Genomic DNA, 72,089 nt, shown 5'->3' on the forward strand with positions numbered 1-72,089 from the left:
CTTCTAGAAACTTCACTAGAATCTATCTATTAGGTCTTTACCTAATCCTCACCTTGAATTTAATGATCCAAATCATCAATCTTATCTTCAAATTGGTTTACATCTCCCAAGAAATCAATTGAGCCGGCTAGGTCTCACGATTTCCTCAAATTCATTCTTAAACATGTTACTCAATAATCTCTATATTCTAACCCTCTGTCATCACTGAATTACTCATTCATTGTAAATCTTCTATTTTGGCATCAACTATCTTGCTCAGTTGATACTAATGCTTGACTAACACTAGATTTGTGTGGCACTAACTATGGCTTAGTTTAGACTACCATCACTCGACATTCCTTACCTTTTACTCTATTTTTCATGTTTTTCTTAACTTTCTTATCATAAACAACCACTTTTCTATATCAAATTCTATCTAATTAAATGTTCATTCTAGCTTCCTTTTCATAACTCAACCTTTCCTCTAGGTGCTATTGTTATGATAAATTCTTCAAATCCTCTTCATCAATAAAATAGATATGACATTTATATTAGGTAGCAATATTTCTTATCAATAGATTTGACATCAATGACAAAACAACTATTGTTCCAATTATAAGTTTTTAAAAATCATTAGTAACAATGAAATTATAAGGAAACTTCTTATAATTATTCTTCCTATGTATACTATCAAAGTTTTTGCAATTCAAGAAGTAAGAGCTATGCCTAATAATGTTTTAACACTTAACAATTTAGTTGGTCAGATGACTTCACTTGAATTGATAAATTATGATAATTATATGCTTACATTTGTAAATTATTTTGATTCTTCACTAACTATTGGATGTTCAAAGAAAGAGAAAAGAAAAGTGAGGAAGAAAGTTATTTTGAACTTGAAGATGCTCTCAACGAAGTTAAAGCATTGGTTGGAAAAAGGTTGTCAAGAGGCAAAGGTAAATTGCCCATGGTTTTTTTCAAGTGAAATGGAGTTGGTAATTTGTTGTTGAGTGTCCTAACAGAAGTAAGAGTGAAAAAATGACAAGAAAGATTACAAGTATAGAAAGAACAAGGACTAGAAATATAAAGGGAATAAATCATGCTCCATTTCCAAAGAAGAGTACATAAAGTCTAGTACTAATGAAAAAAATAAGTAGTTGAGATGATATATGTTGATATCAAGGAAGATTCCAATAGAGAAAGAAATGAAAGTGAAACTTACCTTATTTTACATATTAGCAAGAATGATTTATGGATTATAGATAGTGGATCCTCGCATCACATGATTGGTGACTCCCATAAGTTTGACAAATTTGAGGAAATTCATGATGGTAGAACTATTATGTTAGGTAATGATGATGTTCCATGTCCAATGAAAGGTAGAGGATCACTAATATTAAATGAAAAGATCAATTATGATGATGTATAATTTTTACAAGGACTAAAGTATAATCTTTTGAATGTTTCTTAGTTGAACAATTCAAGTCATGAGTTGGAGTTTCATAATAGAAATGTCAAGATCTATGATGATGACAAAAATATGATTGGAACTAGGATGCAAACAAAAGGTAACTTATTTAATCTTGATCCTACCATTGAGACATTCTTATTTTATTAAGTTAGGATGTACGGTTGTGGCATAAAAGTTTGTGCCATGTAAATTTTGAAAATATGGTGAAGGTTAGTATAAAGAAAAGAGATAGAGGCTTGCCAAATATTAAAAATCTAAGAATGTTGTGTAAAGAATGTCATCTCAGTAAGATGGAAAAATCAAGTTTTTAAAGAATGAGACATACTTATAATGATATTTTAGAACTAGTCCATACTAATATATGTGGGCCATTTGGTATGCAAAGTTATTACAATGATAGATATTTCATCTTGTTTGTTGATCGCTATTCTAGAATGATGATTGTTATGTTCATGAAGTTGAAATCACATGCTTTTGATATGATAAAATGGTATAAAGATAGAGTTGAGAAAGAAATTGCTAAATAATTGAAATGTTTGAGGTATGATAGAGGTGGTGAGTTTATGTCTATTGGATTACTAACTTTTGTACTAAAAATGGTACTAAGAGATTATTATTTGCATCAAAGACACCACAACAGAATAGAATTGTTGAGAGAAGAAATAGATCAATGATAGATTTCATGAGGAAATTACTGATTGAAAAAGATGTTTCACAAATATTCTAGAAAGAAGCTATTAGCATTATTTTTTATACTCTCAACTGAGTTCAGTTGAAGAAAGGAATAACTAAGACACCCTATGAACTCTAGTATGGTCATACACCTAATGTAAGTTATTTCAAAATATTTGGAAGTAGGTGTTATATTCATAAGGATTCAAGGAATGGTAAATTTGATTCAGAAGGAGATGAAGGTATATTCCTTGGCTATTCATCTAAGAGAAAAGCTTATAAATGTTTGAACAAAGTAATTAACAAAATGATTGAAACCACAAATGTAAGGATAGATTAGTTTGCAAATAAGAATGATTGGAAAAGAAAGAAGAAACTGAAATATCACAACAAGTTTGTGTATGAGTATGAAGAGGTTCCAAACACATAACGTGAGTTACAAACTAATTTACCCTTTATCCAAACTCTAGACAGTACAACTCAAGTAGGAAGTTGAACCCTTACTGAGTGAAGAAAATATTGAGAATTATATATTAGAACCTATATTAGCCAAATGTGTGAGAAATAATCATTCACACAAACAAATAATTGGAGATAGACATGTTGGAATATTGACAATAAGTAATTCAAGAGACAATACCTATTGGAAACTACAATTGGAACAATTGTTATGTTGTCATTAATGCCAAACCTTATTGCTGAGATAGATGCTACCCAAGTAGAGTGTTATATCAAGATGATTGATGAAGAAGATTTGAGAAGATGAGATAACAAGAAGACCTAGTGGAAACGTTGAGTTATGTAGAGCTAAAATGGGCACTTGACCAGTTGGACTTTAACAAGATAATGTGTTGTTTAATCATACAACTAAGTGGAGAAGATAGTTATATTGGAGCCTAGAAGAGATGATCAATGAAGGAAAAAATACATAGGCTAAACCAAGCTTCTAATAAGAAGAATAAGGAACTTATAGTTGAAGTAAATTTGTGCTAGTGTTGAATGAGTAAACACTAGAAGTTGAGAAAATATAGTGTCAATCAAGAACTAGTAAAGATAGAGTATTAGAAAAGTTAAAGTAAGTGAAGTTAGTGTAAGTTGAGCAAGATAGTTAGTGATGACCAAGTTATCTAGTGATGATCGAAGCTGAGGAACACAATTTTAGCTAAGTGTCAACATTTTTTATTTTGAGAAGAAATTAAGATTCCTAGATGACACAGTTTGAATTCTTGAAATGTGTAAAGTGTGATGAAGAAAAGAATTGATGAGCTAGAGCATTTAATGCAAGAGAAATCATGTTTAAGCATTTCTAGTCATGGATTCAAAGAGAAGTTCTTAGAAATTTCTATAAGGAGGAAGAGGAAATGAAACGATGGAAGGATTCAATGAATCTAACCTAAATCTATAATCAATGGTGGTTTTTAAGTGGAAAAAGATCAAAACTACCTATGTAAGGAGGTGATGGGGACACAACCCAAGAACAGAATGGACACAACAGAAAAGGGAAATTGTATTAACTGAAAAATAAGCTAGTGCATTCAGTACAGAGACAATAAAATTCAAAACATGCCCTAAGGGCTTACAACAGCATAAATGTGGAGATAATTTCTCCTTTCAGTACCTCCTCTCAAACTCCACTCCGAACTGCCTTTTACAATGCTAGAAATCTCCTTAAATAGACCCCAGAGGGTTAAGGACTAGGAGTACATTATAGAAAGTGCTAGTATACATCCACCGACCAAGTAGAAGGTTCCAGAAGCTGTGTTACAAGTCGGTGCAAATCTAGAAGAATCCAGAAATGGTAACCAAACTTTCGGGAGGCATAACTTTTGAACCATAGCTCCGATTGACGAACCGTTTACATTTCTGGAAAGCTCTCGAAGTGCTCTATAGCCCTATGGACCAGCTATGATCGTCCCCCATTTTTTGGCCCTTTTTGAGGTCATTTAATGCCCCTAACCTGACTTTGAAGCATTCTTAGGAGGTCTCCAAAACCCAAAAAAATTGCAATAACTTTCAAACCAGGGGGCCTTTTGACCTAATTCTTTTTTTGGAATGCTCTAAATTACAATTACATTCATCTAGCCAATTCTCACCTTCTAGTTCACCAAAATGATGGCCCAATTACATGCTCCTATTTTTTTAGGATTTTCTAGCACACTGATAGTGGAACTATGAGAGTTGGAACCTTTATTTGACCCAAATGGGTGCCCAAAAATGAAAACACATGAAACAAAAACTAAGTCTAAGTACATTTTTTTTTGGGTGACACAGGATTGCCCTTATACCTCTGGATGCTCTTGCATCAGGAGGCATAAGTATTAACCTAGAGAGGGTTAGTAGTTGCTAATATTTTTTACTAGTGAGCTTGAATAGAAGGTCAAAAAGAAGAAGAAGAGCTAAGGTGAAGAGCGATTTCTTGAAGGATTTACAAGAAAATTAGAGATAGTGATGGAGACATGAATGTAGCTTATTCAATGAGTTAGTAGATGACTTAAATTGTGAATTGTATTTTCAAATTGAGTTTATTTATTAGATCAAAGTACTGTTACTTTCTAACAATTCTATTAGTTGAAATCCTTTAATCAAGGTTGATCTAAAAGTCATTTGTAAATCCTTTAATCAAGGTGACATTCTAATGGAATTTTCTTAAGTCCTCTAACAAGGCTACTCCTAAAAAAATGATTAACTCCTTTAATAGGGTCACACCTAATAGTGTGTATTGTAACCTTTAACATGGTTGGCTCCTAAAAAAGCTCAGTTTAGAAGAGTCAAAAATTGGTGACATGTTATTGGTGGTTTTTTGCAAATTGGATTTCTACATTAAATGTTGGTGTCTTACTTGTGTGGATGTTATCTAATATTTTTTATTGTTCAATAATTTACATTCTACAAATTATTTGTTATTGGATAGTGGACTCCATGTTTATGTTACTAATAAGTTGCTATAGAGACCAACCTACTTATTGATTATATCTAAGTTGTTTATGAGTTCAAAGTTGAATTGGTATATTTGGACCTAAGGATATTTGATTCACTAACCTCTCTTATTTATTCTAAATCATTCTAAAAGTACCTATTTGATAGCTTATTTTGAACCTAGAATAGTTAAGGATGCATTCAAAAATGGTGATTGGATAAATGCTATGAATGAAGGAATTGATCAAAGTGAGAAGAACAACACACAGCTATTAGTACCAAGACCTATAGATAAGAATGTGTTATGAATAAAATGTATTTTTAGAAATAAGGTGAACAAAAAATGGAGAGGTGGTAAGAAACAAGGCAAGACTAGTTTGCAAAGGATATGCACAAGAAGAAGGAATGGATTATGGTGAGACTTTGGTACTTGTGGAAAGATTGGAAGGTGTAAGAATACTATTGGCTTATGCTACCTACAAGAAGTTCAAATTTTATCAAATGGATGTCAAATATGAATTTCTAAATGAAATACTTGAGGAAGAAGTCTATATAGAACAACTAGAATTATTAATTGAACTTGATCAGGTAAACATGATTTACAAATTAAACAAGGGATTGTATAGAATAAAACAAGCACTGAGAGCATGGTATGAAATATTTTATTCTTATTTGATTAAGATTGGATTTTCTAGAAAAAGTGATATTAGTAATCTATATTTGAGATGTGAATTTGAATGTATGGTGATGATTGCTAAAATATTTGTGGATGATATTAACTTTGGAGGAAATGACATGTTTTGTAAGACATTTGTCGATCAAATGAGTAAATAATTTGAGATGTCTATATATGGTGAGATCAAAAAAATTATTGGATTACAAGTTCATCAAAAAAAGAAATGTATATATGTGACTAAATCTAAGTATATAAAGGAAATCTTGAAGACATTTCAAATGTATGAGTCTAAATCAATCAATAAACCTAGCATGACTATAGTAAAATTATCAAAGAAATATACTACTAAAAAAGTGAATAAAATACAATATAGATCCATGATTAGTTAATTTTAGTATAATGTGCATAGTAGACCAAATATTGCACATGTTGTTGATGTTGTTGCAAGGTTTTCCTCTAATCCAAAGGAAACACACATGACAGTTGTGAAGAGGTATTCATATTTCTAAAAGGAATTGAAGATTTTGGCCTTTGGTATAAGAAAGATGATGGTTTGAATCTTAAAGTCTATGTAGATGCTGATTGGGGTGGTAATGTTGATGATATTAAAAGTAAAAGTGGTGGAGATTTGTTTTTAGGAGAAAGTTTGATTACATAGATAAGTAAGAAAAAAAACTTCTCTTTTACAATCTACAGTTGAAGTTGAGTATGTTGTTTATACAATTAATTGACAAATATTATATTGATTAAGAAATTGTTTGAAGGTATGCAAGAAGAGATAACTAAGCATGTTATTATTTATTGTGATAACAATAGTGCAATAAATATATCAAAGAATTTAGTGATGCATACAAAGACAAAGCATATATCAATCAAGTATCATTACTTGAGGGAAAATGTACAAGAGAAGAAAGTTAGGCTTGAATATGTGAAGTCCAAAGAGAAAATTACAAGCATATTTACTAAGAAATCACCTAAAGATTATGTTGATTATCTAAGAGGTAAATTTGGGGTCCTTCCACTATCTAAAATTCACTAGGTGAAGATACATGTTGCATCAATTCATGGATGAACAAAAATATCTTTGTGGATTTAATGCAAGAGTTCAGTCTTTAGCAATTTTCTAAATTTATGAGAATGACTATAGTGAAACTAAAGTATGTTGTACATGCAAGGTAAGAGGACAACTACAAGGCTTTATAAGTTTCACATAACTACTCAAAGAGGAAAATAACAAGAAAATGAAGAGTAAATGACTAAGAGGAAGTGAATCAATGAGAACTAATAAGGAAGGATGAATATGATACTATTGAGCATAAGAGATAATATCCTAAGGGGGAGAAATGTTGAAGATTGATGCTACTAAAGATACCAACCAAGTACACCTATTGAGAAAATATAATGCAAATAATCATAATGAGGTCAGAGAGCTAAAAAAGTTGTATTTTTGTCGATGTATAGATTTGATTATCTTATGCAATGTTTTGTAACATAAAATCATTTGTTATGTGTTTACATTAATGCCAAATGGAGATATTGTTAGTCCTAGAAAATGATGTAACTAAGAATACTATGAATGTATATACATCAGTTATATTGTCATTAATGTCAACTCTTAGTTTATTAGACATATTGATAATTTAGTAGAGTGCTATATCCTTTGATTCATGCAAAGAATTTGATTGATGAAAAGGATTTGAATAAATTATGTTGATGACAAAGTTGATAAGTATGTTATTCAATAGTTACTTGAATGAGTTGGATAGTGATATTGTAATGTTGGTTTGACTATTTTACAATCATGTAATATTGAAATGTAATGAGGTATACTATCTACACTATGTGACAACAGAAAAGAAGGAATATAGTGTTCACCGAGTGACCACAATTATCACCAAGTAGTTGCCAAAGAAAAATAAAAGTTGAGTGTTAGCCAAGTAAGTTTAGTATTGACCAAATGTTATATTACTCATTTCACATGTTATGTTCACCAAGTAACATCAAGTAGAACAAGTTTATAAAGATAGAATCTAAGGTTAACTTTTGGTGAAAATAAAGAGATTTTCAAAAATTCAAAGGCGTGAGTCAAAGATTATTACAAGATCTATGAATGGAAAATAATAATGAAGAGATGACAATGGAGATTAAAGAAAGAGAAGGATGAGAAAAAAGTTCTATGAAAGTTCTATTTTCTAAGTGACTAAAGGAATTGTATCTATGATCAATGATGTTAGAATTTTTAGAATAACTTACAGGGGGTTGAATCAGTTATCCAAGGTCCAAATGTACTAATTGAAAAAATAAACACTTACAAAAATTCAGATCTTATCACTCATTAGATCATTCTCTATAGTAACATTAACTAGTAGTCCACTGTCCTAAATATAGCATACTTATAGAATGTAAACATTAATAGTAAATAACCACATATAACATCCACACAAGTTTGGCACTAGGATTTAATGTGGAAACCCAATTTGGGAAAAACTATCAATAACATGTCACCAATTTGTTCACTCTTCTAAAGTGAGCTCTGTTAGGAGCCAACCCTATTACAGGTTACAAAACACACTATTAAATGTGACCTTGTTAAAGGATTTAATCACCCTATTAGGAGTGGCCTTGTTAAAGGACTTTAGAACACTCCATTACAATGTCACCTCGATTAAAAGATTTACATATGACTATTAGGCCAACCTTGATTAAATGATTTTAAATACTAATACAATGGTTAGAAAGTAACATAAGGTTTTGATTTGACAAATACAACTCACTTTGCAATTACAAATCTTAGTTTAGCTCAAATAATAATTTATTGTCTAGCCTTCATTGTCATCTTAGTCACTGATTCACTTGGAAACCCTTCAAGAAATCACTCTTCACCTCTTCTCAAATCTTCTCAGCCTTCTTCTTAAGTTTTTTGATCAATAACATTAGCAATAGCTCCAACCTTCAACCACCTTAAAACTTATCACTTGTACCTGTAGACACCTAAATTTGATTACATCAATAGGTAATCGTATTTAGTCATCTCCTAGGATATTATTGATTAAGTATTTACTATTTAATTAATTAATCATCATCTCCTAGTTAATTAATTAATTTAATTAACTATAGTCCAATTGATAAAATCAAATGATGACCCAAAAATCAATTTATCAATTAAATCCCTATTCCTCTATTAAATTGAAGAAATCATCAAATCTATTCAATTTAATTGCATACCCCTTTTTATTAAATAAATCATTTAATAAAATATCTAAAAGCCTAAATGCCTTCCTAAACCATATCCTAACCCCTAATCCAACCCATTCACCCATACTAACCTCACTTAGCTACCTAACTAACCCATCCCATCAAAGCTAAACCACTTACCCCTAACCCTCTTTCTAAGCTAATCCTAATCAACTTTAAGCAAGGGTTAAGACTTGCTAACCCAAGCCAAAGTCAACAAACTCAACCACACCTCTTACATCCTCAAAATATCTCTTACATATCCCTTAATGACTCTTACATCCCTCTTACATACTCAACCTCCCTCATTACTCCTTTGACCAACCCTTATCCTATCCTCTCACAGTCATCCTCCTTGTAACAAGTGTCACCTCCCTACTGACTCTAAACAAGCACAATCCATGTGCTCCCTTTTGAGTGCATCTTGACCCTACCTCACCATCTTACCATCCTTGCATCCTGACCATCCATCTCTCTACCCCTTGGCCTATAAATGAAACCCTCTCCCTTCAAAAATATCATCCACCTTTCATGCAATGTTATAATGCTATTTTGAGAGTCTAAAAACTATCAAAATACCATCATAATGTTGAAATCTCTTCATACCTCCATTGTTTGAAATCCTCATCCATACACACATTTGGTGAAATCCCCCATCCTTTGGAAGCATGAGCATACATCCCCTCCTATCAGAGACAAATCCATTTCATCATGTGTTATACCATTAGGAGCCTATCATTCTTTGTTTCCTTCCTTTTGTGGTGATATCCATCGATCCTATCTTAAGTGTTAGCTTGTTTAGTATTGTTAATGCTTTCATTTAATAGTTAGTATTCATGTCGCACTACTAAATTAGGTGATACATTTTTGCATACCTGGTGGGACCCCATATTTGGGTCAATCTAATTAGTTTTTGAGTTTTTTGTCATGAACTAACCAAAATAACCTTGTTTGCATGTCAATTTTTGTAGGAAGTTTCCTAACATTGCTGTAGGTACACAAGTCAATCTTTGGAGAATGCACTCTTGGCCATCTGAACATTTTTCAATTTTAAGCACTTCAAAAAACCTTTTATTCACGACCCCACAACCCCAAGAATGCAGTCTTGTGATCGCGAGATTGAACCTATAAACCTATAGGAAGATGAACCTATAATCGTGAGTTCACAATTTACCACCACCCATCTTTTACACGTGTTCCAAACTAGCTCTTCATCCCCAACATAGTTTTTCCCATGGGAATGCTAGAATTTTCCTATAGGATCACTACTTCTACCCACGAGAATGCACCTTTCTGTTACTCAAACCTTTAAAACCAACTTTACATGTTGACTAGTCAAACCTACTAAAAAACTTGTCTACGAGAATGCTATTAAAACCTCTTGTGGGATCGCTTTATCATGGGATCACTCTGTAACTTTTAACTTATGGCCTATTTTCCTACAGTTTTTCACCAGTCCTGTGTAGTATTCCCACTACTATTGATCACGTTCCCATGCCTATGGGATCGCTGCCTAAACCCACAAGTTTGCAGAGTTGATTGCTTTGCTAAAATTTCTAACATTTCATTGAGTAGGTTTTCATGTTGACTCATTTTCTACAAGTTTCATCATCATAATATTATTTTAAACAGCTTAAAATTGAACAAATCTTTCTTTTTGTCTTTGATGGAATGAATGATTAAGGTTTAAAATTAACCATTGCGATGAACATTTTGTTTTAAGTGTTAATGAAAATTATGTGCAAACACTTCAAATTTGGGGCTTAAAATAAACTTCATTAAATCTTGAATGCCCTAAGGTCAAAATATTCTTATTCCCTCCTCTTTGAATCTATTGCACTCGATTTCCCTTTTGTTGACTCTTCTTTTCTTTTTGTTGACGATGCTGTGAAGTTGGAATGAATCTTTGTATGTTAAACATGTGTTTTCAAATCATAAAATAGAGCATTAAAGTGTCCAAATAGTAATGAATCCAATGAATTGCATGTTTTGAGATTGTGCATTTTAGCACATCTTTGACTTCTCTCTTTTCATGCAAAGTAAGACCTTAAAATACATGATGCATGTACTAAAGTTGTTAGCAAGACCATCCGCAACAACTTAGGAGTGCTTCTAGCAAGTTCATCCACCTCTGGGAAGCTCTTCCCCTTTGGTGAGAAGCTCAAACCGGTAAAAAGTCTAGCCGGTATGTAAATGAGGGGAAAGGTAAACTTTCTCACTCCATCATTCAAGTTTGAGCAATGTGTTTTTGGGGGTAGCCTGAGGTGGGAAAACTTTTCCACAATTTCGGCATGTCCAGAATAGATTCTTAAGTGGATCACATACGTAAAAATTGTTTGAAGGACTCCACAGACCCATTTACAACCCTTTTTAGTCCAAAGTATCTCACTTTTTCCATGGTATGTTCATTCATGGTGCAAGGGAAACAACATCCCTTAAGATTACTCACCATTGTACTCCCTTGGTAGAGGCATAAGGCCACTTGGCTTTCATCTCTAAGGGTTGTTATTCCCACAGAAGGGAAACTTCTATTTGCCATGCCTTGAAGATTCTTTAATGTGTATCATTTGTTGATTGACTCTTGTATCGACTCACCTCTTCAATGAGAGGGACATATTGCACTAGAATCGAGAGACACCAAGTTTTGGGCCATTGAATAGCATATTGCAATCAAAAATTTAACCTTAGGGATAAAGTGTGTGTTTGAATTATCTTATTTGTGCTCAAGACCCGTGAAAAACATTTGTAAAACATACACAATTTTGTGGTTACTATCAAAAGTTATTTTGCTAAAGAGATCATATGTTTGCCTTTCTCAAAGTTTCTTTGTCCTTTGAGAAACTATTTGTTCACAAAAACCCTCATATCAAAGAAATTTCACATTTTTTATCTCAAAAAGTAGTTGTTAGCAAGTCCATTCACAACAACTATTTGTCTTGTTGGTCCAAATTTTCTCTTTGCCAAAAAAGTTATACTTATTCCCTCAAAAACAAAAAAAATCACTAAAGAAAGTCCCAGTTAAAAATCCTTTTTCCTTAGTCCAAAGTCTTGCTCTTTCAAAATATCCTTATTACCCATCCTACTTGACCAAAAATATCACATTTTTTCTTTAAAAGATGCCATCTTCCGATATGAAAACTGGTTGTTAGCAAGTCCATTCACAACAACATTTTGTCTTCTTGGTTTATCCTCACCTATACTTGTTATCTAAAAACCCACAAAATACCCAACAAAATCTAGTTGCAAACAATCCTTTGCTCAACCAAAAATTGCTCTTTCCAAGTTATCCTTTTTATCTATTCTACTTGACCGAAAATATCACATTTTGCCCTTGACCAAAATTTTGTTAGCAAGTTCATTCGCAACAAAAACCTAAAGTCAAGCTTGACCCACTTCACTCAAACTTTTCCATTGTTGAAGAAACCTTAGCTATTTCTCAATCGATTTGTCTTTCCAACCCAAGGTCTAAAAGGTATACTTAGCATAGTCACTACCTCTAAAAACCCCATGGTTGTGATCAAAATCCCTTGGAAATATCTCATGTCAAGCCATCCCAAGACTAAGTTCAAAAAGGCTAAACTTCCATAAATACCCATTTACAAGGAAATAGAAGCAGAACAAAAGAAATACACCCCCAACCTGAGGATTACCAAACTAGATCAAATTGAGAAAGACGATGCAGAGGGAGCATTACAAACTAAGTGGGACTACAAAATCCAAAACCTAACTCTCTGACACGGTGTTAATCAAAGCCTTATCAACAATTCTAGTGTTACTCATTCTGATTAGGTCCTTCTTCTTTCCACACACACTTGTGCACTTATAGGTTTAGTCTCTCATTTAGAAACCTCACTACCACACACAAATATTTCAAAATAGGATCACCTCCTCCCATCTTAGGTTTTCAAAAAAAAGAATCCTCCACATGCATTACTAAAAATTAACATCTCCCATCATTTCCTCACTTATTTAGAAGTATTTAGCATCATCCATCCCACCATCATAGTTATCCTTAAAACTCAGTATTTTCTAGAAATAGGGTGTCATTTATGTCCCACATCACCTTGAGCCAAAGGTTAGGTACACGCATTTCATATCACCATCACATTCCCACACTTATATTTTAGAGAAACACAACCTCCTTCACTTGGTACCATATCATCTAGACTCCTAAAAGTATCATATATATACCTAGCATCATCCCTCTTTGCATTTTCATCCATAGGAAAATCATCCTTTCATGTCACCCACCACATGTTTTGGAAGGAACACACGGAAAAAGAAGGACACGGATCATAGTCATAGTAGCAACATATCTCAAGCTCAGTCATACCCTGTAGTTTCCATGATGCCATTAGATCCACCACTGCAAATCCTAAAAGAGCCAGGTTCCTCCATAGATATTAAGGCTTTCATGAACCAACCTAGACATGCTAGCATTGTAAATGCCATCATAGATCGAAACAAGGAAACCATCATGGAAAATTTCTTAAGGGATAATGTTGGTATCTTTGAATTTGGGTGTCCACCACCTATCGACCTAACAGATCCTACACACCCTTTGTTTGGATGGAAACCACCTCAGATGGAACTAGCAGACCCCAATATACCCTCAACATAGGTGTATGTTCCCATTCCACAAAACACCCATCCCATTCTCACTCAACCCTTAGTGCATACTACATCCCAACCAACCCCAAATGTACCATCTGCATCTACTTCCACCACTCATTTTCCTACTCCACCAAATCCTTCATTTGCATTTGGTAGCACTATCTTTAAGCTTCCACCCCATATCACATCTAGTCCATCTACTACTCACATGCCACCACTAGGGTCAATTACCTCATCTTCCATCCCACCCAACATCACTATCAACCCCTTTGTAGCTAGCCAAAGCTCTTCAGCCTCATTTCCTTTGGGACATTAGAATGTTGATATGACACAAGGGCCTACCATTAGCCTTCCCCCTAGCACTGCAGCTATGTTTGTACCTCAGGCACTTTCATCCACCACTTCACTTAGCTATTCACTACCACCCCTTACCAACTACTTTTGTATGCCACCCCTAGGCAATAGCCAAAACCCATTGCCACTACAATTCCCCATGATGAATGCTCTACCACAGATTAATTTCGTTACACCTATTCATAATCAATCATACTCTCAAGCAAAAGCACAACCCACATATATTGGGCATGGTATGTGTTCCCAAAGCATGGCTCAGGCATTACCAACATTACCATCCTTTTAGTTGTAGTCTTCATGCCAATAGAATGCTCAGGTATCCACGCAGAACTATCTCATAGGGCAACAACCTAATACTTATCCTCCCCACCAACAAACTTCTCAACAAATACAACAGTATGCACAAAACACATTCCAGTAACCCATAGCATCCATCCCACTAGTTGTGCAACCTATTTTTCCACAAACACCATATGGGAATCAAGGTTTTCCATATCAACCTTCAAATTTTGGCATGTATCCTACACTGGGGGCACCTAGATTTGGGGCATTCGCTCCCCCACTTGTAAACTCTGAATGGGAAGAGATGAAAAATGCTCTTAAGGCCCTTAAGGATGGGATAGACTCCAAAAATTTTAAGTTTGAAAATAACTACCCATACCCATTTGACAAAACCATCACAATGACACCATTTCCTAAACATTTTGAGATCCCCAAGTTTGAAAATTTTAGGCAAAAAAGTTATTCAGTCACACATGTTAAGGAATTCTATATGCATTGTCAAGAGGTAGCCTATAATGATGTGGTCCTCATGCGGCTCTTTCCAAAAAGCCTAGGAGGACTAGCCCTAGAATGGTTCTATTGTATCCCTCAGGGAACTATTAAAACTTTTGCTGATCTTTCTAAAGCCTTTGTAGCTCAATACACCCACCTTTTTGAAATTGAACTCTTTGTAGTGGACTTAGTCCATACTAAGCAGAAATAAGGAGAAAACCTTGCAGAATACTTATAGCATTGGAAAATACTCATAAATAGGATCTCATGTACCATCCTAGAGCGTCACCTTGTCAAAATGTTCATAACCAATGCACACCCTAGCCTTGCCCATCACATGGTTATGAACTATCTACAAACATACAAAGACATTAAGGAAAAGGGGATGGGACTTGAACAAGGCCTCATTGAGGATGGTGTTATCAGACTTTACAAGGAAAACACCCAAGACTGAGGTCCTAGCAATGACAAAACTTGATATTGGAATAAAAATAAAAGTACGTTGATAGATGGCACCACCAACACCCGATAAGTTAATATTGTTGGGGTTGCACCCAATATTCTCACCATATTTTGTCAACAACAACCCCATGTATATCAACAACCACCTTTGCAGACCAATCAGCAAGTACCTGCTCATCATAATAAAACCAATGCCATCACACTTTCAGCAGGTGCTAAACCCTATGTTCAAAGACAACCATGCGCATACACCTCATTGGAGGAACCCCTTGATGTAATATCTAACAAGATAGCCAAGGATAACCTTGTTTGATATCCACAAACACAACCTTTAGAGCCCAATTAGTCTAGAGCATCCTAGTACAAGGATAATGAGTTTTGTAAATTCCATCATGTCAAAGGGCACACTACCCTTAAATGCATGCAACTCAAAGATTATGCTTCATCTAATGTAGGATTAATGATGTATCAAAATTCTTTCCCTCCTCATAATACAAACCTAGGAAAAGCACTTGCAAATGCCCCTATCAACAAAGTGAACAATAATCAAGGAAAACAAGGAGATAACTAAGGCAAGTCTCAGAACTATACTTCAGCATACTTGGATTATGGGAGCCTTATCGGTTGCATATCACAAGTTGAGCCATCTATCAATGTTATAAATGTCAAAGGCCCAAATACCTAGTGTGCAATTACTACTCACCAAACTCGACTTAATATAGCTGGCCCACCTATGTCTACACCATCAAGACAACCTCCATCTAGAGAATCTCCATTAGGATCATCCTCGTTAGGACCATAGTATAACATCTTGGAACACCTTGGAAACATATTGGCTCAAATTTCCATTCTGGATCTCTTGCAAACAAGCCCACTTTATCAAGAGATCCTTGACAGTACTCTACATGAGTCACATGTCTCCTCTAACATAAATGCCACCAAGCACTGCAACTTGGTTGGCCATCTTTCCACATCATGTGCTTTATCCGTCAAAACCACTGATATCCTAGTAGTTGAACCCAACTATATCCTTCCACTTCGCATAGTTGTCATGGTTTCCAACTTTATAGTCAAATGAGTCATGATAGATAATGGATTGGATTTGAATCTATGTACTTTAAATTTCATCAAAAATGTAGGATACAATAACATTGATATCATTAATGAGGTGATCACCATCAAGGCATATGAAAATTTGGAGCGCACCACTGAAGGAACCATCTTGCTCCCTCTTAGAGTTGGCCTAGCCACTCAAGAAACACTTTGTCACGTAGTTGATCTTAACCTTCCATACAACATTCTCCTTGATCGCCCATGGATTCATGCCGTGAAGGTCATTCCATCCACATATCATCAGTGGATCGAATTTTTGCATAATGGCACTGAGATAACCATCCATGCAGATCCCAAACCCTTTTCTTATTGCAATGTGGTTGAAGCTTCATATACCAACCATTGTCCTGGGATTGAAGTTGGCCACACCATGGCTAGTTCCTCTGGAACCTACCACAATCCAAACACCATTTTAGCCTCCACTCTTTCCACAGTTATGGTCAACTATCAAGGTTGTGGAGAATATAGTCTCATGGATGCTTTTGTTGTTGGAGCTCTACCAATTGATTCACATACTCGAGGGCACCCAACCTATTAGATACTAAGACCAGATGCTACCCCTCAAATCAAACAGCTTGGATCTACCATATTTCTCACCAAAGGTATCCTTGATGGAGAGGAAAATGCTCTTGACATTAATACATGGTTGTACAAAGAACTACCTCCAAAAAGTGAAGCACTTCTTGATCACTTTAAACAAAAATATCCCTGGTCACATCACCTGGCCATTGAGCAATAGGATTATCAAGGAGGTGGTTTGGGCTATCTGAAATTAGGTATGAGACAACCTATAGAGGCATGCCAGGGACAAAAAACCAAAGGCTTAAGCTATGGACTCCCCATAATTAGGGCCACTACGAAGTAAGGACATGCCTTCACAAACATCCAAAATAGCCTTGTTGAGGTCGAAGACATTCCTGAGGAAGTAGAAAAGAAAGCCTACGACAATATATTCCTTGAAAAAATTATCCTAGGAGGCTGTGTTCTCTACCAACTATCCTTGAATCTCATAGACCTACCCCTCGCTCACCCTAAACTCATAGATTGGGACCAACCAAGTATGATTCATGTTAACGAATTCTCTATCGAGCACGCTCTCCTTAAATTCATGGGGGAAAAAACACCACATAAATGGCTATCACCACCACTAACATATGTATACAAGCTAGATCTAGTAGGTTACTTCAGGGAGGAAATCTCTAGTCACAAAATTGAAACAATAAAAGAAACAAAAAAGAAAAAACACAAAAGAAAAACATCCTTTGGTGAAAACTCCTCTAGAGTACCATTGGATGACTCAAAAAATGAAATACAAATAAAGGACATATCTAATGGTGAAAACCTCTTCAAGGTGCCTAAAGATGGAGATTTCATCCTTCCCCCACAAGAGAATAGGCCTCCTATATCTTCAGTTTTGACAAAGGAAACTTGGCCAATAAATATCAGTTTGATTGTGACACCACATATCACATACATCATAGCCTCTCTACCACCTCAGTAGGTAGATCTTCCCATTGAAGTCCTCTACAAAAATGTGGGTTGCTTCGCATGATCCTATCAAGACATGCCAGCGTTGGACCCCAAGCTAGTAGTGCACCATTTGGTCGTGGATCTGGGGGCCAAGCCAATCAAGTAGAAACTCTGTAAGATGCACCCCAAGGTTGTGGTATTAGTTAAAGTAGACCTAGAAATGTTTCTAGAGGCCAAAATCATTTGCCTAATAGATTATTCTAAATGGATTTCTAACATGGTACCTATTACCAAGCCTTCTAGTGATATCAGAATCTACATCAACTTTAGAGATCTCAACAAAGCTTGTCAAAAGGATGACTTCCTATTACCAAATATTGGCATGATTTTTGATCTCACCATAGGTCATGAGCTCTTGTCACTAATGGATGGTTTCTCTAGATACAATAAAATTCATATAGTAGAGGAAGACCAACATAAAATAGCATTCACTACACCTTGGGGCACATTCTACTACAACATGATGCCATTTGGGCTAAAGAACACTTGGGCAACATATTAGCATGCCATGACAGTCATCTTCCATGACCTAATCCATAAAACTCTTGAGGATTATGTAGATGATATATTAGTCAAGTCCCTTAATGCTCTTGATCACTTATCTCATCTCGAGGAAGTGTTTGATCAATTGGCTAAATATTGTCTCATGCTTAATCCTAAGAAATGTGTCTTCGGTGTCACCCCAAGAAAGCTCTTGGGATTCATTGTATCATGATGAGATATTGAGATTGATCCTAAAAAGGTCAAATCCATCATGGATATGGCTCCTCCTAAAACAATCAAGAACCTACATTCTCTTCAAGGAAAACTTTAATCAGTCAGCTGGTTCATCTCCTAGCTCGCTGATAAATGCTAATCATTTACACATCTACTCAAGAAGGATCAGAACTTCAGATGAGACCCTGCTTGCCAACATAACTTTGAGCTCATCAATCAATACTTAGCTAATCCACCTTTTTTGGTTCCTCCAGTTGTAAGGTGTCCACTCATCTTATACATCACAACTACCCCTAAAGCATTAGGTTCTCTTCTGGTGCAACTTGATGATATAGGAAAGGAAAGAGCTATTTATTACATTAGCCATACCTTAGTGGGATATGAGCTCAATTATAAATTGATGGAAAAGACTTGCTTAGCCATGGTATTTGCCACCCAAAATTTATGTCACTACATGTTGAGTCACACTGTGCAGCTAATCTCAAAGATTGATCCATTGAAATATATGTTATCTCACACAGTACTCATAGGATGCCTGGAAAAATGGGTTATGCTTCTCAATGAGTTTGACATCCAATATATTGGCAGAAAATCCATCAAAGGCTAGGCTATTGCAGATCACTTGGCAAATGCACCCTTGGTTGCAGATCACCCCCTCATTATGGAGTTCCTAGATGAACACCTTTATTTGGTAGAAGAATAATCATCCTGGAAGCTATACTTTGATGGCTCCTACACATCTCATGGCTCCGGCATGGGCATACTCTTGGTCACACCTCAAGGAGATTACATTCCTAAATCCTTCAAGCTATAGTTTCAATGTACCAATAACATCTCAAAGTATGAAGCACTTGTTGTAGGGCTCAAGATAGCCATCGAATGGAAAATCATAGAGCTACAGGTCTATGGTGATTCCCAACTTATCATCAAACAAGCTTTGAATGAATATCAGACCAAGAATGACAAGCTACTACCTTACAAGGAGTTGGTTGATCAATTAAAGGAACACTTTAGTCGACTCTAGTTCATACAGATACCTAGACTACAAAATAAAATAGTAGATGCCATGGCTACTATTGGTTCTCTCTTGGAAATACCGCAGGAAGCTACACAATATGAATTCTTGGTTGAGTACCTACACGAACCCACATATGAGAATGATTAGTCAACATAGTTATGCATCTTGGTTGGTCCCCAATCCCCATGGTACCACAAAATTCACACTTACCTACTAAATGGTATCATATCTCCTCATCTCACATGAACCCAATGCTAGAACCTTATTCGTAGAGCTTCCTATTATACTATCATCGCCCAAACCCTATATCATCATGGTTATCATGATACTCTGTCTTGATGTTTAGACCAAAATGAGGCTACAATGGCTCTCAAAGAGGTACATGCTAGACTTTGTGGTGCTCACACGAGCGGGATAGTGTTAGCTAATCAAATTCTTTGGGCTGAGTATTATTGGCCTACTCTAGAGCATGATGCATGTGAGTTTGTGAAATGATGTTTACCATGTCAACAACATGCTAATCTAATCTAGGCCCTAGCTTAGGATCTACAACCTATAGCACTGCCATGGTCTTTTTCCTACTACGGGTTCGATCTTGTTGGTCTTATTGCACCACTTTCTTTAGAAGGACACAAATGGATCATCACCACCACTTATTATTTCACTAAGTGGGTCGAAGTAGTTCCCCTTGTCACTACCATGGGATTTCAGTTGTCTAAATTTAGCCTATATCATATCATATGTCACTTTGGTATCCCAACTACCATTTTCACTAACCATGGAGGTAATTTTGAAAACCTAAATATGGAGGAATTGTTCACTTCCCTTCACATCCATCACCACTTTTCTAGCCTATACTTCCCACAAGGTAATGTTCAAGTGGAGGAAACTAAAAAAACCCTGTATATGAGGATTAGTAATCCAAAGAACACTAAATATCAAATCAAAAGTATTCACAAAACTAAATAAATGTAACTTCAAGATAGACTAAGATGAGCTCTCAATTAAGAATATGAGCCAGTAATGGGCTCTCTCAATGAGAAGCTCTCTTGTTGAGTAGCTTTGTCTAATTAGATAGGATGTATGTTTGATTCTCCAAAGGCTTCAATGGTTTTCTTGATGGATTTTGGTTTGGGTGAATGGATTTGATGTAAAATAGCTTCTCAAAAATGGCATTACTTTGTTACTATGGGTGATTGTGTTAAAATGGCTTGGGAGAGGATTCCTTAAATAGGAAAAGGGCTTGAGGGATCAAGGGCTAGGATGCAAGGATGGAAGAAAGCTTATGGAAGGTTTAGATAGAATGAGAGGAGAGCACATGGATTGTGCTTCCTTACAGCCAATCAAGGAGTGACACATGTCACAGGGTCATTGGTTAGAGCAAGAGGGGTTGAGTGGTCAACAAAGGAGGCTCAAAGCTCATAAAGACCCTCATAATGGCTTGTAAGAGCAATAAATGAGCTTGTAAGAGTCATTTATGGCTTTGTGGACTTCATAAAAATTTATGGTTGGGATATTTGTGAGAGAGTTGAGATATTTTGACTTGGGTTGGATTAAGAAAGTCTTAAGCTTGACTTAGAAATGTGCAAATGATTAAGGCTTGGATTAGGCTTGTTAGAGATGGGCAAGTGGATGGCATTTAATGAGGGTGGGTGAAGGAGGAGATATTTTTTGGCTTTGGCTTGGGTTAGCAAGTCTTAACCCATGTTTAGGGAATGTGACAAGGTTAGTGGGGGGATTAGGATTAGGGTCAAAGATAAGGATTGACATCTTCTAGAAGAGTCTAGGCTTTGGATGAGGATGAAGACTTTCTAGAAGAGTCTAGAACTTTCTAGGATGAGGATAAATAAAGTTTTTAGGAAATAAATAAAGTTTTATTTATTTCAAGGGTTTGAGTTGAGGAGATATTTATTAAAATATTTTTAATAAACATGAGGATTAATATTTAATCTTAATTAAATATTTTGAGTTGGGATTAGGGCTAGGAAATGATGGGATTACCCTTTAATCAAAATTAAAGAAGGATTAGAAGATTTTGGAAGAGGTTAGTGGTCTTAAGGAAATTCGCCAAGTTTTGGGCAAAAAATAAATTAATTATTTATTTTGAGATTTTTGGTCAATTCATTAATTAAATAATTAATAAATAAGGAAATAATGTTTAAATAAGATTTAAACATTTTTGGGAGGGATTCCTTATTTAAATATTTTTAGTTACGATAAAGGGATTTAATGGCATACAAAATTAAATAATTAATTAATTAATGATGATGATGTCATCAGAGACTTTTTTCAGAAAATAAAAATATTTTATTTCCTAAAGGATTTTTAGGTGTCTACATTTTGCCCCTCTTTGATGTGATTTCGCAACTGGCATGGCATCAAAGATAAGAAAATAAGATGCCTAAGGCTAGAGCAGAAGAGGAGAGAATGGACTGTGAGATGCCCCCTCAAGAAGGCAATGGGGAGAGAAAGCGAGGTTCGATGGCTTCTTGAAAAGTACAAGAATCTTGACGGGTGGGAGGACGAAGAGTGGCTTAAGAGAAGGGGTTTAGTTAGCTCAAACTCTAACTATGGGAGAATGATAAAGGGGAAAATCAGCGGCACAAGAGTAAATAAGCTTAAGACTTTCAAGATTGGGGGGAGGATGAAGGAGTAGAGCACTATAAAAAGGAACCCAGGATAGGGAGATGGATGATGGGATGATAAAGTTGATGCAACAGGATTTCAAAGAGCTAGATTGGTGAGAGATGGGTTTCAGAGATCCCTAGGACTAGAAGTGTGGATCTCGATAGATGAGGCTTGGTGGATTGATTTGATTGGTGGATCCTAAGACTAGGATTGTGGATCCCTAAAGCTAAGAGTGATGATTGATTCAAAGAGATACTGATACATAAGCTAGGGTAGGAGAGACAGATGCTAGATATGGATGGGGAATAATGGAGATGAAGGGATTCCATTGAAACTTTTTGAGCATGGGGGTATTTCAAAGAGAAGTACCACCATGTAGTTGAGCACTAGATTTGCTATAGGACTGTTGGTTAATTGCCAAGGTTACCAAGAACATCAAGGCCATGTCACCAACTATCCAGAGGACTGATGGACTGACTTGAAACAAACACACAAGGATTGCCCTAGCATCACACATGAAACTCGAAGGAAACAGCGTGGAACCGACACTAGGTAACCCACAAGCAAAAAAGAAACAAATGAAAGACTTGATTAAAATCGTACAATTAGAGTGCTCCATTCGTAGCATACCATGATATGGAAGATTGTGGCAACCTCGAGGAGGGAACAAAAAGATTGCTTGGAAAAGATATTTCAAAACCCAAAAGGGAAGATTCCAAATCAAAAGAAAGCAAAAATCCAAAAGAGAACTGTTTGCCAACGAGATGGGTAGGACAAGGTACTAACAGACCAAGATCAAACATGAGGAAAGCTATATCCTGCAAGGATCTATCAAAGAGCACCTAAGCTGGTGGATTTGGATGAGTGATGCATCTAGCAAGCTGAACTAAGAAGGATAACACTTTGGTGACAGGAGATCGAGCTAAAGGATGCATTGGAATAGCTAACCAACATTTGTGTGATGTGTGTAAGATGCTGATCAAGGATGAACTAACATGAAATCTAGATAGATAAAATGGTACTAAGCTAAAGAGGATGTACAAGCTGATGGACCAAGATATGGTACAAATGTACAAGTTGTTTTGGACAAGATTGGATATACAAGCTATGATACAAGGTATGATACAAGCGTTGGATACAAGATTATTTACAAGCTGTACAAGAGCTCTGGATGATAAGATAGCAGGATGGCTCAAGTTGGTACAAGATGCAGAAACTAAGGATGAGGTGATAGTGGAAGATATGGATTTGGCAGAATGCATCCAATGATGATGATAGATGTGCGACCAAGGATGGGGACAATGTGAAGGTTGGTGGTAGCTGAGCTGATAGATGGTGCTAGAGTGAATGGCTAATGAGAGGATGACATTGGATTTGCATGAGGATAGCCTAGAGAGAGATACCAATGACAAGGGAGGATGGACAAGACAAGATCTCCAAGGAATACAGTGCCCCCAGTTAGAAGATGACATGCGAAAGGAGGTCTTACGATGGATGTGATAGGATTGTAGCTAGGATGGAAAAGTTGAAGGCGCTAGGGAGATGGATGATAGCTGGGATGATGGGGTGAGGTTGCAAAAGATAAGTGGATAGTGATAGATAAAAGCTGGAGGGTGAAAGATAGGTGGATAAATTGGAAGATGGAGTTGGATGGAAAGATGTGACCAAAAGCATGAGGATGATAGGCTAAGCTAGGGATGGCTAGATTACGCATGACGCTTGTTTGCCAAGTTTTTATCATGTTACTTGTCCAAGGTGCTTGAATTGCTGATTTTTCACCTGTGGACGCTTTATTTTTCTTTATTTTTTTGACTTTTTTGACTTTAGACTTAGTTGGAATGATTTTTGCTTTCTTCAGCTATTTTTGGCTTTTTTGGGATTTTTCACTGGCTATTGGAATGTTCAATTTTGTTGCTAGCTGTTGGTACAGCAGATGTGTGATTTATGCAATAGATCAGATTAGATGAGATTGATGGTAGGAGATGGAGGGATGAAAAGGCTAGAAAGGAGCATGAGATGGGGATGCTTGCAGGATCGACATTGGCACATGTTGGGACGGGTGTGAAAAGAGAATATGGGGGATAGATGGTAGATGCGAGCTTGATGGAGGATTTGTGGAAGTGCGCTTGGGGATATAGGCACCCAAGATGGAGTTAGGAGATGGGGGACATGAGATGGGGGACACAAATCACTGGATGGGGGATTAGCAATGGTGGATGCCATTATGCATTGGGTTTCAACTTTTTTCTTTGGGATCCACATGGTTTTGGATTTTCTTTTCATAGGCTTTTGCATTGTTTTGCATTCTTTGATTGGATTTTTCCTTTTTGGAATATGTCATTTAGAATAGATGTATGATTGCCTACGATGTGGATTTTTAGCTTTATGTATTTTGAAGTTGGCATTCACATTGTTGTGGTAAGCTTTGGGAAGATGGTTAGGAGAAGCTTTATGAGATGGAGAGGATATGGAAGAGTGTGTAGGGGGGTGATGATGGATGATGTGCCCTGATATGTGCCTTTTTTGAGCTTATGTAGGAATGGAGGGAATAGGATTTTTAAGATGGCTGATAGGAGGATGGAGGATGGTAGATTTTGGGACATGGGGACCCAAAATGGATTTAGCAGATGAAGGGGGGATATGGTAGGTTGTTTTGGGTTGCAAAGATGGTGGAGGGGGGATGACATAAGATTTCTTGAAGGAGTGATGGGAGGCTAGCATGGTGGACCTGGAGATAGGCTTGGTTTGGGGATGGCGTGTACCAACACTTTTAGATGGTGAGCCTTTGGATACATATCCAAGACCATGAAATCCTGGATTCTTTTGTGCAATAATAGGCTTTCTGATTCCTTGCTCTTGTGGTCCTAAACCTTGACCTTGATAATGCCATTGATTGAGCATTTGAACGAGCTAAGGAAACTTTTTGCTTGTAGAAAATGGTAGAAGTGCTTTATTAGATGTACTTCAACGGGGAGATACTGTTCTTAATTCTTCTGCTGAGAGGGGGCCACCATGGATGAATGTAAGTGAACCAAGAGGGTAGATTATAGATGGTGGAATAGCTTGGATAGGTGGTAAGATGGAAGCATGGAGCGGAGGAGATGGTAGGATAGGATCTTGATTTAGCTTATGGGATGAAAAGATATCCTACAGTAGAGGAGGTATGGCTTGAGGTTTTGGAGATGGAGGGGATGGTGACTACACTATGGATGGAAGACATGGTACGATGGTATCTTTGTTTATGCTTTGGGGGATGTCAACATGCTTGCGAGAAGTGGAAGGATTTTAAGCAATTTGATGGATGGTATGGGGATGATAGCTATGGGAGATGGAGGTGATATTATAGATATGGAAGCTTCATCACTGACTACTTCACATGGTTGGATTAGATGACATGGCTTATTGATTGTTCAAGGCAGCTTTTCTTGTATTTCCTCTAGGAGATTCCTGGGAGACTAGTGTGTCGCAAGTGGAGGTGGTGGATTGACAGGAATAGCTGGTGTGATGGAGGTGGAAGATTGGAAGCTTGGTTAATTAGGTGATGGAGGAGAAGCTGGGATATGAGATGGCATGACTAGATAGTTTGGAGGAATGCCTGGATTTTGGGGGATGTTTGGCAGAAGGCATCTAAGGCTCTCAAGATACCCGTCATAGTCAACAAGATTTTCATCATCATTGGAATAGGATGTAGCGGGAGAAAGGACAATGTGACCAAACTCATCATGATGGGGTTGGGTTTCCTTTTTTTGATGATGAGTTGGATGGGGATGGGGTCTTGCACATAGATGAACACAGAAGCTCATGGTTGGATTTGGATTAAGCGTAGATTTTGGATTAGCTGATGAAAGATTTCCTAGGGAGAGTCAAAGCTGCATGACAGACCTAAGGAGGATTGGCTAGAGATTTTTGGCTTTCTTGTGGATGGAAGACTTCAAGGGAATGCTGTCAAAAAGTGAGAGTTTTGCTTTCCTATGTTCAGGATTGGTGGCTTTTGGTGTCAACTTGAGGATAGACAAATGATCCTATGGGCATGGCATGAGATTGACCACTTGTGGATCCCAACCTTTAGCTTAAGGTGATGAGGAATGACAAGTGATAAGGCTAGATTACCCTAGAAAAAGCTTTGTCAAAGGGATAACCTTGGTGAGATTGAGGGATTTGGATAGATTGATTGGATAGCAAACTCTGGCAAAGTAACAACAATTCCTTAAAGGCTTGGGTGATTTTGGATTGGGTTGCTAGCCATTTTATGAGGATTAGTAATGCAAAGAACACTAAATATCAAATCAAAAGTATTCACAAAACTAAATAAACATAACTTCAAGATAGACTAAGATGAGCTCTCAATTGAGAATATGAGCCATTAATGGGCTCTCTCAATGAGAAGCTCTCTTGTTAAGTAGCTTTGTCTAATTAGATAGGATGTATGTTTGATTCTCCAAAGGCTTCAATGGTGTTCTTGATGGATTTTGGCTTGGGTGAATGGATTTGATGTAAAATGGCTTCTCAAAAATGGCATTACTTTGTTATTATGGGTGACTGTGTTAAAATGGCTTGGGAGAATATTCTTTAAATAGGCAAAGGGCTTGAGGGATCAAGGGCTAGGATGAAAGGATGGGAGAAAGCTTATTGAAGGTTTAGATTTAATGAGAGGAGAGCACATGGATTGTGCTTCTTTACAGCCAATCAGGGAGTGACACATGTCACAGGGTCATTGGTTAGAGCAAGAGGGGTTGAGGGGTCGACAAAGGAGACTCAAAGCTCGTAAAGACCCTCATAATGGCTTGTAAGAGCAATGAATGGCCTTGTAAGAGTCATTTATGGCTTTGTGGACTTCATAAAGTTTTATGATTAGGATATTTGTGAGAGAGTTGAGATATTTTGACTTGGGTTGGATTAAGAAAGTCTTAAGCTTGACTTAGGAATGTGCAAATGATTAAGGCTTGGATTAAGCTTGGGTTAAGATTAGATTAGGCTTGTTAGAGATGGGCAAGTGGATGGCATTTAATGAGGGTGGGTGAAGGAGGAGATATTTTTTGGCTTTGGCTTGGGTTAGCAAGTCTTAACCCATGTTTAGGGAATGTGACAAGGTTAGAGGAGGGATTAGGATTAGGGTCAAAGATAAGGATTGACATCTTCTAGAAGAGTCTAGGCTTTGGATGAGGATGAAGACTTTCTAGAAGATTCTAGAACTTCCTAGGATGAGGATAAATAAGGTTTTTAGGAAATAAATAAAGTTTTATTTATTTCAAGGGTTTGGGTTGAGGAGATATTTATTAAAATATTTTTAATAAACATGAGGATTAATATTTAATCTTAATTAAATATTTTGAGTTGGGATTAGGGGTAGGAAATGATGGGATTACCCTTTAATCAAAATTAAAGAAAGATTTGAAGATTTTGGAAGAGGTCAGTGGTCTTAAGAAAATTGGCCAAGTTTTGGGCAAAAAATAAATTATTTATTTATTTTGGAATTTTTGGTCAATTTATTAATTAAATAATTAATAAATAAGTAAATAATGTTTAAATAAGATTTAAACATTTTTGGGAGGGATTCCTTAATTAAATATTTTTAATTAAGATAAAGGGATTTAATGGCATACAAAATTAATCAATTAATTAATGATGATGCCATCAGGGACTTTTTTCAAAAAATAAAAATATTTTATTTTCTAAAGGATTTTTAGGTGTCTACAAATCCTACTTAAAATCCTTAAGAAAGTTGTCAATGACTCCAGCCATGATTGGCATTTTGCAATCAATCCTGCCCTATGGGCATACTACACCTCATTTCGCACATCCACTGGCACAAATCCATACTCCTTGGTCTATGGTGTTGAAGCAATCTTACCTATTGAGGTTGAACTCCCATCCCTCCACATTTCTCTATGGGGTCAGATATCTGATGAAGAGTATAGAGTGGCTCGACCTACTCAGCTTTATTTACTTGATGAGAGAAGGCAACAAGCCTATGACCACCTCATGGTCTACCAAAATTTCCTCAAGCACAATTTCAACTAGAAATTCCATCTGCACAATTTTCAAGAAGGTAACATGGTCCTCAAAGAGAATATGAAGGTTTAGACTGATCGAGAAAAGAAAGGCAAGTTCGAGCCCACATGACTTGGTCCTTATGTGGTCGTAGTATCTTTTGGCTTAGGAGCCTATCAACTATCTACACTTGAAGGTGAAGTCTTGAATGATCCTACCAACATCATTCACCTTAAGAAATTCTATGCCTAAAACAAAAATTCTCAAATCAAAAATAGGTAAAGAAAAACAAGCATCCAATGGTGAAAACTTGGCAATTCAAGTGCCTTGGATAGGTCCCTGGTGAAAACCTAACAAATAGGCACTAGGTGTACTTAAGCCTTTTTATTATCTATCACTAGCACTCATCTCCCATGTCACCACCCAATATTACATCACCCATCTCCCCATTTTTCCAAGGTGTTCCTCGTGATTTTACTATTCACATTTTCCACCACGCCTCACCACATCACCCTCTAGCACTTTGCACTTTGTAGCATCCCACTAAACCCCTATATTATCACATCCTATGTATCATACCTGATGTACTCTACCATTTTACTTTACCACATGTATCTTATCAGGTTTTTTTCATCCTTGTACTTTACCATATGCATCCTACTTGGAAAGTAGTATTTTGTGTATCATATCCTTTACGAACACTTGTATCCTATGTATCATAATCTTGTAAATACAGTAGTATCATAATCCTTGTAACAAATTGCACTTTACATATCACACCCCTATAACAATACTTGTATTATAACAATGATATCTCCTCATCCTGAGCTTTCCCCCATCATGTACATACCTAATACCGTGTTTTATCATATGTTCCCAAATTCCCAGTCATTGTATAGTCATACTTGTGCATCCTATTCAGGTCTTTATTGTGACACCTTGTATCCCTAGCTTGTCATTTGTATGAAGGCACCATTGTCCCCTTTTGTCAATATACTGCAAGTCCTTGTCTTAAAAGTCCTTTCCAAGTGTTTATTCCTTGTTTTTCAGCCCATCAGTAGCCCATCAGTTGATCTCTTTAGCAAAAGGTTACTTTTTTGCACTTTTGTTCTTTCTTTGCAAAATCTTTGGTTTTTTGTGTATTTTGATTGATTGCTTCCACATGATTTTAGTTGTTCCCTCCTCAAGATTTCCATGATCATTTCATATCATGGTGCATTTTGACTAGGGCAACTTAAAAGCATGGTTCCAATCACATTCTTTTTCTGCTTGTGAGTCAGTCAGATATCACCCTTACATATTTCAGCCATGCTTTCATTTCTGATAAACATGATGCACTTGGGTGATATTGTTTTCTTGTGGATTACCCAGCATCATTCCCACACTAGTCTTGCTAAGACTCATGTGTGATGCTTGGGAAATCCTTGTAAGCTTATTTGAAGTTAGTCCTATGTAATATTGGGCAAAAGGCCTTGATGTTCTTAGTAACCTTGGTAGCTCCCTAATATTCCTATATCAAATAAAGTGCTCACACTACATAGTGGTACTTCCTCACGAAGTAACCCACTCTCAAGCTTCCCATACACCTCACATTTATTTTCATAACCCATGGTAGCCTCTTCCTTTTCATCACCTCTCTCCCTCCACCTTCAACTTTTTCCACTATCAGAATCTTTTGATTCAAAATCATCAAACATTGATGCTTGTTCATCATCACAACTTCTCATCCCTTAGGTTACACTTTCACCACCATCATGATGTGATCCCTATCATAATTCACCATCCTAGCTTTAATCTCTACTATCCTCTTGACTGTGAGTTTTTTGGTCACTCATTTTCCAACATCATTCTCCTTAGAGTCAATATCTCCTATGTTTATGATCACTTTTTTATATCATAGAACACTATCATAAATCAAGAATTGGTTATACTATTCCACCATCATTGTTTGTCTTGCATCTCCTAGAATCTAGTATGTTGTATTATCATAGATTGTGTCATTTTATCATATCTCATAATATCCTAGCATTCAATCTTTTATGTTATCCTCACACGCTTATCATAAGTCTCAGATGTATCCTTTAGTTTGTGTCCATTTTAGCATATCATAAATTTACTGTTCTCTCTTTTCATTTGTTTGTGTTCCTTTTCAAATTGTACATTCATTTTAGCATTGTCATTTATCATTAAATTTTAGCATATTCATTCATCTTTTGATTGTAATTCATTTTAGCACAGTCATTCATCATTAGATTGTAAATTCATTCTAGCATATTCATTCATCATTAGATTGTAATTCATTTTAGCATTTTCATTCATCATTAAATTTTAGCATAGTCATTCATCTTTAGATTGTAAATTCATTTTAGCATATTCATTCATCATTAAATTATAGCATTGTCTTTCATTATTAAATTTTGGCATTGTCATTCATCATTAAAATTCTAAATTTATTTTAAACATTACATTTCATCATTAAATTATGATTCATTTCAAACTTGTAGTTCATCCTTAGTTTGTAATTCATTTTAGTATGATAGTTCATCATTAGATTGTAATTCATGTTTGTGTGGTAGTTCATCATTAGTTTGTTCTTAATGTTAGTTCATCCTTTAGTTGGTGATTCATTTTACATTTGTCACTTATCTTTTAGTTTGTGTCCATTTGAGTACTATATAAAGATTCTAGTCATCATACAATAGCATATCAAAACCTATCAAAGGAAATCACATCATCAAGGATCACATCAAAACATATCATATCACATCTAAAATATCATAAGGCAAATCACATCATCAATGATCACATCAAAATGTATCACATCAAATCTATAATATCATAGAGGAAATCACATCACATCATATCCGCACTATTGTAGCAAATCACATCATAAACATATCACATCATATTTACACTATCATAAAAAATCACATCCTGCATCATAAACTGTCAGCAAAATCATATCTCTCATATCATATCCTGCATCACAAACCATCAACAATATCATCAAAAATTTGATCCTGCATATAAAACATATCAGTCTCTTAGCTACATCTGAATATATATATATACATATATATATATGTATATATATATACATATATATATACATATACATATATATATACATATACATATATATATACATATATGTATATATATACATATATATATATATACATATATATATATATATGTATATATATATATTCAGATGTAGCTAAGAGACTGATATGTTTTATATGCAGGATCAAATTTTTGATGGATCAGTCTCTTAGCTACATCTGAATATATATATATACATATATATATATGTATATATATATATATGTATATATATACATATATGTATATATATATGTATATGTATATATATATGTATATATATATGTATATATATATACATATATATATACATATACATATATATATACATATATGTATATATATACATATATATATATATACATATATATATATGTATATATATATATATATGTATATGTATATGTATATGTATATATATATGTATATATATATACATATATATATATATGTATATATATACATATATATATATATGTATATATATGTATATATATACATATATGTATATATATACATATACATATATGTATATATATATACATATATATACATATATATACATATATATACATATACATATATGTATATATATACATATATATATGTATATATATACATATATGTATATATATATATATATATATATATATCCTCTGCAATGAATCAATGAAAGAATAAAGAATATAGTCCATCACAGTCCAAATATACAGTATCCATATCATACAAGTAAATCATATCAATAAATCAAGTTTGCACCTAAAAAAATCCATCACTCGGTAGATCAAAATCATAATATATCTAAAACCTACATATCACTAATCCTCCTCCTCTACTACCTCCTCATCATGAGACTCATAGGTAGCCCTCTTTGCCCCTAGCATTGCTGGTGGTGGAGGTGGTGGCCTCATCTATCCTTCTGTGCCCAAGCTCTTTGCATCATCCCTCCTCCCACTAACCTCTATATCTCACTACTAGCTCTACCTTGTCTTGTGGCTATGCCCTATGCACTAAGACCCTCCTGTCCTCTATGAGCCCTTGGTGCTCCATCCACTCTCCCCCCCTCCCTGCATACCTATATGGGTCCCAACTGTACTTGACCATGTCAATTACCTATAATGCTCTATCTGATCTACTGGGACCGTTGCATGGTACCTATCCTGGTAGAATCCTGCCCTCTCCCTTATATCCTCCACCTCGGCCCAAAATCTCCTCAACTCATCCATCCCTCCACCCACCACCACCTATGCTCTCAGGGTCACCACCTCTACCACCATTTGATCTCGATCTTATTGCAAGGCATCTAACCTCACTTATATTACCTGCCTCTCCAGGCTCACCACATCCAGCCTCCCCTCCACCTGCCCTAACTCCATCTATAGCCTCACCACTTCAATCCCTTCCCTATCCAACTAGCCTTGTGCTACATCTCACTACTACCATAGCTGATCTCACTCTATCCTAAGTTGATCTCGCTCCTACTATGTGTCAGGGAGTATCTGGCTAGTCATATTGTGTGTCTACTATAGTGAGGCATAATGGGTTGCTCATCCACCACCCCCTTCCCCTACCGCTAGCCCTCCTCCATCACCCCTTGCTGGCCCCTATGGCCCCTACTCCCCCTCCCCCTACAGCCTCCTATCCTTTTCTCTATCCTCTCTCACTGGCTCTACCCTCCTCTCCTCTACTCTCTCCTCTCCTCCTCTCTCCGGTTGAGCTCCTCTCTCCTACCTCCCTACCCTATGCCTCTGTTGCACTGGTCCCTCCTCCTAAGAAATAATCTCTACCTACTATTATAGCCCTTTGGCTACATATCTCCACTACCTTGCCACTTGGGCTAACTCTCTCGCCACCACCGCTGCACTCGTCACCTATGCTCAGCCTACTGGTCTCGATCACTGAAACCCATCCCGGTACTCCTAAGTGGAGCTCACACCTTCTACCCCACCAAACCAGTCCCATTATTGTGGCTCTAGCTCCAACCATGCCCTTAGTAAACCCTCTCTCTATAAGGCTGGCTCATACATAGACATTGGCTCACACATCACCCACTGATACCAATTCGGCTCCCCTAAAGCCATCTGCCACCATCCAAACTACCGCAGGAACCTGTCTGGCTAGTACTACTCGGCAATGTACTCCCACTACCCAAAAATGAAGTAAGGAGATATGGTATATAGTAGTTGTTGCCCCTCCTTTTCCCATGGCCCCAGACCCATATATGGCCTCCATACCACTATCACAATCTTGTCCAACTGGACTCTCCAATAGTCCATTGCCTCTATATGGTGGTAGGTTAGTGGCTTTGCCTAGTTGTAGGCCACTGGCTCCTCTGCCTACCTATCTCTCTGACCAATTGACCTAAGCACTGCAATGTGCTCCTAGGCCCATACCTATAATAGAGTGGGGAACCCTATGCTCCTCCCCTGATGGCTGGCACCCTAGTACACTATTTGGTGCAAATCTTTGTACAACTCTGCTAGCATCAATGACTCCCATGCTGTCAGGACTCCCACATCCACTATACGCATTATTACTGGTATTAGTGTCAGGGTCACTTCTGTCCCACCTATATCTGGGGCAATGTACCCTGAAACAAGCCTGCAAACATAGAAGTAAATTCACCTCTCAGGGGCCACATGATCTAGGTGCGCATCCAAAGCAAATTGCCTCTTTTGGATCCTATACTCCATTTCAGACCCAACCAATCCCTACACTACCACCTCTGCTATCATCTCCCTGGTTACAATCACTGGTGTCCCCAATACTAGTAGTCTAAAAATTTGATACACATCCTCCAGTGTCACAATCATCTCTCTGATCGACAGGTGAACAATCATGGTCTTCTTGTGCGACCACTTGCATAATGCCATCACCATCACCATATAAGTCTGTGTATGCGACAACCTCGCTAGGTAGTCGAGTCTGATGCCCTCAATCCTTGCCCAATCTATGGGTGTCAATAGGTCTGTTGCATGTAATACTGCTACTCATTGCTTGCATGATACCAAGGCATCCAACAACCACTACACACCAGCCAACACACTTAGATATTAGTTTTCTTTGTCAATCTTTACTTACCCTAGCTTCTCAACCCTCATATTACCCACCTCCAATATTTTTTTGAGTTTTTTCCCCAAAAACCTACGTCCCCACAAACTCGTTCCTACAAACACTTAACCATGCATTCTTATGGGATCGCAGCTTTGACTTTCCCCACCATTGCCCCATTTGACTAGCATTCCCACGTGTTCTTACTTTGGCGACCTCGCAAACCCTTGTTCCTGCAAGATCATGTTTTTACCCTTTCCTTCCCTAGTCAACCCTATCCCATACTGCATTGACCTCCCCCTTCTACGGGAATGTGTCCCTACAGAGATATTCACATTTTTCCTGGCAGGATCACAATCTTGCCTAGTTTCCTCCAACCCTGCGTAGAATCCCCTCCCAAGATCACAATCCCACAAAACCTAATTCACACAATAAATTTTTTCCCTATGCCTAAGCTATTTTGACAAGATCACGATCCTGCCAATCCCACATGCATTCTCGTCGGACCCAAGTCCATGGGATTGCATTTATGCTTTCGCAAGAATTCTATAACTACTACAAAAATAAAAATGATAGGAAGGTTTTTGACCCTACTAAATGATCAAGCATCCACCATACTCGTACTTGTCACACCACATCAGCTCGATGCTCTGGTTGTCTGATAGCCGCTATATCTCCACGTTAATCTGAAATCAAATGACCCCTTATATCCCTCTTCCAACCACTTATAAGTCCCCTCGGTGCCCTCAGTGCCTCTATAGGTCCTCGAGAGATCCCCTTTTTTACCATCATCCTTCCTTTTCCTCCCTTTTTTTTCCTTTCTTACCTATTTTTTCCCTCTTCCATGTCCTCCTATCCCCCACCGGCTTACTACAATTTTTTTCAAGAAGCTGTCATGCCTCATATTCTTTCCCTTCCACCTTCTTGAGGGGGCATCACATAGTCCATTCTCTCCTTTTCTACTCAAAATTGAGGCAACCATGTTGCTTCAAAACATATTCTTCATGTCGTTTATAGTTGAACTTCTTTGAAATAGTTTTTTTTCAACACTATGTCAAAGAGGGGCAAAATGTAAACACCTAAATCTGATTACATCAATAGGTAATCATATTTAGTCATCTCCTACGACATTATTCATTAAGTATTTATTGTTTAATTAATTAATTGTCATCCCCTAGTTAATTAATTAATTTAATTAACTATATAGTCCAATTGATAAAATCAAATGATCACCCAAAATCAATTTATTAATTAAATCTCTATTCCTCTATTAAATTGAATAAATCCTCAAATCTATTCAATTCAATTTCATACCCCTATTTTATTAAATAAATCATTTAATAAAATATTTAAAATCCTAAAAGCCTTCCTAAACCCTATCCTAACCCCTAATCTAACCCATTCACCCATACTAACCTCACTTAGCTATCTAACTAACCCATCCCATCAAAGCTAAACCACTTAGCCCCTAACCCCCTTTCTAAGCTAATCCTAATCCCCCTCTTAAACATGTGCACAACTTTAAGCAAGGGTTAAGACTTGCTAACCCCAGCCAAAGTCAACAAACTCAACCACACCTCTTACATCCTCAAAATATCTCTTACACCTCCCTTAATGACTCTTACATCCCTCTTACATACTCAACCTCCCTCATTACTCTTTTGAGCAACCCTTTTCCTATCATCTCACATTCATCCTCCTTGTGATAAGTGCTACCTCCCTATTGACTCTAAACAAGCACAATCCATGTTCTCCCTTTTGAGTGCATCTTGACCCTCCCTCACCATCTTACCATCCTTGCATCTTGACCATCCATCTCTCTACCCCTTGGCTTATAAATGAAGCCCTCTCCCTTCAAAAAGATCATCCACATTTTATGCAATGTTATAATGTTATTTTGAGAGCCTAAAAATTACCAAAATACCATCATAATGCTAAAATCTCTCCATACCTCCCTTGTTTGAAACTCTCATCCATACACACATTTGGTGAAATCCCCCATCCTTTGAAAGATTGAGCACACCTTGAGCATACATCCCCTCCTATCAGGGACAAATCTATTTCATCATGTGTTATACCATTAGGAGTCTACCATTCTTGGTTTGCTTCCTTTTGTGGTGATAACCATCAGTCCTATCTTAAGTGTTAGCTTGTTTAGTATTGTTAATGCTTTCATTTAATAGTTAGTATTCATGTTGCACTACTAAATTAGGTGATACAATACCTCCTTAAATAGGTAATCTTGATCTTTCTCCACTTAATCATCACCATAGATCTTAGGTTTAGGTTAGATTCATCAAATCCTTCCAACATTTTGTCTCTTCCTTTTGTTCTAAAAACTTCTCCAAACTTCTTGAATTATTGCATATAAATTTTCAAACATAGTTTTCCTTGATTTAAATGTTTCAAGTCATCCATCCTTATCTTCAACACACTTTTCATATCTCAAGAAATTAACTTTGTTGGCTATAAATTATGATTTCTCATAAATTATTAAAATGTTGTCCCTCGATAATCAGTATGGCCTTACACTTTGTCATCACTGAATTACTCAGTGGCTACTATATTTCATGTTCAGTAAATAGACTATCACTCAATCAATACTGATGCTCAGTCAACACTATTTGTACTCAGCACTTATTGTGGCTCGGTCAACACTAGAATCACCCAACATGTATTGCAAGTTCCTTAATCTTCTACTCTGTCACTCGATCAAGTATGTGCATTTGATCTCTCTTTGATTACTTGTTTAGGACTTTAGTATAACTATCTCTCTCTCTTCTAATATGATTAAATAATCACTTTATCTTGTTAAAGTCTAACTATTCAAGTGTCCATTTGTAGTTTCCATTTCAAAACTCATCCTTTCCTCTAGGTGCTTTTGTTATGACTGCCTTCTCAAATCCTCTTCATTAATCAAATAGATATGAAACTCAAGTTAGATAGGAAACTATCTGGCCAATAAGGTTTGACATTAATGACAACATAACAATTGTTCCAATTGTAGTTTCCAATAATCTCCCTCTTTGTCAATGATGGTGTAAGAATTTTCCTTAGGGAAAAATTCACCCAAGAGCTAAGAACTCAAACAAGAGCACAACTGTAGACCAAAAAAGAGTATGATCAAAATAACAATGTATTCAATTTAATATGCATTAAGAGTACACTAGGAGTGCCTATATATAAAGGCCTTTGAGATACATCCTGAATGCCTTGGAATTAGCTACATGATAAGTCATACAACTAGGCACATGTCTACTAGATATTGGTTATCCTCCATTAAGCACGAAAGTAAGTGTGATGATGAGAGGATAAGCCTACAAGGGTGTAACATGCAAATTAGTGTTGTAGACAACATGTGCTAAAAAGGGAGTGCGAATAACTATGTTGTCTACATGACAACTTAGTGAATGATGCAAACTCTATTGTTGTAGACACCATCTACTGAATTAGAGTTGCATACTTCTTTGTTGTACACAAACTCCTAAGTTTCTCACAAAATAAAATAATAAAATAATGCATTAACCTAAGTAAACTAAGTAAGTGTAAATAGTAAATGCATATTTATACCAACACCCCCCCTTAAGTGCAACTTAGGGGAATGCCCTTAAGCTTACAAAAACTAGGATGAAGATGCATAATGGGTCTTGGCTACTAGGACATGTTAGGTACCCATGTACATAATGAAATGCAATCTCTCATAAAGTAGAGAAAGAGAGAAAACGTCATGGAAAAAACCCTCCCCCAAAAGGAGAGATTTAAAACAAAGATTTGTAATCTACAAATGGATATGTAATTTGTTATTAGATCAAGCCTTACTATTACTCTCTAATAATTGTATTAGTTTAGGGTAAATCCTTTGGATTAAGGTTGACCTAATAGTCATTTGTAAATCTTTAATTGAGTGACATTCCAAGTGAATGGTCTAAAGTCCTCTAACAAGGCTCACTCCTAACAAGGTGATTGAAATCTTTTAACAGGGTCACATTTAACAGTGTGTATTGTAACCTTTAATAGGGTTGGCCTTTCATAGGACATCACTTCAAAAGAGTGAAAAAGAGTAGCATGTTACTAGTGGTTTTTCCCAAATTTGGTTTCCACGTAAATCATTGTGTCAAATGTGTTGTTGAATCTGTTATGTTAGATGTTTACATTTTTATAAATTGATTTAATAGTAACCTACAAGTTTTAAGTGATTGCATAATCTTATGCATGCATGCATGATGATAAATGTATTATGGGTTCACTAAGCTATGAAAAGATTTATTTATACACCTAGACCTTGGATAACTAATTCACCCCTCCAGTTATTCTAAAAAATTCCAACATTCAGTAACCATAACTATGTATGGTTGTGAGGGCACCTATTGTGTCTCCTCAACTTCTTCCTCATCATTAGAAGGTGTTCTCACTTGCACATACACTAGGCTCTCAGATTTAGACTGCAACCTCTCCTTTGCCAGTTTAGGTACTGAGGTCATATATTTCACAATGGCTTCCTCTATTTCCTTCCTTACATCTTCATAATTGCCTCTCATCAGAATAATTTCTCTACCTTTTTTCCTCAACAAGGGTTCAATACCCTTCAAAATTCCCTCCAAGTCCTCCTTAGAGTTCAGTTGACATATGATCATTGTTTCCCTCAACTTGGTGTCCTCTTTTATTGCTCTTTTCTTTCTATTTAGTAACCTATTATATAGGTCCTTTGGAATCTTATTTTGAATGTTATCAAATCTCTTCTTCTGCAAAATCATATTCCTCACTATGAGATTTTCTAGTTACCTTATATCCATGTTATTATACAAACTAAAATACTTATTTAACTATATAAAATTTTCATCATTAATGATTTTCATGATAGGTTTTCTACCTTTGGCTTCTATGATTTCTTCCCTGCTAGTGTTCTACCTTCTTGTACTGCTTGCTCCACTGGTCTATCTTTAGTTTCATCCTCAAAATCCTCAGAATCACTGACTTGTAGAGTTTTCCTTCTTTTTCTTGGTCCACTTTTCATCTTCTTAAATCTTTTCTTGGTGGATGGTGTAGTTTCTTGCTTCACCTTCACCAATCTCTTTGAATTTCTCTATGCAACAAGTATTCCAATCTTTCATTGCCTCTGAGCTCTCACTAGTTGCACTTGCACAACTATTGCATAAGGTGCCTATGCACTTGGTTCAGCAATAGTTACACCTTTAGAAGGTTCTATAACAACATTAGGTGTTGTTGCTATTACCTCAAATTTCCCACTTGCCTTCATTTCAAGTGCAATTCCTATGACTTCATTGAGTTCTTCTTGAGTCATTCCTAACTCCTTAATGATGGAGTCTATCACTTTCTCCACTATCTTCTTGCTTTCTTTTCTATGAATTTTAGAATGAACTTATCTTACATTGTCATCATAGGTACCCCATCTAAGGCACTTAGTATCCCTTTTTTATTGGAGTATGATCTTCACATACCCTTCAATGAGTTTTACACTCGTTTCATAGCCTATAGGCTCACTAAACTTTACCCTTGGTTCAACTACCTCCGTGCATGTGTTATCTATTTCTACCATGGAACATAAATCATCTTTATACTTCTTTACCATGGAAGGAAGTATTTTATACCTTTGCTTCATCTCAATCTAGAAATTCTTCACCATTCTATCTATGTCACTATCTCTAACATTTTCCAATTTATCCCTCTAGCACTAAGTTGCCACATTTATTGTGCACTCATTACCTTCCCAATTTGTCATCCCTAGGAACTTCCTTGATGCATAGAAAAACAAATACACTCAAATTTGAAAACTGCATTCTTGGTCTTCTTCAGTTTTTCAAAGTTGTCCTATAACTCTAATCTTATTATCTAACACAAATTTACTTTCCTTACCTTAATTGTCATTACATAAGCTCCATGTAAGAATCTAGCTGGCACTGAGTTAACCTTTGAACCATGGCTAAATTTTTACCCTAAAATATTACTCAATAACTTTACTCCTTTGTCATGAATTATATCAACATTCATGTTTCTTCCCTCAAATCTAGTATTTAGGTTTGTTTCAACCATCTTCCTTACATTCTTTTCATTTACAAAGTTGCATCCCACGTTACTTAGTCATATGACCTTGTGAATTAGGTAATTATCAATTTTGACATGTGTATCTCCTAACCCTCATTACTTATTCCTATGACCTTGTGAATTAGGTCATTATTAATTTTGACATGTATATCTCCTAACCAGAACATTTCATCATGAACCCTACTCAGAATTATTCTGGTTTAGTCATGATTATCAAACTCATTATAAAACATATACTTCACTAGGTTTAACTTGTTTAGGTGTGTATACTTAGATTTCAAAGTTAGGTCATTATTATACATGACTCCTAAGTCCTTGTGTATATCCTAATCTCCTATACTCTCAATCATACAATAGATATAACTTCTAATATCCTCTATGTGAAGCACATTCTATGGGACTTACAAAATGCGCCTAACGGATCATCCACAAGAGAAATAAATGGATGTTTCTTGAATATATATATATATCTTGGTCTTTCACTAACATCATAAAATGATTGCCTGGCCATTGTATCTCTAACTATATGCATTGAAAACTCAATTAAAGCTTGGTAAAATACCTTAAAAGTTGCATTTAGGGATTCTAAAACTTCACACCTCAAGAATTCCTTTCCACACTCCAAATTGCTATCAAATCACTCTTTAATTCACACTAGACACTTCACATGATCAAATGGTACTCACAATCTTGTTTGTGATCCTTAAATTATTTCAAATCACACTTCACATTAAATGTGTATCTACCACAAATTTGGAAATTGTCTCTATTTACTAATAACTTTGTTTTCTTTCTTATATCCTCCTGAGATCATATCTTTGCTTGCATACTCAACCATAGCTTCCTTGCTATGTTTTCTAACTTTTGTTAACTGTACAACTTCTAATCCTTTCGCTATCATCAGTTTTGACCAATTGATGCTTTGTCTCTACCACAACTGCTCAATTCAAATAGGATGAGTCACAAACAATTGTTGACTTCAATTTCTCATCTGGTGCATCAAAATACTATTCCTCCAAAACTTTATAAGAACTTTCTAGATACTTATCTTTCACAAATGCTTCATTGAATTCATCAATATGTTCCTGGATTGCTTCCTTTTGACTGTCACTATTGTTGTTATCATTCTTCCTACCATTTCTATAATTGTTTCTTATGTAATTGGGATTCTTGTTGAAGTTCCTTTTGCCCATATTAAAATATCAAAATGTGTGTCTAAAGTTATTACAAAACTAACATATAGGTGCATTCCTTCTCTGATTGGTTCCATTTTGACTCTTAGGTGCTCTACAATTCCTTGCAATGTATCCAAGATTCTTACACTTGTAACATACAAATTTTTTCTTTTCTCCATCAGATTTTCCTCCATTATTAGATCTTCTCTGTGATCTTTCTCTTTCATTACCTGTAGGGTTAGTGCTCCTAAACATTATACTATTTGCATAATTATTATCAAACTTAGGTTTCCTACAATCTACTACTTTATGTCCATGATCATGACAATTATAACAATTGAAATTAGTAATAGGTTTGAAAGACTTACCTATGCAACCTCTATTCATATGACCAACTTCATTACATATGACAGAGCTACCTCTAAATTCATGTCTCACTTCCTTGGGTAGTTCATTTTTCTTAGATTAATCAACTTTCTCTATTTTCTTAGGTTCATTCATGTTTCACTTACAAATCAATTAATTTAATCTCTTTTGATACTTCAGTAGTTGTGCTTGATTCTAGCTTACTCGGATCAAATTCTTTAGGAGATTCAACAATTGGATCTAGTTCTTTCCTAATTTTAACTTTCTTGGCTGATATTTCTCTAATAAGATATCGAAGTCTCGTTTTATCATAAGCAAGTCTCTTGTAAAATATGTGTCCATCAATCTTCTTGCTACTTGTATAAAGATTCTCTAACTATTTCTTAGCTTGCGTTAATTCTCCTTTCACAATGGTATTGTACTTTACTAATTTTTTATGAAATCTAATTCAAATATTACTTTATTCAATTGGGATCCAAGGTTTTCATTCTCAGATTTTAGATCACGTTCATTCTTACTACCGTCTCTCTTAAGACTCAACTTAAGTTCCACAATTTTCAACTCATGTTTTGAGATCTCGCTTTCTTTCATGAGATTTCCTACTTCATCATTGTCACTAGTTGGCACATTTGATTCCTTACCAAATTTAAGATCATTAATCTTTTCTGTCAGTTTGCCAATGTAAATTTTTGCATCTTCATACCTATCTTTTAGGTTATCTCTTACTTTTGTAAGAAGGTCAATCTATTCAAGAGATTCTTCAAGATTTTCACTATTCCATATCTATAGAGATCTTACTCAAGTTGTTAAGCTCCTTTAGAGTAACTGGCCTTTGATACCAATTATTAGAAATAGATAATACTAAGAGGGTGTGAGGCCTCACCCTAACCCATCGTAGTATAGTTGATACATTACTATTTTGATTCTCATGACTCGATATGTTGGGACACTATTTGATGCACCAAACATTATTATGCTATTTTATGATGTGTGATGCTTTACCTCTAGATATTTGAGTTTGTCATTTAATGCTCTATGAACATGTATAATGATGAAGTAAATGAATGCAAAACTAACACTTTGATTATGCAATTTTAATGGTCAAAAATATGAGTAGAATAAGATAAACAATTGATTATTAGAAAAATGGATGTTTTAATTTATATAATTTTTTTGATACGTAATTTACATAATGCATGTGATTTCTTGGACTACTGATGGGTGCAATGAGTGTGCAGGATATTTAGCTAGGAAATCTAATGGAAAGATGAAACTGAACCCCTTGTTATTTGTGCTAATTTGCATTGTCTTTCTTTGAAGGTTGTTATATAGTCTTAAAAAATTCTCCTAGCTTTTGATTGGTTCTTATTAAGTCTTTAAGGCCTAAAAACATTAGATTTAAGTGCCCTAGGGGTAAGGGTATGGGTTGGGAGTACTTTCCACCCCCTTAGCCTCTTTGGTTGACTTTTAGGGTCACTCAAGACTCCTACTTTTGGTTTGATTACAAAAATTGATTTCTCCTTCATGATTTGGTGACTCAAACTCTACCTTGGGGTTACCTAAAGCCTAGTTGAGTTAGGATCATATTTAGAGGCATTTTGGACAAGTTTCCAGATTGTTACCCAATCTCTAGTTTTTAGAGAGAAGTTGAAGATTGAAGAAAAGGAAGGATAAGCTCTTCTCAACTTGTCATTTTACCATAACTTTTTTTTGTGAAGGTAGGGTCCTTCACTCTTTTGATTATGTTCTTCATATCGTTCATACTTTGATTCATGTGTAAGGCATTGTGTTGTTCTTGTAGCACTTGCATGTGTGTTGAGGTTGTTTGGGGAAGGATCTTAACTTGTTCTTGGGTGTCATTCTTATGCCTTGCTTTGAAATTTTGAGAGGGTTTCATGAGAATTGTTTTGGCAACACTCACCTTTGGATAGGGAAGAAGTGGCCAAGTATGGGGGAAGGGCCTTAGTTGGACCTCAATAGTGTAGAGTCTCCTCTTATGGTGAGAAGAGGGAAAGAGGGTAGGGTGTATGAGCCCTATTTGTCATCACATACCTTGTATGAAAAATTGAATTCTTGAAGAAGGGAAGAAATAAAAATTCTTGTTGTATTGACCTCAAAAGGGCATTTGTAGAAGAATGAAAATTCTTGAATTTTAGCCCTGAAAGGGCTATGTTATGGTATGGTGATTGACGTCTCCTATTGAGAAAATCTACCTCCCCCCTATTTTGGTTCAATGTTGAACCTATTGTGCAAATCAGGTTGGGAGTGCATGCTTGAATTGTTTATCATAATATGTTGTTTTACCTCTAGGTTAGTTCTTGTCCTTCCCATGAATTCCCTTGATGCATTGAAGACATTGGAAAATATCTCTTGTGAAAAACCTAGAAGAGAATTCAATTGAATTGTAACATTATGCAAAAATGTATTTAAATTTTGATGTATTGGCAAGGATGTTAGGTTTTCTTACTAGTTCTTTCCTGATGGAGCCTTGAACTAGGTTGATTAATAGAGAGAAAAGATTGAGAAAACTTGCTTGCCTTGTATCTTATGTCATTTCAATTTATGCATATGTGTGTAAAAACAAAAAAATTAAATGATGATGTTTTCGAATTATGCAATCTTCAATTTTTCAAATATGTTAAAAGAAAAAGAAATTTGGTTATGTTGGAATGTTCAATCCAATATCATATGTATTAGGAGAAAACAAACAATCCTACATTGTGGATAGATGAATTCATCACTTTCCTTGTTAAATTAGGTAAGTGGAAAACTCAAATTTGATCAAGAAATGATACGTCTCCTTGTGCCAACTATGTGATTGTAAGAAAAGAAAAAAAATCAATGCAGAAGAAAGCATACATCCTAGGTATTAGATCAATTGATAAACATAAGTAATTATACACATAGTTTCCCATGTATTAAAATGCATGTCCAAAGAGAATCATGTCTTAAAACAAAAAACAAAAGTTTATGCAAGTTTGAAATAAACCAATCAAATACTGGATAACACTTAGGAAGAAAACATGGTTGGAACAAAAAAAAAGAAAATGTTCATCCCCACTATAATACCCCAAAATTGGCTCATTGCCATTATACCAATTCTGGTCTATTTGGATCAATTCTAAGACCTATTCTAATAGGCAATTCTCATTCTACTACTCGCTACTTGACTTAATTGTTAGATGCAGAAAACTCTAATCTGCATTCATCATGCTCATTATTTAATCCCTATAGTACACACTCATATTAGCCACGTTAAACCTATTTGATTTCAATTTAATTTAATCTAAAGTATTCATACTTTATTAAATTAAATTATCTCCTAAAGCTAATGTACTATGGAATTAAATTTATTTAATTTAATAAATAGGCCTATTTTAATTAATTAAATAAAATTATTTAATTAAATAGAAAATCTATTTCTAATTAATTAAGCAAAGTTATTTAATTAAATAGGAAGCCATTCCTAATTAATTAAATGAAGTTATTTAATTAAATAAGAAAAGTGTCTCTAATTAATTCAATAAAATTATTTAATTAAATGGAAAAGGTATTTATGAGAGCATATCTCATTTTATTAAATAAATATTCTTTCTAATTCTTCTCTTCAATTAAAAAATGGAAATTCCTAGATAACTACTAATCAAATTAGAAGTGATCCAAATCACTTGCTTTCACACTAAAGTCTATCTAAGTTGACTGACTCTTACACTCAGATCTGAGTCGGTTAACTCCCTCTAATTTGGGAATCTTCCACCTTAACTGAACCTCATCTTCAATCTTGATCGTTGATTGAAATCAATCTCAACCATTGGTTCATTTTAAGAAAATCTATTTAAAAGACATTCATTTCTTCATTTTGGGAGGTTGAATTGAAGAAGCATCGAATTGCTGTTGCATTTTGCACTCACATAGCTCATTGCTATCTTTCATACATTTCTTATTTTGATTCCATATAGTTTTAGAAATGCATACATTTAGCGTAATTTGCTTTACATGTTCTTAGATTAAAATGCATATTTCATTCTAAATTAATTTGCACATTCATCTAGCTTAATTGCATCTCTCAAATCCTTCATTCTTAGAGGGTCTGGTTACCTGCACCTCGATTTTGAGGATATTAACAGGAAAAATCCCTTTAGATAGGAGGCAATAGGTTGCCTTGCAGGGCTAATCTTGGGTAAACAATCTCATGTTCATTCCAGGATGAATCCGCAAATAACGACCGTGTTGAAGTGTCTATGAGGTTCAGAGGCCCACATTTCACAGGTACATATTTGGCGCCCACCGTGGGGCCAAGAAATCAACTTTCTAGCCTCATTCTTCTTATTTTGCATTTTATTTTTTTTTGTTTATATCTTGTCTTGCAGGTTCGAATTGTTACACTTTGAGAACACATCCCATAATCATGAGCAAATGAGCATTTGAGAAACCTCTTCCTCTTCTCCATCTTAATCTTCTTCTATTTATCATCTTCTTCTTCTTCCTTCTCATGTTCTAAAATTTAAAAATAAAAAATTGATCAAAATTCTTTTTTTAATCCTTTTTATGATTTTTTATAAAAATCATAAAAAGTAGACCAAATTAATGATTTTTGGTCTGAAATTTTTACTGGAAGTTTTAGACAATAGGAAAAAATCACATGCAAAATTTCAAATTTTCTTTATATATATATATATATATATATATATAATGATTTTGTTATCTACGAATTTTTTGAGCAAGTAAACCAGCACGTTTTGATCTGAATGTTTTTTTTCAGATTCCAGTTAATGGCTGCCATGCATAGTAAAAAGTTCAAAATTTTTGGATCAAAATTGAATTTTTAGTAATTCTATAATGATTTTTCATTAAAAATTTAATTTACCTTGCAAATCATCGAATTAAAATCTAAAATTTTTACTAACACTTTATATTCATATTAGAATACTCCAATAAAAATTTCAAATTTTTTAGATTTAAAATAAAATAAAAATATTTTTTATATGGTTTTCCATAAAAGAATTAATTTATGAGACAAATTTCAACATTTTGATCTAAAATTTTTATTGCCAATTTGGGACACTTTCAAAAACTCACAGTAAAAATTTAAGATTTTTTTGATTATAAATTCATTTTAAATATTTTTTTAAATATTTTTTCATAAAAACATTAATTCATTATGCAAATCCTTGAGTTTTAATCAATTATTTTTTATTGCAGGTATGTGGAAAGTGACAATAAAGGGCATGGGAGGATTTTAAATTAGAAAGGAATAAACTTGAATGATTAATCATTTATCTTTAAATGAATGTTGCAATTAAATTTAAAATCCAAACACACTCTTGAATGCCTTCAAATCTAAAACAATCAAATTCAATCTTGAATGTCTTAATAAATTGACAAATCTTTCATTTGAATGAATGCACTAAAAACTCAATCTTGAATGTCATAGATTAAAATCTACATGTCTTTCATTAGAATGAATGCTATAACACATTCTTGAGTGCCTTAAAGAGAACACATTTTTGTTGGAATGTATGTTAATCAACACAATATTGAGTGCTTAAGGATCAAAGAACCATTGCAATGAAATATTTCGATTTTGGTGCTTAAAATGAATGCATTCAATCTTGAGTGCATAAAGGAATTGAATCTTTTTTCTATCTATTTCTTATGTTGACGATGCTCGATTTACTTTTGTTGACGAACTCTCAATTTATTATGTTGACAATGTTGTAAGTTGGAAAGAACCTTGCATGCTAAACATGAGTGTCTTCAAGAGTAGAATACAAAAACTAAAGATTAATTGGGAAAGAATGAGTGTCTTTTAAACCCCAAGTCCACTTACATATTCACTCCTCTCGCACCTTTGGGTGATCTTGAGTGCATAAGAAATAAGTGGACTTGTTTTTTTTTTTTAGGAGGCCTACTTGGGGATTTCATTACCCCTTGGGATGACCTCAACTCTTGTGTTCTAGCAGAGTATAAATATCAAGAGGTGAATCGAAATATACCTCTCTTGGAAGTATAATCTTGTCACTCTAGGCTAAGCCCCAAAGAACTTCATACCTTTGGGAAGTGAAGGTGGAGATTTGGGTTACCGTCTCCTCCTGGCTGTGTGGCATTATCTTCTTCATCTATAGATTTGGGCCTAATGTACCTTGTTTATATCGAGGACACCTTATAGTTGATCTTTGTATATCTTAGTTGAGAGCCTTGATAGGATTATTGATGTACTCAAAGTCCAAAATCTAAATAGAGATGACATTTTAGGTACTCAAAGTCCAAAATCTACATAGAGATGACATTTTAGGTATGGTCTTAGTCTAAACCTATCAAACCTTTTATGTGTGGTTGTTCACTTAAACCTAGGACATCACAATGGCTAACAAAAAATTCTTTAAATCCAATATGCCTAGTGAGGAAGAAGAGATACTTATTGCAAACATGAAGCAATAAATCCAATCAATGAGCACTCAACTTCAAAGACTAAAGTAGTAAGATGACACATCATCAAACAAATTCTCCTTGCAAGATTATTTACCTTCCTATAATGTTGATTCCAAGCCATCTCAAAACAATCTGCAAACACCCAAGAAATCTAGAAATATTTTTGAAGAAAAACCTTGGGAACCTAAACTAGAGCGTGATTTCACCCCTTTGGGAAGATCTTATGAATCAACATTGGAAGAATTTCTTCAAAAGAAAATCATTATATTACCTAAGGTCACTTTGGCGGGAGTTTCCTTTATGAGTAACTATTGAGCCTATCATAAACATAATTTACATAAAACTTCACATTGTAAGGAGCTGAAAAACAAGATCCAAGATCTCTTTGATAATGGCAGAATTCGAAAGTATAAGCTCTCATCTACTATAGATTCTACTCTCAAGAAGGATCAACATCATGAAACTATGTCTAGCAATGGTTCAAATGCAACTTCTACTTTTGCCAGCATGCCATCACCTTCTAAAGTGTCTAAGCTTTCCAACATACCTCCACCAAAAAAAGCACCTAATTCTTTTACTATTGACTATGTGTGCCCTCAAGGATTGCCTCTAAAAGAAACCCAAGATAATCTTGACTTGGCTACAAGCCCCTCCCATAATACTCAAACTAAAGATCCAAAACATTCATTTGTTGCTACTCTGATTATTCCCACTTCAACTAGCACTTCAGTATCTCTTCAAGAGCCTATCATGCAAACTCCACATCCTACCTTGTCCTTAGAAATGGATCCATGTCAAGAGGATTTAAAAAAATATAAAGATCAAGATCAAGAACCCTCGCATATCCCTCAAGATGTCACCCCTCTATCTCAAGAACCATGTAGTCCTCCATCTCCCATATCATACCCCTCTACTAGGCAAGATCATGATATTCCTTCCACCATCCCTAAGGAGACTATTAAAGACCAAGAGAAGGATACTTTTCCTATACTACCTAAAATTCCTTTTGAAGAGAAAAGTGTTCCCTCACCCTCTTATTCTACCTTGGTACATTCACTTCCAAACTATGCTCAAGCTTTAAATACTCCTGTCAAAGGTATTGCTCCTATAATAGTTACTCATTAATCTATTGATGTCTTTGGTCATATTGCTCACTCTAAAGATGTTGATATCCATACTCATGGTTTGTTCACATCTTCTAAATCTATCCTTGGTCCCTACCCATCTAAGCTAAAACCTTCAAGTCTTCCATCCATATTGGGACCTTATGTTCCTCTATCTCCTACTTCCATGCTCAGTTGATTACATGTTCCTCCTACCCTACCCCAAGATCAACAAAGATACACATACTTGAACTCTTCACGTTCACCTTTCCATCTAAACTAGTCATATTTGCCTCATTCATCCGCAAGTCCTAAGTCCTTTGGAAGCAATATGCATGATCAACTCAAACACAAGTGCATAAATCCATCCTCAAAAGTTCACTATGTCTCCTCTAATTGACATGTGAATGTCAAGAAGGAAAATATGCAAAAGAGACTGCAAAGGTCCACTATTCAAAGAGCTCAACTGAGGAAAGTGTGGGTTCTTAAATCTATTATTAAAGAAATGTGTTCCAAAGCATCTAATGAAAAATCAAAGGCTATATGGATTCCCAAGTCTATTTTGAAGGACTTGAATATTGAAAACAAATCAAAGTTGACATTCAAGCTTCCAAAGGTTTCCACTCCATCTCCTTCCCAACATCTTCCTAAAAAGGTTTCAAAAACTTCTACTCCAACCCTCTCCAAAATGGCTTTGCTATCTCATATATCTAAGCCTCAATCTATTTCATCCATATTTCCTCCATCATTCCACTACCCTTCAAGGTGTGTGTCAATGTTGATATTGCCTAATATCTCATCCACCCTCGTGAGATCCTCTAAATCTCATGTCTGCTTGCCATCCTTTCTTGTTTCAATCTTCCATAGCCTAAAACCTTATCCTCCATCTACCTCTCATTTTCCTATCATTTCCCTTCCATTACCTTATTAGCATCTTTGATTGTACCTTGTTATGGCTTTGGATTATCATAACTTATATTTCTTATAAGCATGCTATCTAACTTGAGAAAGGCTTGAATTCTTTCCAAAAACTCTAAAAATTCAAAAAAAAAGAAAAAGAAAAGAAAAAAAGAAAAAAAGTGCCTCGGTGAAAACCTGAAAACAGGTGCCTTGGTAGCAAAAGTAAAGAAAAATGAATCCGTCCTATGGTGAAAACCACTTCTTGTGGCACCTTGGATAAGTACCATGATGAAAACTTGGTAAACAGGCGTCATGCATAATTCTTCCATCCATGACATCCTATCATGATCTTGCTTATCCTTCAGATGCCCTCATTCCTAAAGTCATTCACTCATAACCTCCATAACAAACTTTTCTGTCCTATTCAATTAACCCTTTGGTCTTGATCAACGAAAGAAAGAAGAAAACTCAGTTCTTAGCAATCTCTTGACATGGTCATTTTCTTGGATTACTTACATGATACCCTTCATTACACCATGAGCTTATATTGTTATATCTTTTTCCCTAGCTTGGGTAATCTTGTGAAGGCTTTCCTTGAGGGTAACATTCACTGCTTCATACTCCTTGCCTATCCTTCTCCACTTATCCACCAGCTTGCGACTACATATTGTCCTACACCTTGCTAGACATTGGAACAAAATCAAGGTAATCCTTCTTAAGAGCTAGTAATCTCTGACAAAGTTCTAAAAATTTGAAAATATCTAATAATTGAAAAAACCTTGAAAAAAATTGTTACCCTGGTGAAAACCTAGCAATAGGTGCTTTGGTAACACCAAAAAAAGTGAAAAATCTCAAAAATACAAAAAAAAATCAAAAAGAGAAAAATACAAAAAAATTGAAAAACAAAAAAAAAAGTACCATTGGTGAAAATCTGGAAACAAGCATCATGGTAGCAAAAAAATTAAAATCCTGCCAAGAAGGTGAAAACCTGGTAAACAGGCACCTCTTGTTCCCCAACGCTCCATCTTGCAGTGCCTCTTCTGGCTATTCTATATAGTCACGTTCATGCTTTGGCTTTCCTTCTTTCTGCTCATGTATCCATGGATTGAGTCTTGTCATAGCTCGAGGGCATTCCCCTTCAGTGTCACTATTTTTGAGATTCTCCTCATAGAATCTCCTTTGCAATAGTCACAGTGGTCCTCACTGTGTCTGCCTACTATCGCTAGTGTCACAATTTTCATGATTCTCCTCATAGAATCTCCTTCATGACAGTCACCAGTGGTCCTCACTGTGTTTGCCTACTATCACCACTATACCTCATTTTCAAGATTCTCCTCATAGAATCTCTTTCACAACAATCACCAGTTGTTTCAGCTCTGTCTACCTATTGTTGCTTGTGTCATGTTTTTAGATTCCTTTATGGAAGATCTCTTTTGCGTCAATCATCGGTCGTCATGGTTGTGTCTATCTACTATCGCTCAGTCCTCCTAGGTTCTTCACCTTGAAGTTTCCTCTTTGACCTCAGTCACCAGTCATTTTGACTATGTCTGCCTACTATTGTCACCCTACTGAAGAGATTTCTTTTAAACATACTCTGGACACTGATACTTGATATCAATCATGTAACATAGAAATGAACTTAAAATGACATACTTGTTAGGATATGTTGAGCTCTTTTCTTTGTTTTCTTTTTTTTTGCTTTCATCATGTCTCCTCGAGCAACTCAATGCTTCCATTTCTAACTAGAGAAGTGATGACTAGGGGCATGATCTTTTCTTTGCTTTCTATTTGCAGTTTAGTTCCAATTAGTTGACATATTCCTAGGAGAGGGGTGTCCACTATAAGAGCCTCCATCTCACATTGGATGGCTGGGTGTACCTCGACTCCTTTTATACGAGTACATCAATAACGTTGGTACTTCTCCTTGCCTGTTAGAGTGAACTCTTCATGCTATAGTAGATACTGATACTCATCTTGCTAAGTGAACATACGGGTCACTGCGAGTATACCTAGCACACTTTTGTCTTAGGTTACAAATGCAAGGGTCATTGCAGATAGAATAAATACTGATTACTTTGCATAAGAAGGATCTTCTATGTGTTTGGTGTGTTTGTCATGCAAGCAACATTCAAGTCATCCTAGCATTTATGCTTTGATGCTTATGTTAACTTGCTCTATTAAAAGGGATAAATGTTCTGGTCATTCTATGTTTTTGTGCCTCGAATGCTTATGTTTAATCTTGACAAACCTATAACATAAACCTATAATGTATGTTCTATTCATATTCCCATGATTGCAATGTTAGTGGGAATTGTATAACATACAAGCTTTGTTCTATGTCCAGTGATGATAAATTATCGAGGCTCAGTAACCAAACCTAGGGTTGCATTTAATATAGTCTTGCATTACATAATTCACTTGCATAAGCATGCTATTCAATTGCAACTCTGTTTCATCCTTTGTGATGGAGGACTGCAGATCTCTTCAAAGCATCATGTTCTTCACAACTACGCAAATGATTGATTAATCACTCTCTTGGCTACTTTGGCTGCTCTAAACCCATTTTCGGGATCGAATTTGAAATCTAACACACTTAAGTCGCTCAAAAATGTGTTTTAAAATTATGGGACCAACGCGATCAAATGCTTGTGCAGTCCTAACTTTTTTCATACTTTGCAATTCTTGAAATCTTTCCAACTCAAAATTCTTCAAATTTTTAAATTAATTCCCAAAAAAGTCAACTCTAGTCAACTATTGGTCAAACTTGGTCTTTTGGACCTCAAAATCACTTTGGATTGACTTCCAATATTCTTCAGATCATTGTGATCTCTTCATATTTCTTCAGATCATTCTGATCTCTTCATATTTTCTCCTGATCATTCTGATCTCTTCTATATTCTGCTCAACCTTGGTTTTCTTCTATATCTTTCATCATTCTCCTTACATCATACTTCTGGTGTGTCATCTTTCAATTTTGCTCCTGAGGTGGTAGGATGATTGCATCATTGAACTTGCATTTCAAATCGCTCTAAATCTTCATCGCTTGGGACATCTTGTTCCTATCTTATGTCCTCATCACTTGGGGCATCTCATCACTCGGGGCATCTTGCTCCCTTCTATCTGGCATCTTTGCTATCTATCTTATCTTTTCATCAATTGATCAATCTTATAACAACTTGTCTCAGAGTTCGATGGACAAGTATTGGGACAGTCTAAGCTCTGACTCTTGAGGATCAAGCCTCATTCTGGGGATCATTCTACAACTCATGATTAGATCTTGTTATCTTTTATTAATCTTAGGTATCTAGGTGTTTTATCTAGATCCTTAAAGGTTAAGCTCCGTTCTAGAGATAATCTTTTAAATGCTATTGCTCTCAAGTATCTAGATGTTTTGTTTGGATCATTAAAGATTAAGCTCTGTTCTGGAGATAATCTTTTAAATGCTTATCACTCTCAGGTATCTAGGTGTTCTATCTGGATCCTTAAAGGTTAAGCTCCGTTCTGGAGATAATCTTTTAAATGCTTTCAATCTCAGGTATCTAGGTGTTCTATCTAGATCCTTAAAGGTTAAGCTCCGTTCTAGAGACAATCTTTTAAATGCTTTCAATCTTGGGTATCTAGGTGTTCTATCTGGATCCTTAAAGGTTAAGCTTCATTCTGGAGACAACCTTTTAAATGCTTATCAATTTAGGTATCTAGGTATTCTACTTGGATTCCTTGGGATTAAGCTCTGTTCTAGAGATAGTCCTTAAAAGCTTATCAATTGGTCTTCGTATCATCAACTTCAGAACCAATCTCATTTCTTGATCCTCGCATTATGTTTTCTGATTTTCTTTGAATTGAACGTGTTGCTTGCACATTCATTCAAAAAGGGGCAAAATGTAATACCCCAAAATTGGCTCATTGCCATTGTACCAATTCTGGTCTATTTGGATCAATTCTAAGACCTATTCTAATAGGAAATTCTCATTCTACTACTCACTACTTGACTTAATTGTCAGATGTAGAAAACTCTAATCTGCATTCATCATGCTCATTATTTAATACCTATAGTACGCACTCATATTAGCCATGTTAAACCTATTTGATTTCAATTTAATTTAATCTAAAGTATTCATACTTTATTAAATTAAATTATCTCCTAAGGCTAATGTACTATGGAATTAAATTTATTTAATTTAATAAATATGCCTATTTTAATTAATTAAACAAAATTATTTAATTAAATAGAAAAGCTATTTCTAATTAATTAAGCAAAGTTATTTAATTAAATAGGAAGCCATTCCTAATTAATTAAACAAAGTTATTTAATTAAATAAGCAAAGTGTCTCTAATTAATTAAATAAAATTATTTAATTAAATGGAAAAGGTATTTATGAGAGCATATCTCATTTTATTAAATAAATATTCTTTCTAATTCTTCTCTTCAGTTCAAAAATGAAAATTCCTAGATAACTACTGATCAAATTAGAAGTCATCCAGATCACTTGCTTTCACAATAAAGTCAATATGAGCTGACTGACTCTTACACTCAGATCTGAGTCAGTTAACTCCCTCTAATTTGGGATTCTTCCACCTTAACTGAACCTCATCTTCAATCCTAACCGTTGATTGAAATCGATCTCAAACATTGATTCATTTCAGGAAAATCTATTTAAGAGAGCCTCATTTCTTCATTTTGGGAGGTTGAATTGAAGAAGCATCGAATTGCTGCTGCATTTTGCACTCACATAGCTCATTGCTATCTTTCATACATTTCTTATTTTGATTCCATATAGTTTTAGAAATGCATACATTTAGTGTAATTTGCTTTACATGTTCTTAGATTAGAATGCATATTTTATTCTAGATTAATTTGCACATTCATCTAGCTTAATTGCATCTCTCAAATCCTTCATTCTTAGAGGGTCTGGTTGCCTGCACCTCGATTCTAAGGATATGAACAGGCAAAATCCCTTTAGATAAGAGGCAAAAGGTTGCCTTGCAAGGCTAATCTTGGGTGAACAATCTCATGTTCATTCTAGGATGAATCCGCAAATAAGGACCATGTTGAAGTGTCTATGAGGTTCAGAGGCCCACATTTCATAGGTACACCCAGGAGCAATTTTCTCTCTAGAGTTTGTATGGGGACACAATATTTAATCTTGTTGTCAACAGAGCATATTCCTCTCTTGATTCCCTTTTGAAAATCTTTATTCAAATTTCTCATTTAAATAAATAAGTAAAGTGGGAATTAAAACAATACTTATAATTTAGAAATACCCCTCCCCCTCCCTTGTTCCTTGAGCTCACCTAATAAACTTTAAAACATTATATCCTACCCAAGCATGGTCAGGGATTTTACTCAAGCAAACAAATCTCCTACATACCCAAATCCCTTGTGTTAGGGGTACCTGTGAGTGCCAAGTGGGAAGGGCAGGTCGAAATCTACTTGTTCCTTTTGCAACTTAATGAAATGGGCTGTCATGTCAACTTGGTAATTAATGGAAACTATAGCATTGTCCTTGCTTACAAAGCCCTTGTCCAAACCATGCGAATTTCCTCCACCAAATGACCTTGGGATCTCGTGCCCCATGTGCAGACTGCCATCAAATGATGTTAGTGTTTGGGATTGGTGTGACCTTGGGTGGAGACAAGATATGGTTTGGCTTAAACATCCCCTTTAACTTTAATGTCCTCCTTTCTGACCTGGCATACCCTCATCCCCAAATCCCGTCAACCTGTGCTCCATTTTCTTTGGGTTGTGTGGAAGATGTCTTGGAAGGTGCCCAAGTGTTGGAAAGGGGAGATGTGACATGTGTCACATGGTAGAGGGTGGTAGGTTAATGTTCTTTTTAGTATAGTTGTTAGAATTTTTGGGGATGGTGGGTAGTATAGGTTAGAAATTTGTATTTTAAATTTCATTATTACTATTTTGTTAGAGTGAAGGTTACTTTAGTGTAGTGTAGTTATTAGCTTGTGTTAGTTTTAATTTAAGTGAATGATATGTAAGAAAGTTTTAGATAATGTTGGTTATAAATTTATATTAGTTTTAATTAAGAATTAGTTTAATTTTTAATTTAGTCTTTAGTTTTAAATAAGGTAGTTGTGATTTTAGATTAGTATAAATTAGATTTGTAATAAGTATGTGTTAGATAATTTTTAAGTTTAAGTGTCGTTAGTATAATTAATAATAAAGTCTCTATCTCTATTGTGCATAACTAAAGGTTAGCTTGGATTTTGGATTAAAGTTTTAAGACTCAGTTAGCATTTGTTAGATAGTTAAATTTAATTGTTGTTTTATAACATTGGTAGTTCTTGTTTTGCAATTATTTTCATAAGCTAGGAGTGAATATTCGAGTTAAGGTTTTAAATTCTCTTAATTGTAGTATTCTAATATTAGATAAGTTTATTTGGGATGGATTATAGATCTAAATGTAATTATTTTAGAATGAAGTTGAAAGTTGTCATTTTATTACATTAAGCTTAGAGTTAAATGATTAAATTTGTTTTGTTGTTCAAGTTATGAATTTAATTGAAGCTGGTAGTTAATTAGTTCATTTCAAGGTTACAGTATATTGTTCTTAATGAAATTGTTACTAAAGTAAAGATTATGTAATTAAGTGAAATATGCTACCTAGTTAAAAATGTTATTCTAAACTAGTCGAACAATTAGTTTTATAATAGTTGAATATCCAAACCAATTAAGTAAGTTGTTCATTTACTTTTGCTTTAATGGGTTGCAATTGAATAAAGATAATAGGACTTAAAATTATTGTAAATTATGGATGCCATCATTCTAAGAATGTATCAATAAGAGAGTATTTAAAATTAATAAAATATTAAGTCCTCTAGCTAATTGAACTAGTTGTTTTAAATTAATTAATTAATTAATTTAGCAATGAACGTTTATCAATCTATTCCTTATGGGGCTTTCAACTGAGTTGTAGCTTTAAAAGTTTGTTCAGAAACCTTGTATCTGCCTTGAATGTAATTTAGTTTTTAATTGTTTTTGAACTTATCATCTTAGGGAATTTAGGATTAATTATTAAAAAAAAAATTTAAAAAAAAAATTGTGTGTTTTGCTCAATATTTTGGGCATGACAAAGGGGGGCTCAATTAGTATTCTACAAACTTTTTCCCACAACTGAATATTGTTAATTACTTTATAACTTGCATATGAAAGTAAACCAACAATGTTGAACAGTAAATATAACCATACACGTAGAGAACTCATAAAACAATTATTTGTTAACTAGGAAAACCCTGGCCAAGGGAAAACCTAGGTGGGGATGATAATGGCAAGATGATTCACTAAACAAAAGGATCACGTTAAGGATTTTGACCTTGTTAGGAGTCTATGAAGTACATATACTGTCTTGAGTCCTTGTTAGAAGCCTCAACCCTATTAAGATTTGGTAGATCAAATATAATGTATGCAAGAAGAGCCCACTATGCTAACATGCAACTATACAATAGAGTTCTTCACAAGAAATAGGTATACATACAATACTTTTTCATTTCTATAATTTACTTTCTCTGATCATACATCAAATCTTGCATCACATAAGGCTCATATATCTTTCAATTTTTTCGTACAATAGTTCATGTGTCATATCTCATCACATCAACTTCACATGTTGCATACATTATCTGTGCAAGGTAAGATTTTTACTTATACCTCACACATTAGTAAAAACTCTACTTAGTTGACCTTCATGTCTTCACATGCTTAATATAATATAAAATAACTTATGGATTAATATACACAAAAATTCATCTCATCATGTCTTAGTAATTATTTTGTCACCAAAATAATTCCTTAAGTTGTATAACTCATATTTCTAATATGTTTTGTTCTTCTCTATCATTTACATGTATTAGTATTTCAACTGTAACTTGCATCATATTGTTTGTATACATTTGCATACTTAACCATGTCATTATGATATTTTCATAAAGCTATCCTCAATTGTGCATAAGCTAATTTGAATTGTGTTGTCCATATACATCATATCTATCTCTATGATGTTGCAAAATGTCTAACACTTAGACAATTTTCTAACTCTAAATGCATAAATGATATGTTGAATACATGTTACCATAAATGAAAACTATCAAGACATCTAATTGACCATATTTCCAACATTAGAATCTACTTTTAAAGGAGATAAACATTTTTTTAAAAAATTACAGAATTGGATATGCTTGTTTCAAGATGCCAAGATGTTGGAAGATGAATATGTGAAAAGCTATGTTGGTAAAATATATGAGATTTTTGTAGGAATCAAATCATGTGGTGGATCTAAGGAAGAAGATGAGGTTGTATGGAAGATTCTAAAAACTTTTACACCACTATTCAAACAAGTGGCACAAATTATTGAACTATTAATACCATGTATGAAGAAGTTTACTAGGGATACTTTACATGAAAGATTGGAAGAAGAACAAGCTAGTCCAAGATAGTATGGAGAATTGACAAGAGTGGAGACAACTTTTAGTGCCGTAAGTGTTAACCCATACTTATCTAAAAGTGTGAGCACATATGGGGATTATACTAGCAATAGTGGAACCAAATCTGTAGAGGACAGAAAGATTAAAGAAGGTATAGCCTTGCTTGTAAGAAGAAAACCAAATGGTAAGAAAATCTTTAAATTTTAAAAGAAATTTGAAGCCTAGAATACCTAGAGATTTTTTGTATACTAATGAAGATGATGAATCTAAGGGAAGAGTTAAGAGTGAAAGTGATGATGAGCTCAAATTTGTAGTCATAAAAGAAGATGAGATTGATGAAGAAATTAGAGAAGAAAAGGGTTTAGTTTCTCAAGTTGAAAATAAATCTGATTGGATTATAGAAAGTGGTTGTTAACATCATATGACTGGTGATATGAACAATTTTGTTAAATTTAGAAATAATGATGGAGGTATTATTAGCATTTGTAATAATGTGGCCTATCACATCATAGGGATAGGATCTATTACTCTTGATGGAAAGACTAACATTGATTATTTTTACTTTGTTGATGGTTCAAAACATAACTTTTTGATTGTTGGACAGTTGGTTTATAAAGGTTATTAGTTGCAATTCATAGACAAGACTTGTATTATCAAATATCAGTATGATAAGCTTATTGGAACATGTACTAGATCCAGAAGTAATGTGTTTCAATTAAATCCTACTGAGATGACATGTTTGGTTGATAAATTGGATAACAATTGGTTATGGCACAGAAGGTTTTTTCATATAAACTTTGATAACATAGTGAAGGTTAGTAGCACATTTGCAGTTAGAGATTTTCCTAGGATCATGAAGCCTACTAATATTGTTTTCAAAGATTTTATTGTTAGCTAAGTAGAAGTAGGTATCACTTCCTATTAAGAAGTTTACCATTGTAGAGAAGATAGAGATTGTTCATACATATTTGAGTGGTCCTACCAGAATAAGAGGATTATATGGAGAAAGGTATTTTATGATTTTTGTTGATGATTTCACTAGAATGATGTGGGTAGCATTTCTCAAAGAAAAATCTGAAGCATTTGAAAAGTTCAAGATATTTAAGAATGGGGTTGAGAAAGAATCTGGTGTTAAGATCAAACATTTGAGATGAGATAGAGGTGGAGAATTTACTTCTAGAGAGTTTAACACGTTTTGTGAAGAGAATGGAATTAAGAGACAAATATCATAACCTAAGGCCCTTGAGCAGAATGGGATAACAAAAAGAAGAAACATACAAGTATTAGAAGTAGCAAGAGAAATGATGTTTTAAAATGATGTATCCAAGACTTTTTGGAGAGAAGCAGTCAAAGCAGTAGTATACACCATGAATAGAGTACAAATCAGAAAAGGTACGAATAAGACTCCTTATGAGTTGTGATCTAGTCATTCACCTTTAGTAAATTATTTCAAAATCTTTGGAAGAAAGTGTTACATAAAGAGAGATGATGATGTTGGTAAGTTTTATCCAATAAGTGATGAAGGTGTTTTCCTTGGTTATTCATTGAAAAGAAAAGCTTACAGATGTTTTAATCATAGAACTAAGACAATTGATGAGTGTACAAATGTAAAATTTGATGATATGTTTGGAGTTAAAGAGAATATGATGGATTATAACTTTGATGAAGAAGAAGAAAATTCTATAATTTTTAGAGAGAATGTAGAAATTTTCTTTGAGACTAACAATGACTTGCAGAATGATGTACAAATTGTTGAGAAAAGAGGTGAACATAGATCACACCCAAGAGAAGAAATAAGAGTTGAGATAGTAACCCTACAACTAACAAAAACCTGATAAAGAATCACCCTCTAGAAAAGATAATTAGGTGATCCAGGAGCATCCAGAGGTATAAGGGCAATCATGTGTCATCCAAAAAAAATTTACTTAGACTTAGTTTCTGTTTCATGTGTTTTCATTTCTGGATACCCATTTGGGTCAAATAAAGGTTCCAACTCTCGCAGTTCCACTATTAGTGTTCTGGGTTAGAGTTTTTAATCACCTTGGGATACGTGTAAATGCCAGAAAAATAGGAGTATGTAATCGAGCCATCATTTTGGTGAACTAGAAGGTGTAAATTAGTCGAATGATTTTCATTGTAATTCAGAGCATTCCAGAAAAAGAATCAAGTCAAAAGGCCCCACGGTTTGAAAGTTATTGCAGTTTTTCAGTTTCTAGAGACATCCTAAGAATGCTTCAAAGTCATGTTAGGGGCATTAAATGACCTTGAACAGGGCCAAAAAATGGGGGATGAGCAAAGCTGGTCCATAGGGCTATAGAGCACTTCAAGAGCTTTTCAGAAATGTAAACGGTTCGTCAATCGGAGCTACAGTTCAAAAGTTATGCCTCCCGAAAGTTCGATTATCATTTATGGATTCTTCTAATTTTGTGCCGACTTCTAATGCGACTTCTAGAGCTTTCTATTTGGTCGGTGGATGCCAACTAGCACTTTCTAGAATTTATTCCTAATCCTTAACCCTTCGGGGTCTATTTAAGAACATTTCTGGCATTGTACAAGGTAGTTAGGAGTGGAGTTTGAGAGAAGGTATTGGGAGAAGAATTTATCTCTAGATTTATGCTATTGTAAGCCCATAGGGCATGTTTTGGAGTCTTTTTCTCTGCACTAAGTGTACTAGCATATTTTTACTGTTAATAAAATTTTCCCTTTCTTGTTGTGTCCATTCTGTGCTTAGGTTGTGTCCCCATCAAGTGGTATCAAAGCAAGTTTTCCTGAGTGTGTAGACAAAGCGCCAACTGTGAGGCAGTTTTACACCAGGACTGTGTGGTTGTGGGTTTTAGTTAAAAAGATGCCTCCATGAAGAGAGCATGATAAAGGAGGAAGGGGTAGTGGTAGGTCATCTGGAGGCCGAAATGAAACCCAAAAGAAAAATGAAGATGTGGGTACTAGAAAAAACCAGAGGAATGAGGGTTTCAACGACTCTCGAGATCAAGACTTTGGAAATCAGAGAGGAAGAGGTAGAGGATGTGGACAAGGAAGAGGAGGCTTCTGTAGTACCTATTTATTTTCATTGCAATGAAGAAGGTCATCGTGCCTTTGAATACCCTCAACGACAAGGAAGGATAGATAGGAGAGTTGAAGGTCAAGCTAGGGTTGCTCATGTGGATGAGGACGCAAAATCATCACATTCAGAGGATGCAGAAATAGGAGAGACTTTAGTGAATGAAAGGGTCCTACTAAGTGGTGAGATTGAACGAGGACAAAGGAGGAGTTTATTTTGTACCAGGTGCAAGTGTGAGGATAAATGTTGTGATGTGATCATTGATGGTGGTAGCACTGATAACTTGGTATCAAAAGAGATGGTCTCTAAGCTGAAGCTCAAGAGGGAGAAACACCCCTAGCCCTATCAGATTGCTTGGGTGAAAGATGATCATAAGGTCCTGGTAAGTGAATAATGTTTAGTGAAGTTCAAAATTGGGAGTTACCATGATGAAGTTCTCTGTGATGTTATTCCAATGGATGTTTGCCATCTATTGTTGGGTAGACCATGGCAGTTTGATAGGCATGCAATACATGATGGTCATGCAAACACATACTCTCTAACAAAGGATGGATTTCTCCACAAATTGAAGCCCTTGAAAAAGGAAGGCGAAAAGGTATGTAGCAGTGTTAGGATTTGTCTTGTTGATGGAAGGAAGTTTTTAGATGGCATGAAATATCATCATATGTGCTATGCTTTGATCCCTAGGAAAGATAAAGAAGGTAGTAGTGAAATATCACTTGAAGTTTTGGATTTACTAGGTGAGTTTGGAGATATCATCTCTAATAATGTTCTAGAAGGATTGCCACCGGTAAGGAAAATTAGTCATCAGATAGATTTAATTCCAGGAGCTAGTTTGCCTAACAAGGATACTTACAGGATGTATCTACTGAAATTGAGGAGATAAATAGACAGGTTCAAGAGCTATTAAGGAAGGGCTTGATTTGGGAGAGCCTGAGTCCATGTGCAGTACTTGCAGTACTCGCACCAAAGAAGGATGGAGAGTGGAGGATGTGTACATACTCTCAAGCTATAAATAGGATAACCATAAAGTATCGATTTCCTTTGCCAAGAATGGATGATCTTATGGACTGCTTGAGTGGAGCTCAGTACTTCACAAAGATAGACCTCAAGAGTGGTTATCATCAGATATGGATACGAGAAGGAGATGAGTGGAAAATAGCCTTCAAGACCAAGGAGGATCTTTATGAGTGGTTAGTCATGCCCTTTGGATTGACAAATGCCCCAAGCACCTTCATGCGGCTTATGAATGAGGTACTTAAGAAGTTCTTGGGAAAATTTGTTATTGCCTATTTGGATGATATTTTAATTTTCAGCCAAACTTTGGAAGAACATTTATTGCATATTCATATTTTCCTTGAAAGGTTAAGGGAAGAGAAACTATTAATTAATTTGAAGAAGTGTATCTTTGCAAAAAGGAAGTTAGTTTACTTGGGGTTTGTTATATCACCTGAAGGTCTCAAAATGGATCTAGAGAAGGTAAAAGCCATCTTGGAATGGCCTACTCCAAGGTCTACTACTGAGGTAAGATCATTTAATGGTTTGGTTAGTTTTTACAGGAAGTTCATTAAGAATTTCAGTGGCATATGTGCACCCCTAACTAACACAATAAGAGGGGATAGAAAATAGTTCAAATGGACTGTAGCAGCTGTGAGAAGTTTTGAATTGCTAAAGAAGAAGATGACTTTTGTGATTGGATGGATTCTGAGGATTCCTCAACTATAGAAAATTAGGGAAAGAAATCAAGGGGCATTGCTAGTTGATTTGCAGAAGCAAGTGAATGAATTAGAAGCTGAGTTCAGGAAACGAAGAGCGCATTACCAAAAAAGGGAAGTTGATAATTCCTTGGATGTGAAAAAGAAAGAAGATCTAGTGGAGTATCATACATGTATAAAAGAAGAGCAAGCAGATAAAGAGGAAATCATTTGCGAACCTAAAGTTGAAGAAGATGAAAGAGGAAGAGGAAGAGCATGAAGATGACAAGATTTATGAAATTGAAGTAGATCAAGATGACTTGAAGATTGCAGCAATGGAGGAAAAATATAGTGCCTTAGTTGTAGATCAAGCAATTGAAGTTATTACATGCCTTGTTGAAGACACATAAGAAGAAATCAAAGATGAAGATGTGAAAGAGGTAAATTCTTACGAATCATGGGATGTTATCTTTGAGGTGAGTTTGAAAGATATTAATGATGGTTTGCATGAGGATCTTGTTCTTGATGTATGGTATGCAAAGGAAGAGTGGTATGGTGTTGTTGGGTTTATTACAGGTGTGATTAATTCAACAAGATTGAATGAGGATGAGATTTATACTTGGACAAAGTTCATTGCAAAGGACAAATTTTAGCAACCGACACTTGTTCCGACTAGGTGTTGGAAAAGAAGAAAGAAGAAAATATATTGGCATCGGATACTTGTTCCAGCTATGTGTTGGAGGAAGAGAAAAAAAATATGTCAACAGTGGCTACTTCATTTTGTGAATCCATATTTACAAAATTTTTCCTACCATGGGAGTCGGATGTAGGAGCATCATGCATCAGGGAAAAAAAAATGTGGAAGCCTTTAGTGAAGATGAAGACGGTTGTATATCTTTCTTTTGACGTCAAAGTGCGGGACACACTTTTCTATCTACTAGGGGAGTCTGATGCAAGAGCATCTTGCAAAAATTTATTATTTCAAAAAAAAAATGTGGAGGAGAGAGAAAGTGACAAAAATAGAAATAAAATAATAAAAAATAGAAAAATAGGAAAAAAGGAGAAAAGAGGAATTTCTATTTTCGAGGTGCATAGGTGGCGTAAATAGAAAAATAAGAAAAATAGTTGTCATTCCATTAATTGAGGTGTGTAGGTGGCATCTTAGAAGTTTTTGGAAAGTTCCTAAAATCATGCATTTAATATTTTTTGTGATCCATAAAGCAAATGTAATTTTCTAATTGGGCCACATGGTGGTGCTTAGTTGTATTTAGGAAGAAATTCTAGAAAGTTGTAGATATTGTAGAAGGTTGTGGAAATTCTAGAATGTTGTGGATAAATCATGCCTTGGGTGGTAAGTGCTTATTTAAGGAAGGCTTATGTTCATTTGTAATCAAGCTCTTCAAGTGTAAGCTCTTCGAATGTAATTTCTTGAAGAAGCTCTTTTGTTGTAAGCTCTTGTAGTGAAGCTCTTCGAATGTAATCTCTTGTAAGAAAGCTTGAGAAGTAGAAGCTTGGGAAGTAGAAGTCTTAAGAAGCAGTTCTTTTGTTGTAAGCTCTTCTAGTTGGAAGTCCTTAGTGAGGAAGCTCTCTTATATTGTAAGAATTTGGAGTTCTTCCATGTGGAGAATATTGTAATGAATTTCAAGTATTAATGGATGCTTTATGATGCATTTTTGTCATCTCTCTATCTCCATCTTGTTGTGATTTTGGTTGTGAGTTGGTATAGGTGGTGTGGCCCGTCATCAGTGGTATCAAAGCATACCAGAGTGTACCTTCATCATTAGGAGTAAAGACAAAGGAGTAATGATAAGAAACTATGTTTGGTTTCTCAAGTAGAACCTAAGAGTGCAGATGAGCCATGCAAAGATGATCAATCATTGGATTCAAGCAATGGAGGAAGAACTAGATCAGATTGTGAAGAATGAGACATGATAATTAGTTCCTAGGCCTAAAAAGAAGAATTTTATAGGAACTAAATGGGTATTTAGAAAAAAAATGAATGAACAAGGAGAAGTCTTGAGAAATAAAGCTATACTAGTAGGAAAAGGTTATTCTCAGTAAGATGGATGTCAAACCAACCTTTCTGAATGGAGAACTTGAAGAAAAGGTTTATATTGAGAAGCATAAAGGATTTCCTTTGACAAAAGACAAGGATATGGTATGAAGATTGAAGAAATCTCTATATGGTTTAAAGAAAGTACCTAGAACCAAGTATGCAAGGTTGGACAATATTTGGAAAAACTTGGATTTTATAAAGGTATGACAGATGCTAACTTATGTTTGAAAGAAATTAAGAATGATTTGTTAATCATTGTGATTGTTTTTATGACAAAATATTTGGAGGAAATGATGAAGCAAGTGATAAGTTTTCTAAAGAAATGAAAAATGAGTTTGAGATGAGTATGATTAGTGAGATGGAGTTTTTTCTAGATTTGCAAATTCTGTAAAATAATTGTGGAATTTTCATATCACAAGCTAAGTATCTAAAAGAATTTTTGAAAATATTTGGCTTGGAAAATTGTAAACATGTTGGTACACCAATGATAACTGGTCAAAAGTTATCTAGAAAAGATGAGACACCTGTAGTTGAGAAAAAGTACAAACCAATGATTGGAGGTTTACAATATCTAACTCACACCAGACTAGATATAGAAAATGCTAGATTTCTAGTAGATCCTAAGGAGTATCATTATGTAGCAATAAAGAGGATATTCAAATATTTGAAGGGAACATCTGATTATGGGACATTGTATGATAGATCAAGTGATTTCACTTCATGTGCTTATACTAATGTGGATGAGGCAGGCAGTATGGATGACAGAAAAAGCACCAGTGGTAGAGCATTTTTCTTAGGAGAGTTGTTTATTTCTTGGCTAAGCAAGAAACAAGATTGTATTTCAAAAAGTATAGCTGAAGCAGAGTATGTAGTAGTAGCAAAAAATTGTAATCAAGTCATGTGGATGAAATAGATATTGAAGGACATTGAGATATAATTTTCAAATTCTATTATCATATATTGTGATAACACAAGTACATTGAGTATGTCTAAGAATTTAGTATTGCATTCTAAGACTAAGCATATATCTATTAAGTATCATGTTTTGAATCAAAAAAATTATAGAGAAAGAAATTAGATTGCAATTGTTGATAATTGGATATATGTAGATATGTAAATGTTGTCATTAATAGCAACACGTGATGTTCATTCTTGTAGAAAACCTCATAAATAAAGATAGTTAGCTTTTTGGTACTCAAAAATTTATCTAAGTATGAAAATGGTTTACAACAATGTATTGGTTTCTATGTAGCTTGTTGCCAATGTCATACTATGACTAGCAAGGTTGCATGGAGGAAGAATGAAAAAAGTTGAACATGTGGTTAATGTCACTTGCAGGAATACTAGCTTTGACACTTGTTATTCATGTTCTAGTGAATGCAGTTATGTGCTTATTAGACAATAAAAAGTACAACACTTGAAGTATAATGTGTAACTTATATGATGTTACTTTTGAGAGAAAAGATATATGAAAATAGTATACATCTTGATGATGATGTGTATAACCATGGACATCAGTGTGGATAGTATAGAAAAGAGATATTTAAGATTTACAGAATAATGGTATGATAGGTAAAGGAATTATTTTGTTTTAAAAAAATTATTTGATAAATTAGCGACAACATCCTAGATGTATATTGATTTGAATATATCTATATGTATATGTATAAGAAAGTTGAATCTCCTAAAGAAACTAGGTATATATTTTGAGGTAAGTATTTTCTATGTAATGAAATAGGTCATATGAAAAGAGATTGTACAAACAAGTCATTTAATCATGTTACAAATTTTTACTATCATAATTGTCATGGTATTGGTCATACAAAAATTGATTGTAAGAAACCTAAATATGATAATGATAAAAGGAATAGTAGAATGTTTGGAAATACTAATCCTATAGATAGAGGAAGATCTAATGAGAGGACATCAAGAGAAAGAAGACCGTATCAAGAAAGAAAGTAGATCATGTGTTATGTGTAATAAATTTAGACACATAGCCCAGAATTGTCAAGCACCTATTGATCAATAAAATCCTAGAAGAAGAACCCCAGTATGTCAGTTATGCAACAACTTTAGACACATAATGAAGTACTGTAGAATGGACAAAAGGAATAATGGAAGAAACTTCGAAAATGGAAGGAACAATGAAAGAAACTTCAAAAATGACAGAAAGAATCATGAAAGGAACTTTGGAACTAAAAAAGATAATGAAGAACAAAGAAATGTAGTTAGTGAATTTTGAGAAGAACTTGATGAGACATTTGTAAAGGGATTAACTATTGGATCTGAAGAAAATTTAGATGATGCAGAGAAAGGAAGATTGAAGTTAGTAATCGAGTTTGATTCAACTAAGTTGAATTAAGCTTGTTCATTGCACCAGAACTTGACACTTCATTTAGATATTGAACTATGAGTAGTGAGGTTGGGAAAAGATGTATCGAGGTAATTTTATATTGTAGCTAAGCTCACTTTCAATTTGGAGCTTATCAAAACAAGTTACAAAAGAAATAAGAGTTACTGTTATAATAAAGAAAGTTTATTCTGATAGAAGATGAAACCTATATTTTCACAACAAATTTTGTGGAGTAAAGCTCTGTGGAGAATTGGCATGATGAAAGGAAGCTATGGTTAACCTCGAGTGGCATTTGAAGATCAGACAAATGATTTTGAGTAGATATTTCATTTCATAATGAAATTAATAACTTTTTTGATTTGGAAAAGTATGCAATTAATGCAAGTTCAAGTTGGATAAATAATGACATACAAACTTAATTATTTCCACATTGTGATCATCTCAGAAGCCTAGAGCACTCAGAAGTGATTTTTCAAAATGATTTTGAGCAAAACCCTACTTCAAAAAAACGTATTTTATCATTCTCTACGCAAAATTTTTTTGATAAATTTCTATTTGGTGAAATCATGGATATGACACTAGTTCACAATGTTGAAAATATTGAGAGACCCAAATTAAAGGTTGTCCCTAGAAAACCCTTAGAACAAAACCTTAATTTGGCTCTATCAACAACTTCGAACAACGTAGTTTACTTGGAAGATGTAGGAAGTTTTTTGTCTAGCAAGTTTGAAACTATTGGAGGTGAACTTATGAACAAGGATATGGAAATTATTTTCAACCATGATATGATTGTAAAGCCCAAATTTGAACATCTAAAGGATTTAGATTTATTCAGATATTACTTCTACCATAAACTTGAGAACAAAGGATGGACTCAAATTATATTAAGAAAAATTCATAATGGGAAGTTTTGGATGGGAGAAAATGTAGTTGACATATCTATTGACCTTATTCATGAGGTTACCAGTCTTAGCAAACAAAGTAGTATACCCATTGGTGAAAAATTAGTCAAGAAGAAGGTTGAACTGAACACTAAAGCAATTTATAATGGTAAGGCAATGATGATTAGCACCATTAGACAACATGATGTGAGATTTTTTAGTAGAATCATTGCATCTTTATTTGTGCAAGTTCTAAGAGTGATGAGTTGTCAATAGTTTTTATCTATGTAGCCTACAAGATTTGTATTGAGAAAGAGCAAGTAAATTTGAGTGAGATTTTGAGAGTACAACTCCTTGAGAATCTAGAGAAGATTAAGAGAACTAAGAATGGTGTATTCATATTTTCTTTCATGTACTTAAAAGATTTCCATTTCTATTAGTTACAAAAATCATGAGTAGTGAAAGATGTACTCTGGATAAGATAACAGATGTATGTAGAAGGCATCCTATAGATAAAATCTTGGATAGTGGTAATTTGATTATGAGAACATTCTAGAATGAAATGAAAAAAAGATTCAAAATTGCACCAACAATTTTTGATAGATTTAAGGACAACATATGCTTTATGGTAGATACAAGCCTAACTTATGTTGAAGTAGTAGAACTAAGGGAAACATTTCTAGAACCCTTAGGTTATGAATGAGTGATAATTTAGCTATTGGTTACATTAAACTATTGTTAAAATCTAGAAAGGACAAAGCCTCATATAGATTTGGAACATATGAAGAGATAACTCAATCAGCTTACCAAGCATCCTTATAAAAAGCATCTCATAAGAAGGCTAAGACTATGATGAAGAAAGCATTGATTGAGGCCAGTATGATAAAAAGAGAATCATAGGCCATTAGACAAACAATATCTAGACTAAAACAAACTAGTCAACAAGGTGTGATGTATGTGCCACCTCTATCAGTTGGTCAAGCATCAGGTGTATCCATTGTACCAACTCCTATAGAGAAAAGAATCCCATATGTTGTTGTATCAGCCAAGCAACCAAGTGAACCCAAAAGGAAGTCTAAAAGGCTAGTAGAAGTTGAGAGTCACAAGTCAAAAATAATTAAGCAACAAGCTACTAGACCAAAGAAAAGGAAGAAAACATTATTGACAACTAAAGATTCCAATGAGAAAGAAGAAGAGGAATAGGAAGTTAAATAGCCTAAAAAGGTTATTGCTTCTAAGTAGCCAACAGGTAAAACAAGGAAACCCCGAAAACCAAAGATAGAAAAGATTAACACAATTATAGAGGGGAACTTTGTGCAAATGGATAAGTTTTATGATTTGTACAATGATATTGAGAAAGAGTAGATTGATATCTCTACTATGAGATATATGATCCTTAACAATTTGAAACTTGAAGGTATTGAAGGCATTGGGAATCAGAAAGTCTATGACAAACTTATAGCAAAGAAGACACTAGTTCATGTAGAAGACATGGAACTTCAAAAATCCATGTTAAGAACTATGTGCAAAACTGATGATGAAGAAGAAATTAGGAAATTAATGAACAATCTAAAACATTACTTACAAAGCAAGATGAGGCCATTTATTTTTATGGGAGGTGAGAATAATGTCTTAAGAAGTGAAATAGCTATAGCCATCAACAAGATGATGTTTGAGCTAAAAGCAGCACCTACCACTATAGAGAAAATTTTGGAAGTGTTAGTAAGTGGTGATATAATGAAAATTGATCAAACTAATATTATTATTAATATTGAAGATGATCTTTTTAATTAGCTTAAGTCCCATTTCGAAAACATTCAAGATCAGTTAAAATCAATTGAAGAGGAGAAAAGGTAGTTAGAAGAGGAAAAGAAAAAGATTGAAGAAGCCAAGCTAAAGTTTCTTGAGGAAGAGAAGAAGATAGAAGAAGAAAAGAAAGAACAAGAAAGGAAAGAAAAAGAGAAGGAAGAAGAAGAGAGAAAAACAAGGAAGATGACAGAGAATAAACAAAAGGAAGATGAGACTAAAGCATCTAGCTCATCCGCTCCACTATAACTTGCCAACCTTACAGGTGATGATGGTGATCAATCTAACTTGATCTCATCTTTGATCAAGTTGACTGAGAAGAACAAGAAATTCAAGAGTCTACAAAGGACATTAATGGAGGTGACTAATAGATTGCATAGCACTCTAGCAACCAAACATACAGAAGTAAACCCATAATAGAGAGCCAAAGCAGTAGTAAAATCTTTTGATGATGAATTTATAGATTTGTTATGTGTTGCAGAGTCTAAGGCTCAATTTCTCATGATGCTAATCTTTTTAGCATTATTTTCAAAACATAAAGAATGATTTGTTGAGTCTTGATACTGATATCAAGGAACTCTGAAGATGTCAACAAGATGGTGAGGTGTTGTACATCAAATGTACTTTATCTCACAAGTTGATTAAAGTTGTTGGATAATAAGATTGAAGGGAAGTTGAGTGAGCTAGAAGCTCTGACAAGTCAGTTACAACAACCCTCTAGCAGAGTTGATGATTTTAAAGGACAAGTTGTCAGTGTTCACTCTGGCATCAGGAAACTACAACTTGAAAAGGAGCAAATTTTGAGAAGATTGTCAAATTTTAGAGAATCTATAGCTCTAATACTATCAGCCATTGAGATTAAATTAGAGGAATGTGTTAAAGCAAAGGACACTTATTCTAATTCATATATTTTGACCTTAATGCAATTAAGATTGCATCATATGCCTTATGTGCAATTCTCACTACTATCAAGGCAATCAAGGACACATGAGAGAAAGTTATGGATAGTCTAAAGGAAAATTTTGATGATTGTATGAAGATGATATCAACTTGAAGTAGCAAGATAGAAATTTTGAAAAGTTTTGATAGTTTTTTATAGCAATTAGACATAACTTCTTTTTTTGACATTTTGACCTTTGTCGTTGATGTCAAAGAGGGAGAAGTTGTAAAAGAAAATTGTAAGTTATACATTTTATAGTCATATCAAAAGGGGGAGCATTTGTAATAGATGAAGGTGAAGTATTTGAAATAGATGGTAAGTATAGTAATGTTGTAAATTTTGGAAATTTTTTTGATACTTAGCCAATTTTCTTGCTTTGTTACCATCAATGCCAAAGGGGGAAATTATTGACAATTGGCTATATGTAGATATGTAAATGTTGTCATTAATGGCAACATATGATGTACATGCTTGTAGAAAACTTCAGAAATAAAGATACTTAGCTTTTTGGTACTCGAAAAATTGTC

This window comes from Cupressus sempervirens, chromosome 11 (genome assembly GCF_028749045.1).
Source record: "Cupressus sempervirens isolate cs-2001-9-10 chromosome 11, ASM2874904v1, whole genome shotgun sequence".
NCBI classification, from domain to species: domain Eukaryota; kingdom Viridiplantae; phylum Streptophyta; class Pinopsida; order Cupressales; family Cupressaceae; genus Cupressus; species Cupressus sempervirens.